The sequence below is a fragment of the Delphinapterus leucas genome, chromosome 8 (assembly GCF_059928025.1).
Source record: "Delphinapterus leucas isolate spDelLeu-1000000601 "Yukka" chromosome 8, BTC_Dleu_Yukka2, whole genome shotgun sequence".
NCBI classification, from domain to species: Eukaryota; Metazoa; Chordata; class Mammalia; order Artiodactyla; family Monodontidae; genus Delphinapterus; species Delphinapterus leucas.
This window is the reverse complement of record NC_143136.1, coordinates 115,797,848-115,869,936: the sequence shown is the minus strand read 5'-3', so window position 1 is coordinate 115,869,936 and position 72,089 is coordinate 115,797,848. Positions and strand designations below refer to the sequence as shown.

General features: G+C 41.9%; 1 protein-coding gene, 1 pseudogene and 1 gene segment (V, D, J or C); 2 read left to right on the top strand and 1 right to left on the bottom strand.

The window, feature by feature from the left end:
• Positions 1-3,148: 3,148 nt before the first annotated feature.
• Positions 3,149-3,732, top strand: LOC149748647 (immunoglobulin heavy variable 3-23-like). The segment is given in 2 exon segments: positions 3,149-3,293; positions 3,398-3,732. Coding segments are annotated over 2 exon segments (363 nt in total).
• A 17,253-nt stretch (positions 3,733-20,985) lies between these two features.
• Positions 20,986-37,935, top strand: LOC149748646 (metabotropic glycine receptor pseudogene; annotated as a pseudogene).
• Positions 37,936-45,167: 7,232 nt separating this feature from the next.
• Positions 45,168-64,112, bottom strand: LOC149748645 (protein TASOR 2-like). The gene is given in 6 exon segments (XM_089917000.1): positions 45,168-49,760; positions 52,955-53,384; positions 53,711-53,766; positions 53,768-54,588; positions 58,350-58,592; positions 63,338-64,112. Coding segments are annotated over 6 exon segments (3,777 nt in total). The 5' UTR covers positions 64,098-64,112; the 3' UTR covers positions 45,168-48,293.
• Positions 64,113-72,089: the final 7,977 nt, after the last annotated feature.

Here is a 72,089-nt window from a genome sequence, read left to right as displayed (position 1 = left end):
GGCCCTAGAATTAGCCATGCCGCAGCTGAGTTGCAGATCCCATTCTGGAGAATAGTAATAGGAATCAGAAGATTGGGGATTAGGATACTAATGCTTGTGTCTTGTCTACTGGGAGCATTAGCTCTAGACCCTATAAGGTAAAGGACCTTGGAAATATATCTGTGTGCACTACCCCACGTATACACACACACATCTGCAACTAGCTCTGTATCTCACCTTCTGACCTGTGTTAAGGTAAATGTGAGACAATACTTACATCTCCGATCCTAGTGTAATATCACATGGTTAAATCCAGTCTTTCCACCTTGCTTGTCTGTTACTTTCCATCCAACAGTGAGAAACCTGGCTCCACCGATGCCATCCAGCTACTAATTGTTCAATTCCACATGCACAGTAGTAACAGAATTCTTAGCCTGACTCCTGATGGAAATACCGTTATCCACGAGGCTCTAGTGCTTATGTGCAGTGGCTTAGAACTTAGCCTTTAGACTCCACTCATTTCCAAAGTCACTTAGGTCAAAACCTACTTTCCCACCTTCTTCAGCCATGTTAATTCATAGATTCACTATGATATGAGGTATCATCTTTACAGTGTGCCTCGTTCCATCCTTCAGTCTCTGAACTACTAAGTGAAATTTATATTTATACTAAAAAGGTTCTCCTATTACTGTATATATTTTGACAGATTCAGAGTGTAATGATTCCACCACTGCAATTTCATAGAGAAGAATTTCACTGTCCTTAAATATTGCCCATGTTTCACATATCAAACATCTTCTTCCAAATTCCTGCTAAATGCTCATCTGATTGGTTTATATATAGACTTGCCTTTTCCCAAATGTGAACTAGATGAAACTGAACGTTTTCAGACCGATTTTTTAATTAGCAATATGCATTTAGGATTCCCTCATGTCCTTTCATGGTATAATAGTTTAATATTTAGATTGCTGAATACAATTTCACAGCATGGATACATCGCTCACTGTTTATCTGCTAATTTATGGAAGAACGTATTTGTGGCTTCCATTTTTTCTCAGTTGTAAATGAAGAGACCACAGTAATTCATGGGAAGTCTATGATGAGCTCTAAGTTTCAAGTCATTTATGTAAATATTACGAGCATGACGTTGGGGTCCTACATGAAGCCCTGTCTAGGTGTGTAAGTGACTGCGCGGAGGAAGGGCTCTGGTGCAGAGACCACTCAGCTGAACCAGGCCTCGTGCTGAAAGGAAGTCAGAGCCCAAGCAGTGTCCACACAAGGTGGACCCAAGGCCCAGCCCTCAGACCCGGCTGAGCCCCCAGCCTACACTCAGGGTCACCCTCCCTTACACGTGAGTGTGCATCACAGGAGCAGGTCCTGCAGCTGAACTTGAGCCTCTCACAGTGACCCTGCACGAGGCAGGGTGGGCTTTTCCTCCAAGCCCTCCCTAAGCAGAGACGGTGAACAAAGTAAAGAGCTGCTGTCAGTGTAAACTGTCAGGGGTTGTGGCAGTGTTTTGTGCGTCAGTCAGCACCCAGAACATTCTTATTCATTTCCGCATGTGATCCTATTTCACCATTTCATATGTGGTAAATATATGGCACAGTGGGACTGGATGAGGGGACAAAGGTCACACTGTGAGCGGAGATGCTATGAAACAGTGCAGATCCAAGTCCAGGGCCAAGGTCCTCTTTCCGAGGATGCAGGAGGACCTAACAGCTCAGGCAGGAATCCTGAGCTGTCCCAGGTAGGAAGACACACCTGTGTTGATAGAGAGGTAACACCATCTGACTCACACTTTAGCAGGACCACGCTGACACTGGCAAGGTAGTTACTTAGGAGACGTTGGGACACTATTACACCCTAACCACACTCGACCTCAAGGCATCCGTTTCTAGTTTAATCTTGTAGTAGTTTTTATTCCATTCAGCAGCCCATGGCAGCATTAACAATCTTAGTCTTTGCTATTCTGTGAGCATTTGTCTATCCAAGATTTAAATTTGTTGCTCTCTTAGTTCTCTAATTATCTGATATAATGGTGAGATTTTGATAATGTGCAACTTGCCCCATTTTGAGGTTGTTTTAAGAACATTAAAAAAGAAGCATTTTCTCAGGTTCTCATCTCTCTACATCTCCAAGACGAGTATCAGCTTTATTGTAACACCCAGAAACTGGAAACAATTCCAATATCACACATCAGCTTAATAAATAAGCCAATCATGCTATGATCATTCTTTAAATACAACCTGTTATTAAAACCAGCATTCTTGATACACACAATAACATGATAGTATTCACAACTATTTGTGCTGAGTAAAATAAGCCATAATAATAAGAATACATACAATATAATCCCACTTTTATAAATTCTAGAAAAGGAAAAGTAATCTGAGATAACAAGGAAAGATCAACGGTGATGTGGGGACAGGATGGAAGATAAGAAGGGACAGGAAGGAAGAAACCCAGAAACTACTGAAAATAATGAGAGGAATTGATTTGTTCTCTCCTGATAATGCTGATGCCTCCGTCAGTATTCATCACAGTGTTCATTCTGAGTGTGTGCGCTTTATCATATGTCAAGAAACTCATTAAAGTAATTACAAATAAAGAAATGCATGACTTGGGAGGTAAGGAGTGAAGGGAAGATACTGAAACATAAGAGACTCTTGAAAATACTTCTCATCAACCCTGACCCTCTCCATATATTTTAGGTAAACACTAGAATAGAGCAAAGTCATCATGAGCTCATTACAGAAGGGGTTTTTGCAAACCTCACCCGGCAACTCCAGCTCTGTCCTCTAGTGGGTTCCAGGGAGCAGACTGGCCCAGAGCTCAGGTGCAGATGCTGGACCTCACGGTCACCCCATGTTTCTCCTTGGACACTACACACACCCTCCATTCTTCTGGGTGTAGTTTACACCCCTAATATGAGGGTAACAATGACAGCTACATCACGGGATGTGTGTGCATATGTAAAATGACATATGGGTCCTACGTGTTTACTGTGGAACAATCAAACAATGAAAGTTATATTTCCCAGATGCTATCAACACCACAAAATCCAAGACTCTCACACCTGTTCTGAGACCCTGCCCTTTCGGAGGACGTTCAACGACATAGCCTCTTATAGACTATAAGGTCATGCAAATAGGGTCCTTCCTCTGTTGATATAAAGCAGCCCCAGCCCTGACCCTGCAGCTCTGGGAGAGGAGCTCCAGCCTGGGATTCCAACGTGCCCCCATTCAGGGCTCAGGACAGAGCACTCACCATGGACTTTGGGCTGAGCTGGGTTATCCTTGTGGCTATTTTACAAGGTAATTTATGGAGAGCAAGAGACACTGAGGATGTGAGTGGATATGGGTGAGGGAATCACTGGATGTGTGACAGTCTCCTGACCAGGATGTCTCTGTGTTTGCAGGTGTCCAGTGTGAGGTGCACCTGCTGGAGTCTGGCGGAGGCTTGGTACAGCCTGGGGGGTCTCTGCGACTCTCCTGTGCAGCGTCTGGATTCACCTTCAGTAGCTATGCCATGAGCTGGGTCCGCCAGGCTCCAGGGAAGGGGCTGGAGTGGACCTCAGTTATTAGTAGTAGTGGTGGTAACACATACTATGCAGACTCTGTGAAGGGCCGATTCACCATCTCCAGAGACAACTCCAAGAACACGCTGTATCTGCAAATGAACAGCCTGAGATCTGAGGACACGGCCGTGTATTACTGTGTGAAAGATACACAGTGAGGGGAAGTCAGTGTGAGCCCAGACACAAACCTCCTTGCAGGGAGACAGGAAGGGGGATGCAGGGGGCACTCAGGACATACAAGTGTGTGTTTCAGCCCCAGGAGCAGGTGCAGATGGTAGTTAAGGGCTGCTTTCCACTAAGGGTCTGGGGTTTCCTCTCCATGTAGCAGTTTTCCCTGGGGAACCTCTCTGGACTCATCCATGGTTCTTGACTTGCACTTTCAGTCTCTCAATTAGAAAGACTTTGAACTAGGGGAATAAATGTCATATAAGAAAGGCAGAGACTCAAAGATATATATTCAGCTTTTCCCTTGTCTAAATCTTGTCTAAATTGACCCTTTTAAATACTATTCCAGCGGATGTATAAAGAGTTAAACATATTCTTCCTTCCTCATTGTGATATCTCAGCCCTGCCCTACTGTAGACCAGCTGTCCCTGCCAGGATGCTGGCTGTTTACTTGCCTGCTAACCTCTTGCATGAGAAGCATAAATGCGCTGAGCAGCCCCGGATCCTCAGTGGGTCGCTGGGAAAGATGCCAGTTAGAGGGGACATGGGTGGGGGTGTTTCTACATGTGCTCCTTGCTTCCAGGCCCAATAGAATCCCTATATGCTTATATGAGACCTGCATCCTCTTCTACTGTGCAGTTTATTTTATGTCAAATATTCATCATCACAGCTATTACCAATAGACACATATGTAGTTGGCAGGGAAAGTTTAGCGTCAGGTGGATAATAACATGAATTTTCAGAAGCTGCTGAAAACAAATCTATTCTCCTTTCTTCACCACAGCATCTTACGTGAGCACTAAAATGCAGGAAAGTCCCACAGCTTCTCCTTCCAGGAAGAGTCCTGCAGCCTCACTATGCAGGCCCACCTCCGTCCAGGAACCCCTGCACGAGCAAAAATAACCAGGGTGGAGACGCCCAGGCCTGGACGGGAGGCCTCACTGTGTCCTGATGTGTGCTCTCCAGCACATCACTGCCAAGTCCAGGCTGCAGTTTAGCTTCACATCTGTAAGATGCAGGTAAACCGATACCTACATCACATGCTTGGTGTGCATATGTAGAAACAAAATAATAAAGGAGGCCTTGAGTGTTCGGATCCAGGGTAGGCCACCCCTAAATATGCCTCCAAGTGACTTAAGACAGCCCACTACAGGGACACTCTGAATTTCCTCCAAATCACCCTGAAATGAGAAATAAACCTCCCATGTGAAAGGTGCTCTCCCCCATTTAGGTGTGGAAGTGAAACGGTCCTTCACCTCATGCTCTCCACCTGCCTTTTTTCTGTAGAAACAATTTAGCCAAAGAATAAGTTTCATCTGAGAAGTGAACAAATGCAGAAAGAAGGGAAAACTGTCCAACAAGACTAAAAACTAATAGTTTAGTTATTAAGCAAATCAAGGACCTTTGGTTCCTCCTCAAGGGCTGCAGATAATATTCTTGTCCATGTCCCATGAGCCGTCTTATAGATACTGAAACTCCCACCAGGAGGAAGAAGTTAACTGCATGATGACCAGACTGTAGCCATGACATAAGCTGCCACAATTCCAAGAACTGGCCTCAAGAAATGAGAACAAACCGACCCTGGACCTGAAGATTAACTCTACTTAAATCAATCAAGATGAGGCTGATCACAACACCTCATGACCAACTGCAAGACGACTGTCACAGCTGACTCTGCCGTTTCTGCCCGTAGCCCCGCCTTCCGCCTATAAAAGCCCTTTCCCACAGATGCTCAGTGCTGGATGACCTTTGGAGAGAAGTCTGCCCCCCACCCCCGGGTGCAGGCAGCCAAAATAAAGCAAACTTTCCTTTCACCAACTTTGCCTCTTTATTGGCCTTTCAGCACCAAGCAGCCAGACCCTGCTTTCCTTTACAGAGGGACACTCTTATCACCAGGGATGGGGAATTCAGGCCTGGAAGTCTCTATGAACAAACCTTGCTCCTTCTTTAATGACTACGCAAGCCCAAACCCTGCTTAGGTTGTTCGCTATTTGAGCACCAAAAGCACACATTTCCTCCTTCTACCAATTCCTCACAAATATTGCATTTTGTCTAAAAATATAAAAGCTGCCTGCTTTGGTCACTTCTGGGTCCATTTCTATGGCACGTCCATGCACATGGTTAAATTTTTTTTCTTTTCTCCTGTTAATCTGTCTTTGTCAATTTTGTTATCAGCCCAGCCTCAGGAACTCAAGAGGGGCAGAGGAGGAGATTTCCCTCCTGACATGTCCCAGGTGTCTTCTCTTCAGCCTCACGTTGTACAACCTCTTAGGAACCTCAGTCCTCACAGCCACTGTCACTCTGTTGACATCACCTTGCCAGGTGTGTTCTTCTGGAATCTCTACTTTGCGTTTCCATCTCACCATTCGATATTTCTTCAAATCGGTATGAGATTTCAGTGTCCATTGACTGGATATACACAGTTTATTAATCATTCCCTATGAAAGGACATGTTGCTTTTTCCAAATTTCGGCAGATATCAATAAAGCTAACTGAGCATCGTGGGCAGGGTTTTCTCTGGACTAAAGTCTTACTGTCTTTCACAAACATACAAAGGAGCACTATTGCTGAAACATAGATAACAGTATGTTTAGTTTTGCAGGAAGCCCCCAAAATGTCTCCCAAGGTGCACCCCGTTCTGCATCCCCACCAGCTGTGAATGGACCCCCTGCAGCTTCACATCCTGCAGGTGTTTGAGGTTCTCAGAGTCCTGATCTGATCCACTCTTGTAAGTTTTCAGGGATATGTCCTTGTTCGGAACGGCACTTCCCTGTGACATATGTTCTCCCACAGCCTTATTTGCGAACTCTTTGTCTTTTTGGTCAGGTGTCTGTTAAGGATTTTAGCCCATTTTTTAAGACTTTTGTTTCTTTCTTATTGTTGAGTTTAAGGCTTCTTGCTACATATTAGATAACAATCACATATACTAGATATGTCTTTTGCAAATATTTTCTGCCAATCTGTAGCTTGCATTTGGGTAAATTTTAAATGTATTTTTTTTTGCTTCTCAATTATTTGTTGTTATGTTTCTATTACAATGAAAAGTGAAGTTAAACTTTCACTTCCTAAGCCATGGGAACTTCATGTGGGAACATGTCACAGTACACTCAAAGGCCTCTTTCAGATACTACAAGGATGGAATGGGTAAACAGAGGGGGGACTTCGTCAGAGATGCTCTTCTGGAAAAGTAGAAATGTACCAACGTACCCTCCTTCCTGTGTTGCTGGTGAGAACTGTGCTGCGTGTCCACAGAGACACAGATCCTTGATGAGAGAGTGAGATTTCATCAGTTAAAATGATCGTTTCCTAACAATAAATTTTACCCATGATGCATCTGAGTTTATGAATGATTATAACTTGAATGATTCAATGGATTTAGCAATGGTTGAAAACAAAATCAATACCTTGAATTATTATTATTAATTTTAATTTATGTTGCCACAGAGAAGAATTTGACAATCACAATTTCAGTAACACATTTCCATTACTTAGACTTATACTTCTTAAATTTTAGATACCTTGTTGTTTCATAACAAATATTTCATTACATCCCTCACGTTTGAAACTGGATTCCAAGCGGACCTAGAAGATGAAATGTGAGGATAGCGAATGTCTGTACATTCAGTAACATCTAAGACAACTAATTTAATATCACACGAGGGCATTGCTCATTTCCAAGTATACTTCCCGCTTCTTCTTTTCTCAATGATTCCAACAAACATACTAAATGACCTAAACCATCTGTCCTCAACGTTCCTGAAATCCACAACTCATTCTGAGCTTATACTCTCAAGATTTTATAAGGGAAAACACAGAAACCATCAGAAGGACCTGCCCACGTGGTCCCCATGAAGCCACCACCATCAGCCCTTCTCCCTCTTATCACAAAGGTCAGGCGCTCTTGCTGTGACCATCACTAGTAACCTGCAAAGAAAGATGACTGAAATCTCCCCACTTCTTTTTCCCATCACCCACTGGGCGTCTCTAATAGATATTCCCTCCAGCATTATCATATGACCTGGTTTCCAGACTGAATGGACCCCAATTATCTCCACAAAGGAAAAATAACTTTTTTCAGTTCTGGTGAACTAACACATTTTTCCTAGGGTTAAATGGACCCTAACAACACATCCCCACCCACCGAAACATAAAGACACCTGTTATATATCCTTCTATGTTAACATGAATTTGGATGGATCTCCTCTAATCTACCAGCTCATGAAGGACAGGTCAGATGCTGGGGCATCTGTTCAAATGCAGGCCCTTCTTCCACCTGGTGAATAATGGGCCCACCTGGTTCTAGGTTTTAGATGCCATCCCTTCCATTATCCTATCCCATGGCGTATCAGCTCAATTTTCAGTTCCTGACAACAGGGTGCAGACTTGTCCTTTGATTCTTGCCCATATTACTTTGTTCGGCTCTCCTATTATCGACATTCAAGCAGGCAGATCCTTTAGTATTGAATTTACTCTGCAAATATTATTGGACAAGCTAGAAGAAGTATCGTACTCTCTTCATGAAAGAGTATGGAGTAAATATCTTCTCACAGACGGCAGGCTCGACATCAGTCAGTGTACAGGTGAAATCACTGGGCTGAGGGAGAGCTGACCTGCCCCAGACCCACAGTAGTGACCTCTCAGGGCAGGAGTGGAGCCAGCGCTACATGTACAGGGTGTCAGTCAGTGATGGGGACTCACGTTGGTCTTTCTGGTTCCCAGGAGAAGTAACATCACTGATGACACTCATGTCAACATCCAGCACCCCTGGCAACCCCACTATAAATTTCAGACATACCATTACCATCGTGATCCCCAGTTTACATCCTTGCAGACTGAAATGCAGGTGGTGAGGCCACATCCTCAGTGCCCACAGTGAGATGGGATGGAGCTGTGCTCTGCTCTCCAGCACCATTTACTTATATGACCTCAGGCACAGTCCCAGGACTCAGTGACTCAGGGACTCAGGAAAGCTCTCACGTGGACTTTTCAAGGGAACCTGCTTCCTGAGGTGAGGACTTTCCTCTGACCATGACACCCACATACTCTGCAAGCCATTCACTTTGAAGGTTTACTTCCAAGAATCATGCATGTTCTCTCACCCAGTGCAGTGGGAACTGTGTTCCCTGAGCTCCAATGTCACTGGCTGTGACAGGGAGAGTAAAAATGAACACTTCTAGAAGTAGTGAGTCTGTGCACTGTGACCAGGTCACCCGCCCAGCATGTTGGAGTCCTGAGGAGCTTCAGGAGCTGTCTGTTCTTAGACCTTGCTAGCCCTGGGGATTCCTCAACGTCCACCTGCAAGGAAGGAGCCCTGAAGCTCGCACTGTTCCTGCAGACACTCAGTTGTGCACAGGAAACAGGCAGGTCAGGCTTCAGGCCATGTCAGCAGTGCTAAGATCCATGACCATCTCAGCAAGAATGATTACCTTGTCCACAAAATACACGGTGTGTTTAGTTGTTATGAATAAATCCACCTCCAGAGTAACTCTTGATAACATTTAAACTGTTTCAGGTGAAGAAATGTTCACCCAAGTTAAGGGACACACGAAGTCCCTTGTGAATTATGATAAACATTAAATTTTACCTCACTCTGTCTGAATTCAATGTGATTATTACATGTATGGTTTGTCTCAAATACTTGCACATCCAGGAAATAAACATGAGGTAATGCAGAAAGGAAAAAACAAGAGCCTGTGTCTGACATCTTGGAGGACCCTGAATGTGTGATGGGTATTTATGTGAAATATATACATCCATGGAATTAAAGTCTACTGCCCAAATCTGCCGTTAATCCTTGAGCACAGCTGATTTCCTCACTAGCCCTTCAGCATCATTTCATTCCTGGACACTGAGTCCCCCAGGCATAGGGAGGGGATGCCAGGTGGCGGCTGAGTTCTCTGAGGAAACAGTCAGCAGCGTCCTCAGGTGGAGTCCCAGAGACTGGGACCTCCCTTCACTACTTTCTGCTTTTTATAAAAAGGTCCCTCCCTTATGCAAATATCCCCTTAGACCACAAGGTAAAAACAAAGTACCTGTTCACTTAAATTCGGGTTTCTCCTCATGCTTGAAGAGAATTTCTGGGCTTCAGGAATCTCATCTGCAAGAAGATGAATCCACTGTGGTTCTTCCTCTTCCTGGTGTCAGCTCCCAGAGGTGAGTTTCTCAGGGATTCAGACGTGAACACCTGGGGAAGCTGCATCTGAGCCCATGAGTCACCGTGGTTCTCTCTGTCCACAGGTGCCCTGTCCCAGGTGCAGCTGCAGGAGTCGGGACCCAGTCTGGTGAAGCCCTCACAGACCCCCCTCCCTCACCTGCACTTTCTCTGGATTCTCATTAACCAGCTATGCTACAGTAGCCTGGGTCCGACAGCCTCCAGGAAAGGGGCTGGAGTGGGTTGGGGGGATAGATAGTGATGGAAGCGCATATTATAACCCAACTCTTAAGTCCCGGCTCCGCATCACCACGGACACCTCCAAGAGCCAAGTCTACTTATCGCTGAGCAGCCTGACAACTGAGGACACAGCCGTGTATTACTGTGCAAGAGACACAGTGAGGGGAAGTCAGTGTGAGCCCAGACACAAACCTCCCTGCACGGAGGCCCGTTACCACCAGGGGTCGCACAGGACCCAACAAGTACAGGGCTGCGACCTGCAGCAGGTGCATATATGGGCTGGGAGGGAATTCTTGTTAGATCCTGTGCTTTCCTCTTCCTGCCCAGGACCTCTACCAGAGACTCTGTACTGTATCCTAATGTTTCATTGCTGTGGATTATGAAGTATCTAAAAATTTTTGTGTGCATATACATATTTGCTTTTTATTTTTATTATAGCTGTGTATATATATATTCATATGCACAGACCCATATAATACTCAAGAATTAAGGTTGTTTATCATTTCTTTATCTTTTTCTCAAAGGAGCTCAAAAAAACCCTGCAGCTCACCATAATTTTCAATTTCAGCCTGAAGTTTGTGAAACGTGTAAATATCCTGACAATGCACATGAGATTTTTAAACAGTATTAATTGTTGTTTTGTTTTTGTAGATGTGGAAGGAAGAGACACACCATCCTGCTTTCAGGCAACCTGTACAGGCATTCTGAATTCTGCAGCGGGCAGTGTTATAGACTCTAACGCCAGAGCGCTCCAATACTGCACATGCAATTATCCTCATTATTCACAGATTCCAAATCTGCCAATTCACCTACTTCTAGCTTTTATGAGCACCCTAAAATAAATACTGTCATTTTGTGGTCATTCACAGACATTAAAAATGTGGCCGGTTGTTTGAATCAGGCAGCACACATGTGCGCACTAACACACACACACACACATACATACACACACACACACATTTTCCCAGCTGAGGTCAGTCAAGGTGATGCTCTCTTTAATTGTTTCAACTCCCGTCCTGTAATTGAGCACTTTCTGGGGTCAAATTAGTGCCATGCTTTTCACATTTCCGTGATTCTTGGCGATTGTTTAAAGTAGTCCCAGGCATAGGGCTGAGGAACAGTCTAGTGTCCCTACGCACAAGTGGCTGTGAGTGGACTTAGGGAAAATATACATGAGACATCAGCTTCATTCAGGCATGAGTTATATGGCCATGGGTGCTGAAAATGATACTCATGTTTCCAATATAAAGTTCATCGGAAACCTGAAGACAAAACTCGTTGCTGCACATGGGATGCAGCCTTGGAAACTTCACTTAATTCCAAATACAGCCTGGCAAGTGTGGGCTTATGGCCAAGAAGAGGGTGGGGTGGAGTGGACTGGAAATTATTAACAGAAGAAATACAGGCTAAGGGGATTCTGGTTACATAGACTCAAAAGGATTCTTGCTAAATGGAGACCAGGGTGATCAGATACCGTGTGGGTGATAGGAGGTTTGATGGCTTTGATCAACTACTGCGGGTGATCAGAGTTCAAGGGTAGGGGATTCTCATTATTCTCACTTAGCAGGGCTCTTCACAAAAACTGGTCATGCACATATAAACACAGAAGCCCACAGGTCAAGACTAGTTGAGAAGAGAATTACAAGGATCCTGTTGGCAAAGGGGTGGTCAGGGGTCTTTGTCACACTTAAGAAGAGGAATAATGAACAGACAAGTAAACCAGGGATGCACACAGAAACACAGAGAAAAGACCATCTGAGGACTCAGTGAGAAGACGTCCATCTGCAAGCAAAGGAGAAAGGTCTGAGAAGGACCCAAACCTGCTAACACCGTGACCTTAGACTTCTTGCCTCCAGGCCTGAGAGGAATCCATTGCTCTTGTTTAATCCACCAGTCTGTTATTCTGTAATGGCCACACTAGCCAACGAGTACACCTATAATATAGACGCAGATAGACATATATGGAAATGTAAGTATCGTATTGGAAAAGGAACATCACCCATTCTTCAGAGGTGACATGAAGCTGTGTCCACTCTGGATCTCAGCCAGCACCCTCCGCCAGAGCCCTAGAGAAGGACCAGCCATGACCATCCTTATATGGAAACATGCTTCCCACCTGCACATCACGCCCAGGCTCTAGGGGAAATCACAGCACCTGTGCTAGTCAGAATCAGGGTTCTCATCTTCACTGACATAACTCTCTGATAGTCAAAGCACTGATCAAAATGAACATGAAAATCTTCTGGTCATTCCTCCTCTTGCGGGCATCCCTCAGCTGTGAGCATCTCCTGGGTTTGAGGAAGGTGGAGTTACAGGGTGACATCAGTGAACTGGGTGTTTCCTTGTTTCCCCTTTGCCAGGTGTCGTGTCCCAGGTGCTGGTGCAGGAATCGGGCCCAGGACTATTGAAGACCCTCTCCCTTACCCGCTCAGTCTCTGGATTATCCATCACAAACAGTGCTGGCTGCTGGGACTGGATCCCTCAGCCCCCAGGGAAAGGGCTGAGGTGACTGGGGTGCTTTGGTTCTGGGAGTAGCACAGCATACAAGATGTCTCTCCAGAAATGTCTCTCCACCTCCAGAGACACCTCACAAATTCAGTTTTCCCTGCAGCTCAGCTCCGTGATGACCTAGGACACAGCCCTGTGTTACTGTCCCAGTTGGTTCAGTGAGAAGTCAGGGTGAGTCCAGACACGACCCTCCCTGCAGGGGCCTCCCCAACCACCAGGGGGCGCTCAGGGTCATCAGGAAACAAGAGGACCCATTTCAGGGCAGGTGCAGAGGTTGGTACGGAGGGATTCTCTCTCAGAAGCTGTGGTTTCTCCACTGGATCATTGCCACCCCGGAAGCCTCATCCACAATGATTCCAGGGAACTTTCTTGTTTCTAAACTTGAGACGTTTTTCATGGATTCAGGCTTCTCTGTCTTTCCCCATCTATCTTTGGAAGAGCCGCACAGATATATTTCTTCTTGAGACCTTTATTTGAAGATTAGGTTAATACTTTCTGTTATTAGTTGTCAAGTTTTTAATCGTTTAATGACATTAGTAATTTTTACTGTTGAACTTTAAATCTGCTTTCCACCATCAGATGGATTTATCCTACCATCCCCATTAGATATATTTATTCAATCTCTTTATATAAGTATGAATCAAGATATTTGTTTCATACATTGTGTTAAGGTTATATACTAAGGCATTTTCTTTGCTTCTGTAATTCTGACCACTTGTCAGCCACGGGGAGCTCTTTCAGATTATCTCCTGTATCCTCTTTATGGGCCCCCATCCATTTCTGTGAACTTCCTTACTTTCTGGTGCTACAAGAGTCTGCAGGATAATCATGTGTATTCTCTTCTCTGGCCCTAGAATTAGCCATGCCTCAGCTGAGTTGCGGATCCTTTTCTGGAGAATAGTAACAGGAATCAGAAGACTGGGTATTAGGATACTAATGTTGGTGTCCTGTCTACTGGGAGCATTGGCTCTAGACCCTATAAGCTAAAAGACCTTGGAAATATATCTGTGTGCACTACCCCACATATACACACACACGTCTGCAACTAGCTCTGTATCTCACCTTCTGACCTGTGTTAAGGTAAATGTGAGACAATTCTTACATCTCCAATCCTAGTGCAACAACACATGGTTAAATCCAGAGTTTCCTCCTTGCTTCTCTGTTACTTTCCATCCAACAGTAAGAAACCTCTCTCCACAGATTCCATCCAGCTACTAATTGTTCAATTCCACATGCACAGTAGTAACTGAATGCTTGGCCTGACTCCTGATGGAAATACCGTTATCCACCAGGCTCTAGTGCTTACGTGCAGTGGCTTAGAACTTAGTCTTCAGACTCCACTCATTTCCAAAGTCAAAACCTACTTTCCCTCCTTCTCCAGCCATGTTAATTCATAGATTCACTATATTAAGTATCATCTATACAGTGTGCATCGTCCATCCTTCAGTCTCTGAACTTCTAAATGAAATTTATATTTATACTAAAAAGGTTCTCCTATTACTGTATATATTTTGACATATTCGTAGTGCAATGGTTCCACCACTGCAATTTCATAGAGAAGAATTTCACTATCCTTAAATATTGTCCATGTTTATCTTATGAAAATCCTTCTCCCAAATTCCTGATAAATGCTCATCTGACTGGTTCATATATAGACTTGCCTTTTCCCAAAGGTGAAATAGATGAAACTGAACGTTTTCAGACCGATTTTTTAATTAGCAATATGCATTTAGGATTCCCTCATGTCGTTTCATGGTATAATAGTTTAATATTTAGATTGCTGAATACAATTTCACAGCATGGATACATCGCTCACTGTTTATCTGCTAATTTATGGAAGAACGTATTTGTGGCTTCCATTTTTTCTCTATTGTAAATGAAGAGACCACAATAATTCATGGGCAGTCAATGATGGAGCTCTAAGTATCAAGTCACTTATGTAAATATTACGAGCATGACCTCTGGGATCTTACATTAAGCTCTGTCTAGGTGTGTAAGTGACTGCTCGGCCCACAGGGCCTGCACCCACTCACCCTGCTTACTCATGGGCAGCACTCCCGCCTCCCACCATCAGTCAGTGTTGGTCACAGAGAATGTGGTCATGACCAGGACCTGCAAACTCCACCCAAATGAATGAGGTTCCCCAGGGAGCTCTGTGTGGACGTGAAAACCACCCCCAAGTCGTATGTATTGTTTATGACTACAGAACTTTGACTCCAATTTGCATGCTGTTCTTCTGATCCTGGTGAGTTCAGCTGGACCCGAGCTGTTGGGTGGACTCCCTTTTGTTCTCTGTGACTTAGAAGCCTAGCCTGAAGGCAGCCAGGCTGTTTTCTTGGCCGTTTTTCTCCTGGCTCACTGCCTAACCTTTAATGCCTTACCACTCTTATGGTAAGAAAACAAAACGAAAATGAAAACAAAACACAAAAGTCAAATCCAACCAGGAAAAGATAGCTTATGAGAGAGATAACCTTGAGATCTCAGAAAGATCCAGTGTAGCCAGGCCAACCTGCTACTCATTGCTACTCACCACTACCCCCTCCCCGCCCCCCCCCCCCGCCTTCTGATTACCTCTTGACCTTTGATTGGAGGCTGTTTTCATTGATTTCTTATGGTGAGGATGCTGGAGAAGAGATGCTTCTCTCACTCAGAAGGAGATCCTGGGCCCATATTTTCACTTCAGCTGCTCAAATGACAGGTTTAAATAAGGATAAAGAATCCAAAAGAGGAATTCAGGTGGGTACATTATACAGAGACAAGATTATTTTTATATCCTCTTCACTCTTCATGCTTCAGAAGTCGACCCATTAGCACTTTGGCTCAGTGTTCTCCTGCTCCTTGTCCCAAACCTGCCCCCATCTTAGGAGGGAGTGGGTGCGAGGGTGGGAAAACCCAGCTTCTTCGATAGGTACTGTAACACAAAGCCAGTGAATTGCAGGCAAAAACCACTTCATCATAATTTGCAGGAAGCTCTGTCCTGGTGTTTTTTTTTTTTTTGGTACGCGGGCCTCTCACTGCTGTGGCCTCTCCCGCTGCGGAGCACAGGCTCCAGACGCGCAGGCTCAGCGGCCATGGCTTACGGGCCCAGCCGCTCCGCGGCATGTGGGATCTTCCCGGACTGGGGCACGAACCCGCGTCCCCTGCATCGGCAGGCGGACTCTCAACCACTGCGCCACCAGGGAAGCCCTACCTTTGACTTTTAAATGAACACTGAAATCAGCCTCTCTGGGGTATCTCGCTATTTTCTTCTTTCAGGTGCTATGGGACACCTTCAATCCTTTTTAGAGAAGGAGGACTGGAGCAGTGCCCTGTGCCCTTCCGGCAGGAGAGAAGCTCATACACTTTATCGTTTCTCTCTCCCATCTTTTGTCTGAGGGAATCCCAGAAATAGCTATGATGGTAAAATATGTGAACGGCTTACTATTTATATCTGGTCTTCAGGTGCCATAATAATCATAATACATATAATTAAATATGTCCAACTAAGTTGGTGGTAAGTCTTATCTCATTTCAATGTTACTGTTCGTATTTGAAAATCCAGGATAGTTTCATCTGGAACCGGCTGTTCTGTCATTCATCAGAACTGGCTTTCTGGAGAACTGTGTTGTGCCTCCGTGATCATGCTGTGCACCCCATGCTGGAAGCTTCACTCCCCTCCCAGTGGGAGCGCAGCTTCTCATTTCCTCAGCCTTCTGTTCATGATTTATGGATCAGATGGAGGATGATGTTGGCTCCATCTGGAAAGTGGGTCAGGCAGTCTTTGAGGAGACACATTGGAGGTCTTGAAATAGTGCTCTGGATACAGACTCCATAAGTAGAGAGACTGATATGGAAGAGAAGAAAGGGCTGGACTCTCCGGAAGTGAAATCAGATTTCTCCTAGAGTGGACTTCGTCAAAGACAGAGGCTCAGCACAGTTGAAGGCAGGCATTAAAAACCCTTTCTGATCTCAGATACCTCCCTCAGAGCCCTGTCTGAGCACCGAAACTGGCCACAAGTAGACTGTTGGCCATTGGGCTAAGTCAGTCAGAAAAGCTGACTGTGTTACCGAGGAGGAGTAATATCTTGGCACCTACTGGAACAGTTACACCATTTCTTTGCCAGACTTGTCAGTCCAATGAATTGTAAAGGGTGAGGGGTACCCTATCCCATGCTCATACCTCCCCCCAACCCAAGGAGGTCAGCCATCTCCCTGAATCCTGTGTTCATAATTTCCTTGTTTTTATTTTCATCTGTGTGAGGATAACACAGTTCATTCATCTGTTCTCCTGTGGACAGGCATTCAGGATTTCCAGGTTTGTGCTGTTTAAACAGTGATGTTATTAACATTCTTGTATATATTATAGGGTATACATGGGACAGAGTTTCTTAGGTGTATATATCAAGAGTGGAAGTGCTAGGCCATAGAGTAGGTGAATGTTTGGCATTACTAGATAATCCAAAATTATTTTCTAAAACGATCATACTAATTTACATTTCTACCAGCAGGGCATAAGAGATTTTGTGAATCCACATCTCCTCCATCCTTCCCACAACCAGTGCCAACAACTTGGCATTATTGGACTTTTTAATTTTTGCCAATCATATAGATACAACTCATATGTCTCGTGTTTTGATTTGCATTTCCACGCTCACTAATGAGGTTGAACATTTGCTTTATGTGTTTACTGGCCATATGTGTTTCTTCTGTTTTGAAATTTCTGTTCATGTCTTGTGCTCATTTTTCAGTTGGGATATAAGTACTTTAAACTGATACATAGGAACAGTGATTTTTCTAAGGAATAGAATTAAGTTTTATTCTAAAATTAGGATTCTACTCCCAAATGAAGTTGGCACACATTATTTTATATATTAATATTATTCTTACTCTAGGAAAACCTTAATCGCATCTGAAATTCAGAGGGTATGAATGGGCAGCCACATTCATGACCTTTGGAATATTACAATCCTGAATTCAACAATTTTCAACCATCTCAACCATTATCATCCTGCTTTCCCCATCCACTTCTAGTCTAAACCACCCTTGTCTCTCACTTTGACTAATGCAACAGCTTCCTAACTGGTCTCTCTTCTTCTATTCTTGCCCTCCTCAGTCAGTCTCTATAGCAGCCCCCATGATTTTGTTACTCCTGTCAAAACCCTCCCATGACTTTCAATTGCCCTTGTAATAAAACCAAAACTCACTGCCACAGTGCAAAAAGCTCTATGTGATTTGATTGTTGCCTTCTCTCTCCATCCACCTTTCCTTGACCTCTATCCACACAGAAATTTTTGCTGTTCCTGGGACAGACCAGGCTTGATACTCTCTCAGGGGTTTTATGATCATTATCTTCTGCTGGGAAAGTTGTTCTCCTGAGTCTTCCCATGTATCGGTCTTTCACACCGTTCACTCTCCTACTCAATGCCACTTAACCAGAGGTGCTTTCCCTGACCTCCAATCTTGATATATCTTCTTATCCCACTTTATTTTTCCTCACAGGACATATTACATCTGAATGTAAGTGCCACAGTGGCAGAAACTTGACTTGTTTCCTGCAGCATCACTTTTATATAGAATGGTGTCTGGCACATAGTGGACCCCCCAATAGGTATTTGTTAAATAAAATAAAATAATAAATAATGTAGATGAGAATGCTACCCAAAACTTCTTCGGTTGTTCACCTAGATGTTCACAGATAGCATTAAATCAGCATAGGTAAACCATTATCATACAGAATCGTTTCTAAGAACTAAGATGATTCTAGCTAGAATCAGGCTGATTCTAGAAAATCAAGTCAATCTTGGAGAATACCTAGAGTTGGTAGTTCTTTTTTTTTTTTTAACAAACTTTATTAGGTACATTTTACATATCGCCAGTTTCTAGTGTAAAACTCAAATGATTTTAAATAACTTTACTGAAAATAACTTTACTGAGTGGTACAGCTACCATCATCAGTTTTAGAACATTTTCATCCCCCTCAGTAAGATTCCCTTGTGCCCATTTATAGGTGATTCTTTTTTTTTTTTTTCCTACAGTTGATTCTCATTCCCATTTCCAGCCCCAAGCAACCACTAGTCCACCTGTTGTCTCCATACATTTACCTTTTCTGGACATCGCATCTCAATACAACGTGTGGTCTCTGGGTCCGGCTTCTCTCACTTAGCATAACGTTTCTGAGCTTTATCCGTGACACAGCATGTGCGGGCAATTTGTTCATTGCTATGGCTGACTAGGATTCTGCCATACGGCTGTACCACACTGTGTCTATCCATTCCCCAGTTGATGGGCCTTGTCCGTGGTTTCTGGACTCCGGCTACTGTGAGTAAAGCTGCCGTGAACATTCATGTGTGTGTCTTTGTGTGGACATGCTGCTTTCATTTCTCTTGGGCAAATGCCCAGGAGTAGAGATGTTGGGTCACACGATAGTTTATGTTCAGCTCTTTTGAGAAACTGCTAATCTGTTTTCCAAAGTGACTGTGCCACTTTACACTCCCACCAGAAGTATATGAAGGCTCCTGTTTTTCCACATCCTCACCAACATTTGTTATCATCTGTCTTGTTTATTATAGCCCTTCTAGTGGGTACGTAATGGTATCTTGTGGTTTTGATGTTCATTTCCCTAAAGGCTAATGATGTTGAGTATCTTTTCATGCGCTTATTAGCCAATCGTATATCTCCTTTGGAGAAATGTCTATTCAAAGTGTTGGCAGTTCTTAAAGGTCTTAAAGGAGAGGAAGCGTATTTGTGGAAGTTTTCTCAATACACAGAATTAACTTCTACAAAGGCAGACATAGGATGGGAGTGTGCAAATTACTTATAAAGGAAGAGTGTAAACAGCATAGCTTTGTTAGAATGGAGTATCTCCAAAATGTAGTGGAGGACTAGTGGGATGGGCAAAAAAAGTTAGTAAATGGCCTTGAATGCCAGGTTGAGTAATGCAGTGTGAGAGGAGTGGTAGCACAAAGAGATTGGATTTTGATGCCTAAAAGAAGTACTTGGGTTAAATATGCCTGCACTAGTTTTCTTGTTTGTAGGGACATAACAGGATATATTCCTCAGTCTATTATAGGACTGTAGGAGAAGAATAGATTCCAATGACCATTTGGTTCATTTGTCTATCCAGGCAGAATTAAATATAGCTCATTTCTGATACATGGATATAGTTTCTACTGGAGATCACAAATTATTCTTCAAGGAAAGATATTCTCTTCTGCTCTTGGCTAATGCATTTCAATTAAAAACAACCCTGACATTCAGAAAAGCCTTCTTATTGCTTTCTTCTTTCTTTCTTTTACTTTTTTTTATAAATTTATTTATTTATTTGGCTGTGTTGGGTCTTCGTGGCTGCACGCAGGCTTTCTCTAGTTGCGGTGAGCGGGGGCTACTCTTTGTTGCGGTGTGCAGGCTTCTCATCGTGGTGGCTTGTCTTGTTGTGGAGCATGGGCTCTAGGTGCGCGAGCTTCGGTAGTTATGGCTCGTGGGCTCAGTAGTTGTGGCTCACAGGCTCTAGAGTGCAGACTCAGTAGTTGTGGCGCACGGGCTTAGTTGCTCTGCGGCATGTGGGATCTTCCCGGACCAGGGGTCAAACCTGTGTCCCCTGCATTGGCAGGTGGATTCTTAACCGTGGTGCCACCAGGGACGTCCCTCTTACTTCTTTCTTCACTTTTAGTTACATTTTAATTTTTTACTCTAAAATATCTGATTTGAGATATAAAAACGAACAATTGAGATAGCTACTTTTCATCACATTCGGTCTTCATGATACTGCAGATTCTTGAAAACTGTTTCTCTTTTTAGCCTTTGTTCCCTAGTCTGCTTTTTCTATGCTCATGAAGAACCCATCCCTCCGCACACACTGTGATAAATGATCGCCATATAGACTGGAAGCCAGCCCCATCACCCAAGAACATTCACTGACACAGTGAACAAAAGGAACTGAAAGCTTCCTGTGCCAAAACTTCTCTAAAATTCTCCTGTGTTTGAATAGGGAGTTGTTGGTAAAGACCAGGCAAAATTTTCCCTGAAACTATTGATTCCCAAGGGTAAATCAAAAGGACAAGTGGAAATGATTTATATATGCCACAGGACTCAGGCTTCTGCCTCAGACCTACTTAAATGCTAGTACCGAAAGCAATCAAAAGAAGACACTTCTAAGTAAACGTCAATAACTGTCTCACAGGTATGGACGTTCTCTCTTCCCTTTCCCTGGGGACAACCCAGACTTACAGCTAATCTGTCATTGAGCACTTACTGTCTGTAAGAGGAGGAGAAAGAGGAGGAAGAGGAGGAGAGACCAACTGACCACAGATTAGATAGGAAATCTTAAAGTAAATTTCTTTGCCTCCTTTTTTTTTTTTTCTTTAGGGATAGCAGCAGAGGTCTGGAGGAAACTTTTTTTTTTTAAGTAGGCATACATAATATTACTGTTAAAATAAAACGATAGATTTGCAGAACTGTTTTGTACCTGGATTCATACTTAGGTTTGTCATTTTCTTAGCCTGCGGCTATTCCTGAAACATGTGCAGTGATTGTCTTCTTTCACATTTTGTTGGCATATATTTCCATGTTATGTTTCTTTGTTTTCCTTTTCCATACAATCCTGATGTTAAGATGATGTCTGCAATTTCAACAATATCAACGTTACTGGATTAATTTCCTTCAAGCTTTTTAAAATAACAGCAAAAAGTTTATAAGCAGCTTACTACTCTAAACTTGTTCTTTATAAGTTTGTTTGGATTTACAAGTTTCTGCTCTTCATCAATGAGGAACTGTCATTAGTTAGTGTATCCTATGTGTGCATGATCCTGGGCACTTGAAGATCTCAACTTGCAGAAGCTCCTGTGTTCGGATGGAGAGACGAGTCCTAAACTGATCATGAAGTAAACCCCCATTATGCCCAAGGTACTATGCTGATGAAAGCTATATCATGAATTATAACAACATATGGGTACATATGGTGTGAGGGGCTTCCCTCCAGCAAGGGAAGCAGGCAAAATCGAGCAGAGACAAAATAATCCATTTCCCGTCTTTTGCTATCCACAAAGTCCATATTTCGGTAAACTTTGTTTCAAACTTTTTGGTTGTTCTTATTTCTTAATAAGAAAAAGAGACGATCCTTGCATTGAATGGAGTTGAGCTTTGAATAATTAATTTGGTGTAATTTTTTTGTGAAGGTCGTATTGGTCCTTTCCTGCACTGCTGAATGTCAGGTCAGTGTCATGGGACATTGTTTGGAGACATACTTCGCCTCAGCACATTCAGGATTCTCCTAACATAAGTGCCATTTCCTGGCGTTTTCTTCCCTTGTGATCAGGAAGTTCTTCAAGTGTCTTTAGTTTACAGAACCATTTTGTGTGCATGGGGGTAAGGGGATTAGGGAAACTAGCAATTTGGGTCAAAGCCCTAGTGACTCTATAGATGATACTGCGTTTGCACTTCACTGGGAATGCAGGAACAGCCCAAGTCATGATTTCACAGTGAAAAACAGAGGAGACGACTCTGGAAAGAGCAGGAGTGTTGTTAGAAGCGATGCTGACAGGGAGTAAGAGTTTTAAGGGTAAACTGGAGGCAGATGAGAATAAACTGCTAAGTAAAAAACATAAACATCTTGAGTAAGCTTTCTCAGTTAGAAATAGTTTTTTTTTCTTGCTAGATTTCAGGCATATTTTCATCCCTTAATTTGACTTTCTCCTCTTTCCACATTAAATGGATGGAAAAGTGTTACCAAAAAGTCAGGGGTTATAATGATGAAAAGCACATCTCAGAGCAGTGGTTCTCAAAGTGTGTTCCCTGGACCAGCAGTTTTAACATCACAGGGGAATTTGTTAGGAATGCAAATTCTCAGGCCTTATTCTAGACCTACCAAGTCAGCAGTTTTGGGGCTAAGGCCACTAATTTGTGCTTTGACAAAAGTTCTCCAGGTATATCTAGTGTGTATCAACATTTGAGAACCACTGGTGTAGTGATTAAGGGTATGACATCTGGAGCCAGATAGCTGTAGTACTTAGGGCAATTCATTTGTTTGTTTGTTTCCCATCTGTAAAATGGTAGCTGTACCAAACTCACAGTGTGGTAATGGAGACTAAATGAGCTAAAGTGTGTAAAATCCTTAGAGCAATGCCTGGCCACTGTAAGTGCTATATAAATGATTAGGTGATGATGATAATCTCTTTATAGGTGTTATTTTCATTTTTTCCCCCCACAGGGTACATTTCACAATTTACAGCACAGCTTTTTGTTTACCAGGAGAGCTTCTCCCCTATTATCTTAGAGTTATTTTCCATGGCTCAAAGCAGCATTTCTCAGCATGTGCTCCATGGCTTATTTGCATCAAAACCACCTGTGGTGCTTATTAAAATGCAGATTCTTAACTTCCCCCCAGACCTACAGCAGTGATCAGAATTCTCTAGTGACTCTTCTTCACCCAGAAATTTCAAAACCACCACCCTTGGATAACAAAGACTATGATCTTCATTTTGCAAATGGGAACGTGAGGCACAGGGGGTAGCATAAGCTCAGGGAAATCCAGAATCTCAGTAAGACCACGAATAAGAACTGGATTTCTGATTTTGTGTTATATTGACAGATTATGCTGCTTCTTTGTGGCTTTATTTGCTTTATCAAGAATTTGATTCGGGTTGTGCCACTTTGTTTACTGAGACCTAGCATTATTTAACCTAAAAATAACATTTACATTATAAATCTAGAACTATCAAAAATGATGAGTTCCGAAAAATATACCTGGACCATTATCCATCACTCATCTAAAACTGTTTCAGTTGTGGCTGTATCTAATACATCACTATTTTTTTTTTTAAGTTAAGTATTCTTAAAAATTAATTAAATTTTTTTGGCTGCGCTGGGTCTTCGTTGCTGTGCCTGGGCTTTCTCTAGTTGCGGACAGTGGGGGCTACTCTTCGTTGCGGTGTGTGGGCTTCTCATTGCGGTGGCTTCTCTTGTTGCGGAGCATGGGCTGTAGGCGCACAGGCTTCAGTAGTTGTGCCTCGTGGGCTCTAGAGTGCAGGCTCAGTATTTGTAGCGCACGGGCTTAGTTGCTCTGCAGCAGGTGGGATCTTCCTGGACCAGGGCTCGAACCCATGGGCCCTACGCTGGCAGGTGGATTCTTTTTTTTTTTTTTGCGGTATGCGGGCCTCTCACTGTTGTGGCCTCTTCCGTTGCGGAGCACAGGCTCCGGACGCGCAGGCTCAGTGGCCATGGCTCACGGGCCTAGCCGCTCGGCAGCATGTGGGATCTTCCCAGACCGGGGCACGAACCTGTGTCCCCTGCATCGGCAGGTGGACTCTCAACCACTGTGCCACCAGGGAAGCCCTGGCAGGTGGATTCTTAACCACTGCACCACCAGGGAAGTCCCTAATACATCACTCTTATGTTAAAGATGAAGCAAAAGGGCTCAGAGAGGTTGAGGAAACTGTCAAAAGTCACATGACTAGACATCAGCAGTGTGGAAATCAGAGCTTGGTCTCCCAACTGCCAATCCAGTGTCCTTTCGCCATATCCCACTGTCCTAATCCTTGCTGATTTAAATGATTTAAAGGAGCACTTAAATTTTAGAAACAACTTTACCTATACTGCTCACATAAAATCTGGTCTCAGCAGTTTTTTTTAACCTCCTTTAATTTCTTTTACTTAAAGATATGCTAATATCACATCTTCCTTTTTACAGTAATGATAAATCAATAATATACTGACAACTAATAACTCAAAGCTCCACTGCATAATGCTTTTTCATCAGTGCAAATTTGACTGTTCTAAAGCAGTTAGATTGACTTTTCAGGCTGTGATGAAAACGCTTTGGGCCTTGTCACACAGGGCCTACAGGTCTTGTATACACTGACCTATTACAGTCAAGCTCCCACACAGTATTAATATGCATTTAGATAACTTAGCTCTTAACTTGAGGCTACACAGGGATATTTATCTCCTCTACAAATCACGCTCGTGTAATTGGTGGGACAGAGGTGCTATTCATGCCAGGATCACTTGATTATCCTATAAAATGATTTTCTTTTTGTCTCAATTGTTTGTATTTTTTATATTATATATGAACTTCATCTTAATGCAGTCATCTTTTCCCATTTCTCTTTCCTGCTAAGTTTCTTTTCATCTTACCCTTAGCTAGTTCACTACTACTTACTACCTAGTTAACTACTCCTCATTTTTACATCTTAGCTCAACTGTTACCTCCTCATAGAAGTCTTCCTTTTCTTTCTCTCTCTCTATAAGAATCTCCCTGCCCCCATACCATGCACTCTTTGTAACTTTACAGCGTTTATTTCTTCATGGCACTGATCACAATATGTAATTTTAAAATTTATTTGTTTGCTTTTTTATTGTTTCTCTCTCTATACACTTGACTGTGAGGTCCATGTGTCCATCATGCAGGTGTCTGCCCGAGTACTAAGCATGATGCCTGATACACAGCAGAGGCTAAGCCAACATTTGTTGAATGAATATGTCTGTGAGTTGCTGTGGAATTTTGTAGTCTGCTTAGAGGGGTATGAGTATGTGTTATATCTTGGTCCCCTATGATAACTTCTTTTGGATGATCTCCTTCAGTGACAGACACTGACATAGACGTAGGGTTGTCTATCTACTCAGTTAGTTTCCTTGACTCCAGATCTATTAAATGGACAGGCCTCCTAGACCATTTGGACCATGGTACCTTATCGTGAGTAAACCTAGGTTTTCTAGATCATTCTAGACCACGATGTACTATCTTCCAGAGCTTGTATTCTATGGTAGCCTCTGGTCACAGGTGGTTATTGAGCACTTGAAATGTAGCTAGTATGAAGTTCCATATGCTGTGAGTGTAAAATACACATTGGATTCTGAGGATTTAGTATAAAAATGTAGAATATCTCATTAATACCTGTCATACTGTTTACTTATTGAATAACATTTTGGGTCTATTGGGCTAAATAAAATATATTATTACATTTAATTTCACTTTTTTTCTTTTTACTCTTAAAATGTGCTACTGGAACATTTGAGATTATATATGTAGATCACATTTGTGACTCACATTATATTTCTATTGGGCAGTGTTGTTCTAGACCTAACTAGTTCACCTCTGTTGTTTGGCAGTGTGGACTGAAGGTGATCCCCTGAAGGGAATGCCCAAATTGCAAGAGCCTCTCATAGCCTGCTCCATTCTTGTTAGCTGTGCACTAGGGGAAGAACTGGCACTCCAGGAGAGTGGCTCAGGTGTCATTTCAGTACTCCCTCAGTGTCAGATCACGAGGCCCACATACAGTTTGCATCCCGAGACACAGAAACTTCAAATATATTGTTAGTGTCCATATATCTTGCTTAAAATAATGATAGGACCAGAACCCAGATCTTTCAATTATGCTAAGTCATTGAATTACTTATAGAAGGACTGACTAATAAAATTATATCTTCCTTTTAAAATGCAATACTAGAAAATTTTAAAGGATTGTTAATTAGTTATACAGGTTTTCTTTAAAAAAATCAATTAATGATGAAATTACACCAGTCTTTAGACAACTAAATAGAAAATCATATTGTATACTCTGATAAATTAAACAAACAGAAACTCCTATTATTGCCACGTGTGCTATAGTAGAGGATTAAACTGGGATGACCTTTATTTGGCAAAAGCGTATACACTGCAAAGCAAAATTTAAACAAGTCAGATATGAACATGAACTCTACTTGTAAATAAACACAAATCTAATAACCATTCTTTGCAAAGCTATAAAAACTCCCTTGGAGACCATACACTGCAGTTTGGAAAACTGGTTGCTATGTCTTATTCCAAAAGCCCTCACCACTGACACATCAGGCAGATTTCTCTTCTTAGGTAAGGAGATGGATTCCTAAATAATTAGCTTCATCATCATTATCTTCTGGTTCATTCATTAGTTTAGCAAATATTTAGTGGGAACCAACTATGTGCCAGGCATCTGTGTGTTCTAGGTGCTCAAGATGCTACAGTGACCAATGCAGACAAACTTTTGCTCTTTGGAGCTTAAATTTTTGTGCTTAGGTATTTTCTCAACAGGAAGAATAAAATGAAAGGATAAAGCAAATCTAAGCAGTGCTACCTTAGAATGCCACAGGTAACTTTTTTTTTTTTTTTAAGTTGGGAATCGAAGTGAATTTGAGACTTTCTATCCTGTGTCTTTCTTGGGGAATTTGAAAGTGGAGGTGCATATGGAAGGTGGAGGTGCATAAAACCATACCTATCCAAAGTACTAATTAGTATTTTCAGAATGAAAATGTCAGAAGACCCTATTAAAGCTTCAAATAAAACCATTAGACTGTGTTAAGGGATTTTCCAATCATTCTGGGGGGTCTTGGCATACTTATTCAGTTCTTCTTTCTTCTGCTGGGACATCCCAACCTATAGTTAACCAGATGTCTTAGTTCTTACATCCATTAATTCTAGGAACTCCCAGTCAGAATGGCTTCCCTTCCCGCCCAACAGACTCATTCTCATTCTCTCACAGTCCGAGTCCTGCCCCGGCACATATTCTCTCCCTTCCACATATTCACTTGCTTACACTTCCACAGGTTCCCCTTCATCCCTTTCAAGCAGAGAGGCTCCTTTAATATGGCATTTTCCCCTTAAAGTTCAGCCGGTAGATGTCTCCATTACTCCCTTATAGCGAAGACCTCGGCAAGTAGGGTTTAATCATTTCTTTAACCGACAACAAGGAAGAAGATTTGATAATTTGCCCAAAATGAGCAGATGCTCGGGAGGACACGTCTCCATCCTACGTCCCTTCCCTCCGATTTAAGCCACAAATGAAAACTACTTTCTCCCTCTTTACCAGGCAAAAGGAAAGGCTGATTTAACTAAGCATGCAAGATGCCAACACCCTCCTCCTCGGTACATCCAAGTTTCCTTCGCTCTGAGCCACCACAAGTCTGCTTCTCCCTTCACTCCGCCCACCCCACCTCTCACCCCCTCAGGTTCCCGAGTCATCAGGGAACGCGAGCGGGTGAAAGGACTCAGCGAAGCTGCATTCCGCGCCACCGCCTCCTCCTGCGCCTCGGGTTCAGCACTGGACAGCTCCCGCACCAGCCCAACAAACGGCAGTCGGCTGATTGACAGAGGAGCCGGCCAAACAGGGCACAAGACGACTTGAAGCCGCCCTACCAGGGTTTGGTTGCGGCCAAGCCGCCTCTTTAAACCGGCTTTCCTCCCGAGAGCAGGGAGAGGCAGGAGTGTGGTTTGTGGCCAAACTTAAAGACTCCAATTAACCAGCTGCCTAGCCCTCGTGGTTCCGGAAAGACAAACGCCTTAAAAGAAACCCTAGCTGCTACGCTCGCGGTGCGGGTCTGGGCGCGCGCGCTCCGCGCCTCGGGGCGAAGCGGACGAGGAGGAGCCTGAGCCGGGAGGCGGGAACGACCTGCCACGGGCGAGACGATGGAGCAGTGTCCTTGGCGGCCGCGGCGGCGGCAGCAGCAGCAGCAGCAGCAGCAGCAGCAGCTCCTGAACACACCTCAATGAGAGCGGCGGTGGAAGCTGCTAAGCAGAAAGACGTAAGCAGGCCAACTATAGCTGCCGGCGGCGAGAGGGGATGTAAGGTGCCGGGCTCCAGGCTGCGAGGTGCGCAATCCCGAGCAGACCCATGGTGGAGCAGGAGCAGCCGGCGTTGCCACAGGTGATCTGATCTCCTGCGACGGTAGCTCAGTCAGCCGCGCGTATTTCAGAACATCCCTACTTTAAAGTCCTTTTGGACTGGGTGCCAGCTGAAAAGGGGGAAGACTCCTAGAAAAAGTCTTAGTGCTGATAGATTGACGACCAAAATTTAAAAAGTGACTCCCTCCGTTACCTCCTCTCCTTGCTGCGAGGCAGATGGGAGCCATGGCTAACCCCTTACTCTGCTGCCTCCTGCTCGTTCACCTGGGATTGGGAGCTGCCGGCGCCAGCCGCGACCCTCCAAGTCGGACGGATTCCTCTCGAGAGAAGGCCCTGAGGGCGAAGCAGCACGCCCAGCAGCCGGCTCGAGCCTCTGCCTCGGACCCCTCGGCTCCCTGGAGCCGCTCCACCGACGGCACCATCTTGGCGCAGAAAATCGCCGAGGAGGTGCCCATGGACGTGGCCTCTTACCTCTACACCGGGGACTCCCACCAGCTGAAGCGAGCCAACTGCTCCAGCCGCTACGAGTTGGCGGGCCTGCCGGGGAAGTCGCCTGCCCTAGCCAGCTCCCATTCCTCCTTGCACGGGGCGCTGGACACGCTGACACACGCCACCAACTTCCTCAACATGATGCTGCAGAGCAATAAGTCGCGGGAGCAGAACTCGCAGGACGACCTGGAGTGGTACCGGGCACTGGTGCGGAGCCTCCTGGAGGGTGAGCCCAGCATCTCCCGGGCGGCCATCACCTTCAGCACCGAGTCGCTGTCCGCCCCAGCCCCGCAGGTCTTCCTCCAGGCCACGCGCGAGGAGAGTCGCATCCTGCTCCAGGACCTGTCCTCCTCAGCACACCACCTGGCCAACGCCACGCTGGAGACCGAGTGGTTCCGCGGCCTCCGGCGCAAGTGGAGGACTCACTTGCACCGCCGCGGCTCCAATCAGGGGCCCCGGGGCCTGGGCCACAGCTGGCGGCGCAGGGACGGTCTTAGCGGGGACAAGAGCCACGTCAAGTGGTCTCCGCCTTATCTGGAGTGCGAGAACGGCAGTTACAAGCCCGGGTGGTTGGTCACTCTCTCCGCTGCTTTCTACGGGTTGCAGCCTAACCTGGTCCCGGAATTCAGGTAGGGAGGGAAAAAAGATCAAAGCAAAGCCTTCCTTCCGGGTTCATGGGTAGGTGCGCGTGTGGGGAAGGAACACTGTGGCTGTGACATTTAGGCCTCCCACCTTCAAAGCAGAGACCCAGGCTGAGGGACACCCCACGCAGGCGCAAGTGCTTAGGGACAAGAAGTGCCCCGCATTTGTCAGCTTCAGACACTCAGCAAAAGCTCTTCTCTCAAATCAGTTCCCCTGCAAGGGGCAAGGGACGGGAGCTCTTGGTAGAGCTGAGAGATGCCCTATGTTTCTCTCTAACCCTCGGGAGAGCAGGGAGGGGAGTTCCCGGTCAGGGGTGATGCACTGCACCCTGGCAAGCTCAGGGCATGCCAGCCAGGCACAGAGTGGCGTGCCAACTCACAAGAGTAGGAAAGGGAGTGGGAAGAAAAGAGTTCGTTATTCCCGCTACTTCGGGATAGCCTCTACCTACTTCCTCCTATGTGTGTAGTTTGAGGCGCCAGTCTGTTGTTAGTCAGTTACCAGAGCGCCTAATGAAAACGCTGCAATCCCCTGGGCAGTTCTGTCCCTTCAGCAGTGAGTCAGTCCCAGCAGCACAGCTGTCTCTAGGATCCATACTTTGCCGTTTGACAGGTGCGCTCCTTCTACCTGTCTCCCTCCTTCCCTCAACCCATCTCCCATTCCTTGGTCCCCTCTTTCTCCTGTTTTCTGTGTTAGGCACACCTAAGGGTTCTCTGGCCCTTCACATACACACACTTTATAAATGAACCTGGTTGAGTTATCCTAGGGAGGGAGGGATCAGTTCTCACTGAATGCACTCAGGGAGCTCAGAGAAAATTTAGTAATAGTTCTGTATTTCCTGCCTCAAGGTGTAGCATTTGTGGGAAGATGAGAATTTGCAGATTAGCAGGTGGTAACTTGTGCCCTGGGACGTGCCTGATTTTTGAGGTGAGGGACTTTTAGAAGTAGCCCTGTTGAGTGAACATGAGGAACAGAAAGGAAAGAGTGGAAACTCCAAAGAAGGCCTGGGAGAAGGCCACAGATTGACTGGTATCCTCCCCAATTCCCAATGGGAAGAAGGTCTTGGGGGTTGAGGTTGCTTCTGTACTTTTTGGGAAACTGGGCAAAAGTGAGAAACCTGTGTGTGTTTTAATGCCCTTTTGGTACAACAAGGACAGGATGATGACCTGGTGAAAGTTACCAGGGGGAGTACTGGGTGGGCAAATGGGAGGAGTCAGAAAGCTTATATGTCTTGGCACTGTTATTTACTGCTGAATGACCTCGAGAAAGTTGCTTAATCTCTCTGGGCCTCAACAACTTACCTATCAAGTAAGGGAGTTGAACTAGATGGTCTCTAGGGAGCCATCCAGTTATAAAACTCTGTGGCTTTTAATGCTGGCAACACTTGAGAAGGTATAAATGAAAAGTAACCTCCTTTCTCTAATTCTGTATGACCATATTAAATGTTTTTTGTGTGTGTCTATCTCTTTAAAGGATCTTGTCTTAAACCAGCGTAACTCTTTCCTACTTTAAGGATAATCTTACTTCCTCCTGATTTCTGTAGGATCCTATTAGTAAAAGCTGAGCCCAGCTTTGAGTCTTTGCTATATTATTTGCTCAGAAAAGATCTGCAGATGCCATTCACTGCTAGAAAATTGCTTTTGGCCTTCGCATAAGCCTTTTCAGGGAGTCCCAGGGCCCAGGACTGAAAGATCAGTTGATCAATCGATCGATTGATCTATCCATTCACCCAGCTTACTAACGTATATTGATACTTTATGTTAGGCTCTGTGCTAACTGCTTTGCATGTATTATCTTGATTAAGCCTCACGACAAACCTGAGTTAGGTTTTATTAGTTTCCCCGTTTTACAGAAAAGGAACCTGAAGCACAGAGAGATTAAGCTTCTTTCCTAAGATCACGCAGCAGTTAAGCAGCAGAGTCGGGATTTGAGCTCGACTCACACTTTTAACCACTATGCTAAACTCTGTCTCATGAAGGTGTCCTAGGAATGCTGCATGTATTGCAGCTGCTGCATAAAAATATATGTATTTTCAAGGGTCAGATGTGAGACTGGGGATGAGAACCATTCATTTTCAGAAGTATTTCTCATAAGGCTCAGAAACCACAGGTCACCTACTTGAACTCAGGCCTTCCGCAGGCCAAGATAAAAGGCTGAGACACCAGGGGTCATGTTGTGTAGGCTCACACGACCCGATCTAATTTTTGGACTATGTTCAGAAAATAGATTGTTTCCTCTGGCTGAGTCTCTTTAAGTGCCTTCCTAGTCATCGATGGTGTTCTTTAGCCAAGGCACGAAGCCAGGCCATTTAGTGTGTGGCTCTCTACAGAATCTGGCTCCTCCTAGCAGCACGCATGAAGAGCAGAATAAGTGCTCTCCTGTGAGTACTTTTGCCCCATGTCCCATGCTCCTCAAGTACTGTATTGAGGATTCGCACAGATGTTAATTATAGGAACTGGAAGAAATCTTAGATCAGATGGTTCTTCCTGTTTCATAAAGAAACAGATAAGAAAGGTGAAGTGACTTGTCCAAGAATCACATATCGAGCTTTTAACAACAGCAGAAATAGGATCCAGGCCTTCTGCCTCTGGTTCACACTATGCCATATATATATATAAATTTCAACGGGCCTTTTCTGTCTCTTCATACTCATAAAAGGCAAATGTTTTTGATGTTGTTGATGTTTTATCACCTAAGATGTGTATTCTAAACTTTTATAACGTAAGTGAATAATATTGTACAGGTATGGTAACAGGTAAACCTCAAATGAATTTCTGAGAAACCATGGCTAGGCTCTAATCATGATTTTAAATCTATTTTGAATCTATAGAGTGTTATTTGCAAAAAGCCTTATCTGTAATAAAAAAAGTTTGCTAATGATTTCCTCATGGAAGAGAAGAGGAGGATAAACTTTGTAGTTAAGACTTTCATTTAACTTCAGTTACTATTTCAGCTAATATTTCGCCAGGTCTTACTTACAAGGTTCAAGATTTAAATTATATTTTATTTTTAGAGAATTCAAATCTGAAATATGAAATTCAAAAGTAATGTGGAAAACATGGTCAACTACCTTCTTATATTAATGCTTATCACTGTAAAACACCTCTCAGAATAAATTTTATTCCCCTCTGCTTCAGAATGACACAGGTTTCTTACATTTTAAGGCCTAGTGTAAGACTCACATGTGAAGAGAAGTTTATTGCTCTTTTTTTCCCCCCCAAAATGGCATTAGTGTTTTACCTAAATGGCTCCTGAGTCTTGTTATAGACCTATAGTATAAACACTTAAGTTCTCATCTTCTATCCCAGCAAAAAAAAAAAGAGAGACTAACAATTTAAGGTATACTCTAAATTATTTTTATTTATCATCTTAGGTTTGTGATGTCCTTGCAGAGTTTTCTTCAAAGTTAAGTCCTTTGCTTTTGTATACTAATTTTTCTGTGTGGAACTTAAAGTACTATGGAGTTTGAGCCCATTCTAATGAACTCATAGACATATTCCTGGTGGTGGTTGGAACTGTTTAGTGCCTAGGATGAATATAAGGTACCTAAGTGTTTGTTGAATTTAAATTAAGGTAAAGGAACCTTTGGGAATTCTTACTTGATGAGCCGTAAGGGATTTTGGAATTCATTTGGTTTCTTTCCTCTTCTCATTGTACAGTGGAGGAAAGTGAGACCCAGAGGGCTAAAGGAATTTGCTAGAGTGGCACAGCTCTTTTGTGGTGGGTTAGAATTAATGGGAACCAATATATATTGAGCATCTACTATGTGTCAGATGTTTTATAAATATCCCACTGCATGTAGTTCTTAGTATTCTCAGGTAGTTACAACTTCAGGAAAGTTGAGCAACTTGCCCAGGGCAACACAGCTAGTAAATTAGGGAGCGTGAATTAAATTTAGATCTATCTAGCTATGAGGCTTGTATTGTCTTTCTACTACCCTATGCTGCTATCTCTTAATTACCAATTTTGTTTTCACCTTGTTATTAAAAATGTAACATGGTATTGGCTTGAAATAATTAATATATTTGGCCAAATACGTGACAGACACTTGTTTTTTTGGCCAATCATATAATCAAGTATGTTGTATAGAGAGAAGAGTATTAGACTTGAGTCAGAACTTTGCCCTAAGTCCCAGTTTTGTCTCTGACTGGCTGTATTACCTGTCTGAAAATCAGTTTCTGCACAATTAAAACGTGGAAAGAGACTTGGCGATATCCATATACCTTTATAACTCTTTGTTCTATGAGTTCTTAAGCGACCTATCCAACGGGCAACAAGGAGGCTTTGGAAACAGGACTGATACACATAAATGCAGTACCTTGTGGAAATGATATTGATGGGGGAGGAACGTGCAGAAGAAGAGGACACCAAATGAATGTCAGGTGTGCATTTTTCCACAATAGTGTGGAAACGCCTTTTTAGAAACTTACATAAGTAACATTGGTGTCACTGAGTCACTGACTCCTGAGGGGTTACTTCTCTCTCCTTCACAAACATGTGCCCACACACCTCCATCAGAGATTCTGGTATAGATCTCTGCAGATGGCAATTTACATAGTATTAGAGAAATGACCATCTTGCTCTAGGCCAAACATACCCTGTCTCTCTTGTGGGTACTGGTAGTGGTGAAGAGGTTACCTACAGGAACACGACAGAGCTGTCTACCTGGGTAATGGATCAGAGTTTTTAGATGGACTTCTGCTATTGAGGCTTTTGAGTCTCAATTATTTCATCTTTAAGCTGTGAATAGTAAAGTGTATCTTTGGGATTTTGTAAAGACTAAATGAAGGACTGTTATCACACAGGAAGTTCAGTAAATATTTTGTGTCACAGCGTCTGTCTTCCTAAATACTGAACACTTTTAGTTGTATTAAAGTCACATGATTTATAGTAATTTATAATTTATATAATGACTTAGTTTCATTCCTATTATTGCGAAGGCTTGTAATTACAGTGGATCACGGGGGAAATACTGGCCTTGGAGACAGGAGACATTGACCCCAGCCTGGACCACATCCTTGGCTATGGTGTTCCCATGGGCAGCAGTTGCCTTTCTAATCCTGTTTCCTCATCTGTAAGTTAAAGGGGGCTGGACTAGGTGACCTGTTGGGCTCCTTATAATCTAAAAGCCTATGATTATGTACATAACTAAATGTGTCACTTTAACTTGTGAAGTTTCGATGGTTGTGCTGAAACCAGTTAATGTATCCTCACCTGAATGCAGATCATGTTCATATATGTTCAGTGTTTAACTTTATCATGGTCATTTACTCACAGGCTATTTAGAGAAAGCCCTCTCGGTGTACACTGAATTAAGTATACATACTAAGGGAAATGAGAACTCCATTTCAAAATAAGAATAAGCATGATCTGAGTTTCTAGATCTTGAAAGATCACCTGAAATTTACTTAAAGTCAACAAGAAGCTGTTTCACAGATTTCTAAACCAAGGGCCTCAGTACACTTGTGTAATTTCCCCCAAGGTAATCAATGTTTAGGCATCCTGAAGCTCCTACTTACTGTTTAAAAACAACCTGTCTCTGACTTAACTCTGTAGTTGGTGTTAATACTTCAAAGGAGGCTATTTAGTGTGGTGTAGCAGTGGTACAGCATTATCTTGCCACCTTCTAGAACACGCATTCGGAAGCTGAAATGGGATTTCAAGACTGCTAAATAAATGACAGGAGTTTGGGCCTCCCCTCTGGGGAGAGAACTCATGCCTCACAAGACTGATTTTATGGCCTCAATTGCTGGCTAAGTCAAATTTTACTTTCAACTTCATAAAAGCATCAGTTTTTGTTCACTGTTCAGGGTTTTAAGGCTACCTTTTTCCAAGATGCACCGTGTTTTATGATTATATTGTAATATACTGGGATGCCAAGAAGTATGCTGTTGGTGTTATTTGTACTTGGTTGGTACAGAAGCATTAGGGCCTTGTTTGTCTTCTCTATTCAGCTCTGGATTGATGTTCACAGGGTTATTTAAACAGAATTACTGAAACAGTACATTGGAATTTTGATAACTTTAGCAGCTTGATGGCCACTATGTGCAAACAGGCATTCAGCCGTCTTGGGGCTATGTTTCGGACACTTTGCAGACAACAGCATCATTAGGCTCTTGCCCAGCACAGCTATGGCACATACGTACATTGGCTTGTTTTGCTGGTCTTTTAGTATTATTCGTTTTTCAAGTTTTAGCAAGAAACCTTTTCTGGTGTAATTTCTACTTTGGCTGGGCATTTACTCATCTAACAAGTCTTTCTTCCTAAAACTTGACCTATGAAAAGATTTAGGTGGATAGGCTGTTCTATAAAATACTTCTTCAGTTTAGGAAAAAATTAATGCTCTTGGCTAAAAGTCTTTCTCAGGTACCCACCCCCCCAGCCCCATTTTCTACAATACCAAACTTAGTGTAGGAACCATGACTGACTTTCTCTTTTACACCAAAGGATATTATAGTGTCTCAAAGCAATCACAGGAGTCACCTAGTTTTATTACCTTCATTATAGGTAGAATTTATAGAAAACAGAGATTAGCTTAAATGTGATCTGACCCCAAGATCATTTTCTCCAAAAAACAGTTTCCTTCCTTTTTATTAAAGAAGGCAGTCTCTTTCTCTTTTATAGTTAACTGATACTTATAATTAATTGAAATCCAGTTAATTTTTATTCATTATAATATCTCTTGTAACTTTCCCCCATTTAGAATAAGACAAAACAGGATTTAAAAAAAATCCTGTCCAGTTAGCAAAGTACCCAGTGCACTTATAACCTAAAAGGGAACTTAGAATTACATAAGATGTTGGTTTACTTTCTTAACCTGGTTTTCTCACCACTTATGTGTTTTCCAACGTGTATGCCTTATTACATTATCGTGGAAGGATTTTTATAGAATAACAAGACACATGGCTTTTATCTGAGAAAGAGGAAAAGGTATTGTAGTACAAAATAATGTATTTTATCAATTCTAAGATGTACCTTTTCCACATTTTGATGTCTCTCAAACTGAGATGTGTCTTAATGATTGGGGGCATGTCATTTCCAATTGGCATACACTTTTCTTTTAGTGGTACAGAATGTAATAGCATATCTTACAATTAATGGCATCTTATATTTGATGAACTGTGATATTAGAAAATGGGAAATTAAATTCCATGGTCTCTCCAACTATAAAGTTCTACTATCATCTATAAGCTATCAATATGCAGCAAAATATGCCTACATGGAAACAAAAAACCTAGACCTTACTGCTGTATATCAGATTGCTATTTGTCTTCATAATAATTTTTAAAACAAGACAAGCTATACTAAAACATGTAACCACACTGTCTTTTTAATATATGTGAAATACACAAAACATCGGGCCAGAAGCTGCAGAAACTTATTTTCAGAATAGGTGAGGTAAGGATTATCAAAATCTTTCCTACACCATCTGGCAAAGAGTTTCACTCACACTGTGGGGAGATGGATAGGACAGTGAGAATACAAGACCACTTATAAACTAAAAATAGAGGGACTAGATCTGTCTTTCCTTTCTAAAGTGCTTAGAGGTTTCAGGGTGGAAATAAAAGCTTTGTGGTGTAGCCGTGTAACTAGTTTTGGTTAAAGAGATTTAAATGGAATTGTGGAGGTATGTGTTTTTTCTCTTTCTTTTCTAGTCAGTTGCCGGGAATGGAATGAAGAGTTTGGCTGTCCCCTTATTTGATGCCTTAGACCACTGTGTAGAGCAGGGTGTCTCAACCTCAGAACTATCGACATTTGGGGCCAGATAACCCTTTTCTGTGGGGGCTTTTTTGCTGTAAGATGTTTAGCAGCACCCCTGACTCTACCCACAGGATGCCAGTAGCAACCTCCCTGCCCAGTGTGACAATCAAAAATGTCTACAAACATTGCCAAGTATCACCTAAGGGGTAAAAATGTCTCTGGTTGAAAGCAGCTGGTGTAGAGGGAACACATATAAAAATGCTATTCTGTGGCTATCCTATTTCAAGAGTTCTATATGTATCTATGTGTGTGTGTGTGTGTATGTGTGTGTGTGTGTGAGTGTGTGTGTGTGTGTGTGTGTGTGAGTTTGTCAGATCACATTTCTATTTGTTTGTCTGGAACATAAGATCACTGCATATATAGAATCTGACATGAATGAGAACTAGAAAATTTTGATGAATCGATGGAATATTAATTCACATTTAGATGTCATTAAGGCTCAAAAAGAACATCTGGCCAAATTATTTCCAGAACTTGTTGCTAAGCATGGATTTGCTACTTATATAGCTAAATGTCTCATTTTTAAGATTTCCCATTAAAGGATGCATTTGGAAAAGAAAATGTGTGTGTGTCTGTGTGTGTGTGTGCGTGTGTGTGTGCGTGTGTGTGTGCGAACCTCTGTGGGGACAAAGAGGAGAGAGGGAGAAAGTAGGGGGTAGAGAGGAGTGTGGACAGGGAACAAATGGAGATGAATGAAACGAAAAACAGTTAGCAATCTATGATAGTGTTTTACTTTTTCATGAAGCTCTGTTTACCACTGAGCACTTTCATAGTTCTGATGAAACTGAATTATTCTTTTCTAGCAAGTAGTGAGGATCAAGTTCCTGACGATTTAATCATTATAAAGATAGGTTGGCTGTGCTTGCATTTCAGAACTTTATCTCAGGAAGTCAAAGCTATAAACAGGCTGATGCAGAGCTTATCCCATTAAAGGAATATTAATACCTTACAATATATATTCTTAAAATGCTCTGGTTTTTTTAATGATTTTTTGTTTTTTGGCTGCGCTGCATGGCTTGCAGGATCTTAGTTCCCCGACCAGGGATCCAACCCAGGCCCCCTACAGTGGAAGCTCGGACCCTAACAGCTGGACCACCAGGGAATTCCCTAAAATGCTCTGTTTGCCACTTTACCTTTATTGATTCAACTAGAAGCTGTTCATAATTTGAACATATTATAAATGAAATTTCCTAGAAGAAATAATTAAAATGACATATTATATAGACATTATTTAAGGCTTTAACATGTTTAAAGACAGTTTTTAACATTACTATGTTTAGAATCCTGTCAGAAGAAACCTTAAAAAATAACAATGGCTACATGATGGAAAAGAATGTTTAGGCTTTACAAATTACCATAGCACAAACTGATGCATGCCTACTTCCTCCTGTGCCATCCATAAACATGTAGTACATGTGAGCTTCAGGGGCAAGAAACGAGGAGCGTGCTGCTGTATACTGTGTTGATTACAGAGAAATGAGAGATGATGTTGTGAATGTTAAGAGATGAGACCAAAGCTCATGAAGAGAAAGATGAAGATTACTATTTATCTGGATAAGGCACACTTCAGAAAGCTGTTTCAGGTACTAACTTAATAATTAGATTTGTGGGAAGGCCCTCATATTACAGCCCTCTGAAAGTTATTTAGAAATCTATTTGTCTTTCCACTTTTTTGAGAAAGAAGCAAATAACAACTGGGGCATTCCTGAAAGAAACAATGTTCTAGTAAACATCCTGGGAAAGCTCCTTTTTGAAGAATTAGAATTTTAGAAGTAAAAAGGATTTTAGAGATCATGTAATCCAACTTATTTTTACTTTTACACATGAGGAAATTGAGACCCAGGGAAGTGGTGACCATCACTTGCACTGGCTATGGCTGCAGTGAACTTGTAGTTTAATAACAGGCACAGATAAAAAGACGCTGAGTCATCAAGTAAACGTTAATTTACGGTCATTATTCACTGATTACAAACTTAGCTGGGTATCAGGATCACCTGAAAAGCCTGATAGTACATTCCTAGGCCCTTTCAGACCCTGTGAAGAAGACATGTGGGGACAGCTTCAGAAGTCTGTATCAAAAACAAAGTCTTGGGGCTTCCCTGGTGGCGCAGTGGTTAAGAATCCACCTGCCAATGCAGGGGACACAGGTTCGAGCCTTGGTCCGGGAAGATCCCACATGCCGCGGAGCAACTAAGCCTGTGTGCCACAACTACTGAGCTCGTGTGCCACAGCTACTGAAGCCAGCGCACCTAGAGCCCGTGCTCCACAACAAGAGAAGCCACTGCAATGAGAAGCCCGCGCACCGCAACTAAGAGTAGACCCGCTCGCCACAACTAGAGAAAGCCCACGTGCAGCAACGAAGGCCCAACGCAGCCAAAAATAAATAAAAATAAAGTAAATTTCAAAAAAACAAAACAAAACAAAAACCAAAGTCTCCATAATTCACAAGGAGCTGGTCCTTAAACACAAACTTGGGAAAAATTAAACAGTATCTGATAAGCTTGAAACACATAAAATTCCTTTTAAACGATTTTAAGAGTAAGAATTAAGAGTTGTAAATACTTGGCAGCTTCAGCTGTAGTCGTCCAAAAACTTTGGCTGCCGGCCATGACCCTACTGGCAAGGGCAGAATGACTAGAAGGTTATGAAGGCAGGGGGATCACAGAGACTATCATGAGAGCAGCTGCCTCTGGTTGTTATAATTTGTCTCTTTATGTAAACATAATATTTCCCCAACCAGTTCTACAGGTCCTTCAAATGCAAGGACCACATTTCATGGCTTCCCATATTCACTGCCTCTTGAAAGTGCCTTGCATATTTCAGGAAGTATGGAATAGTGTCTAAGAAGAAGGGTTTTAGGATTAAAAACCTAGATTTGAATCTATGAGCTTCCACTTTCACTTACTGTGTGATACTGGGCAAGTTATTTCCTTCTGTGACTCAATTTCTTTATCTGCAAAGAGTACAGATTACACTGTAAAGAGTAAACAATCTTACCTATGTAAAGAGCTTAGCATAATGTATGGAATGTGTTATTTAAAAAAATAACGTGGGCTTCCCTGGTGGCACAGTGGTTGAGAGTCCGCCTGCCGACGCAGGAGACACGGGTTCGTGCCCCGGTCCGGGAGGATCCCACATGCCGCGGAGCGGCTAGGCCCGTGAGCCATGGCCGCTGAGCCTGCGTGTCCGGAGCCTGTGCTCCGCAACGGGAGAGGCCACGGCAGTGAGAGGCCCGCGTACCGCAAAAAAAAAAATAAATAAATAAATAAAATAAAAATAAAATAATAACGTATATAACATGCGCCTGGCTAGGAGTATGGGTACTGAGGATATAACAGTGAAAATGACAGATAAAAATCCCTGTACCTGTGGATTTTTTTGGTGGGTGGGGGAATATAGATGACAAACAAGCAAGATAAATATAATTCTTGATACAAACAAATGCTATAAGAAAATAAATATGATGTGGTAAAGAATGGCTGAGACGTAAGGCGTGTTGCAGTAAATAGGGTGATTAAGGAAAACCTCTCTGAAGATGTGACTCTGAGTTAAGAAATGAAGGATGAGGAGACAGCCATGAAACAAGCTTAAGCTTAGGAATCATGCTTGAGATAGGGCACAGCGAGAACAAAGGCCTTGAGATAGGAATGAGCTTCAAATGCTCTAAAAGCAGAAAGAAAGTCAATGTTGCTGGAATGTAGTGGGGGGAGGGTTGACATAGAAAATGAGAGTAAGGGATGTAGAAGGGGCTCAGTAAGTGGTTAAAATGTAGAAACATGTTAAGGGCTTTACAAATGTCTAGCCCTGCAGTACTATGTAGATTGTGGATGTATTTTCGTTTTCTTTGCTTTCCATTTTTCTTTCCTCCTTTCTGTCTTGGCCTTCCTGCCCAGTGCCTCCCTTAGCTCTGAGAGCGTGGGCTTTCCAGCTTCTCTGATGAGATCTCAGTCAAAGAAGCTATTTACAGCTGCTCCATTCTTGGCTGTGAATGAATACACGGAAAGAGTTGAGTGGTAAGGGAGGTAGAGATTGAAAATCTAGAATTTCTTGCAAAAATCAGCTGGGTACTTTTCTTGCTCCCTGGCTTAAACCTGTACGGTGAAACCCTTTCCAAACACAAACAGCAGGAGACTAAAGGCAGAGGCACAGCAGGCAAACTCAGGGGCAAAACACTTTTCTCCCTCACCAGCATGCCTGAGATGACATGCAGCGGGTCCCCTACCTCTCTCAAGCTTGCGGCGGGCAGGTCTTGTCGTTTGGCATTTCCCGCCTCACTCTGTTGTCTTTCATGGTGAGGACTAAGATGTCTGGTTAGGGGCTGCCTCAGAAAGTGCCAGTGAGAGGCACAAGATACAGAAGTGAGACTGGAAAAGCCAGAAGGGACACCACAAACATTTGGACATGAATTTGGAGGAAGCAGACTTTGTACCATAGGAAAGGAAGTATAGGCAGAAGTACATCTCTAATGAAGAGCATTATCTATGGAAAATTGGGATTATGAATTTTGGGGATTAAAATCATCACCATGATACACTGATGATGATACGATGATCAGCTTCTCTGATACGACAAATGTGAAACTTAGCTTCTTTATATTTCACTTTTCCTTTCTCTACTCTCTCCATTGTTTTATTAATTATATTTAAAATTTCTCTATTGGTTACCTTGACTTTTATATCCATCAATTTAAAATAGTATCTTCTATTCTTTTCTTTCTTTATGCTCCTACTCTTATTCCAGTATTTTTAGGTAATTCAAGATGGTAACATTTTCAGTCTGTCACTGCAGTAAAAAAAAAAAACCCAAAACCCACTTCTGTTTTGTCCATTAGTTGCTTCTAAAAATTAAAATCTGAATATCTGAATCTATGCCATTTTTAGAATGTTCCAAATTTCAAGGACCAATGGATTTTCTCTCCCTTTTTTTTAGATCAGTTGCACAAAACCATGTTACCTTTAGTTTGTGCATGTCTGCATGGAGACTTTTCACCTATTTTCCCTCCATGCAGCTGCCAATTGCTTTTCTCTTCACGTTAAAGAAATAAAAAGAAACCCTATGTTTTCTTATTTCTAAGATCATCCAACTTCTTAATCAATCGTTTGTTAAAGAAAATTTACATTTTTGTTGAAGACATGCTTCTTGGAGTCCCATAATTTGTACAAATTGCTTTAGGTCTTCTGCAGAATAACTATCATGGAACTATTTTCAAATTATTGAAATTTTGGATCCAACTGTGTGTTGGGTGCTGGTCCTCTTATTTCAAGAATTCTTCTTTTTTCCCCACCCCCCAAAACGCAATTTCAAGTACTTTTTCAGAAAGAATCTGTGGAAGGTAAAATTTCTAAGTCTCCCCGTGTCTGAAAATGTCTTTGTCTTCATGCATGATTGATTGTCTGTATATAGAATTAGGACAAACTTAAAATTTGGCAAATGATGCATATTGTATGAAATCAATATTGTAAGGCCTGCTTTTGTAATCAAAGCTGAGAGATTGCAGAGCACTGTACCAGTAAATATTCTTCCCCTTTCTAATATCATGTATTAACTTGTTTTCATGGAGTGGCTCTTCAGAATTGGCAGGTTCCCACATTCTGTTCAATTTAACCAATACTGGCTTGCTTTTTCTAGTGAAGGATCAGTTTTAAAACATTGTGATACTGATACAGAGAACTTGATACAGTATTTGTATCTTTTAATCAGTGTAGCCTTTGCAGTTATGAGCTTCTACTGCTCAAGAGCTGTGTCAGTACAGTTTGCGTGCCATCTGTCCTCTTGACATTAAGGAGATACGGAATCGAATGTTCCATCGTTGGGGACAGTATCCCTCACTCCTCCCCACCCCTTTACATTTACATCAAGTGTTAGAACAGTGCCCAGGCAGCATAGCCACAAGCTGGGTTTATGTGGGCCTCCAAGTCTAACCGAACTCCAGACTTTGAGAGTCATTTTGGAGGAAGCCTGTGTGCGATGTTTTAATCTAATAAATTTGATGAGAGTGGAGGGGAAAGAAACTATCATAAAGCAGGTAAACGTAGAAGCTTCTTTTGTATCCCAGGTGGGGCTTCTTCAATGGACCAAGCTGCTGCAACGCAGTATTGATTTGACAGAGCCTCTGCTTCAATGATGTCTGTCTCACAATGGCTCCAGATGATTTCTGTACTGCAAAATAAAGCCAAACTCTGGAAACCAGCTCCCTCTTGTTGGTCTTTTGTGTCCTGACAATTCAGAGCTAGTAAGTATTGTACTGGCCTTGACACAGCTGCTCATTTCCTTCACTAGAGCTGAAAACGGATGCTGGGGAAGAGTGCTGAAGACCCTAGTGGTTGGTGGAGTGCTGCCATCTGGCTTCACTGTGAGTAGACCCCGAATTACTTCTTGGTACAATATAATTATTAGACTCTCTTAGATATCCTTAGTAGTGGTGTAGAACAGGGATTCGTTCCCATCAGGGAGTAAGTGACATCCGGTGGAATGGGTGCGTTAATATATTTATTTATTTAATAAGTTAATTAATTTTATTTTTGGCTGTGTTGGGTCTTCCTTGCTGTTCACGGGCTTTCTCTCGTTGTGGTGAGTGGGGGCTACTCTTCGTTGTGGTGTCTGGGCTTCTTGTTGCGGAGCATGGACCCTAGGCACGTGGTCTTCAGTAGTTGTGGCACGTGGGCTCAGTAGTTGTGGCACACGGGCTTAGTTGCTCTGTGGCATGTGGGATCTTCCCGGACCAGGGATCGAACCCGTGTCCCCTGCATTGGCAGGTGGATTCTTAACCACTGTGCCACGAGGGAAGTCCCAGTATTTTCATTTAATTCAGATTGTAGACAGACAGTTTTTAGTGGTAACTCCTTTCCCCTTGATTGTTACAAGCCTCACTGTATGTGCTGTCATTTACATCGAGGACATTGTATTCTCTTTTATAGTTGAGTCTGTCATTTATGTCGGAGGAATGAGGACATTGTAACTGTATTCTCTTTTAAAGTTGAGTCTGAAGGACATAGACTAAGGTAGGCAATCTGTTAAAGGATTTAGGGTAATAATAACTTCGATTATCCAAGTGATTACTTTAGCTTTCTCAATCTCATACTGTCCATTTTTGGCCAAAGAATTTTTTGTTGTAGGTGGGCTGTCCCGCACATTGTATGCACCTCCCTGGCGTGACAACCCCAGATCACCCCGGTTGAAAACAACTGCTTCCTTTTCATAAGATTATCTAAAATTCCAGCAGGCCTTTCCCCTCTTTTCCTGCAATATTTCGCATTGTGAGCCGTTAACGCAGGTGGAGGCACAAGCTGGGTTAGTAGTACGAAGGAAGTACCAGGATGCCTTCATATTCTGCATTCGGCATATTTATGGGAACAACCAACATTTCTGTGCCAGGCCAACGGGACACAAAGGTGATGAGGGCAGAGTCTCTGCAGAAGCTCAGTCTGGAGGCGCCTGCTCCTCTGTGGCCTGGCTAAGCCTTCAGTTACAGAACGGGCGGCCTCGTGGGTGCTGGAAGGTCCTTCAGGGGAGGAGCACGGCTGGCAGGTGCGCTGTACTTTCCTTTTCCGTAGTAATTTCAGATTAATTCAGTGTACCGAATACAGTTATAGTCCTATTAGATTCTTATCCCTGGGGTAAAGATCAGCTGAGTGGGTCTCTAAGCAAGAGCTAGGGTAAGAATTAAAACTCAGTCATTCTTCCTCCTCCTAAGAACATACCGAGGGGAAAGGAACACTTTCGGTTCTGTAGGGGGAGTTTAAAAGCAGATAAATGGCTTTTGAGGGAAGTTCCTGTGCAGGCTGACATGACCCCCTGGAAGGGCCAACTGGAGAGTTGCGAGGTGTCCTCTTGCTGGAGCCTGCTGCTCGGCACCGCACGAGGGAGGGGAAAGCACCGGGCAGGCCTGCGGGGATGAGGCTTGACAGATGGCGGCCAAAGTGAGGTAAGTGGTAGGATTCTTTTGGAAGCTACTTATTCTGCTAAATGGCCTAAAAAATTCAAAGTGCTGTAAAACATTCTCTTACAAATTTAATATTTGCTATAAAATCATTGCAGAAGCAGTTGAATGATTTTTAGTTGTCTTTATTAAAATGAAACAAATTAGGTACAAAAACCTTTGTTCCAAATAGATACTATGTATCTTACCAATGTTTTTGCTTGGTTTTGAGTTTTAAAGATTGGTGTAGAAATTATTTCTAATATAAATAAATGATTATTTCTTCCTCAGAGGGTTGATTTTTGTAGTACGCTGTTTACAAAAACTGAGTAAGTGAAAATGACAGTTTATAAATTTGTACCATTTAGGAAAAAAATGTTTATGTAGTGTAGCATGAATAACAGCAGATAAAACCATTGAAGATGTTAGTTTTTACACAGGTGGTAAAACCTTTAAAACAGACTCCAACATGCATTACATGTGCATTTCTGACCTTAACGTGCAAAAACAAAGCTACTGGTTAAAATAGACTTATTTTTGCTACAACTGAGCACACTTGTAAAATCCTTATTTTTATCATTAATTTCAATGAATAGCTTTGAAGCTATTCTGCTTAAAATGAGAATAATTTAAAACAATAATATTGAACACTGTAACCCAAAACTAATGGAAAACTACAGTGCTGCTGTGAACAAAGCCAGACAACAAAGTCAGACATTCTGGCAATGTGTAAAACACGAAGAAAAATGTTCCCCCAAGTTGTAGAACACTGAGGTACACAGAACAGTCTTCTCATATAAATCAAAGGTTTTCAAAGAAAAGGGAAAATACTCATTTGTTGTTGGCATCACCGATGTCTAGGTAAGCTGTAGTTAAATCACCCGGACAAATACAAAATTGATAATTCCGTCTTTAAAATAAAATAACCAAGAACTATTCCATAAATAGGATGCTACCTACTGGGGAAAATGGCTATGCATGTAGGCTACATTGTCTTCCGTCCTGGCAGCAGATGGACTGCAGGTGAAAACACTCATAGAATGGAGGTTAGTTATTTCATTAGTGATACTTGAGAAAGTCCCATTTATGCCAAACCAGCAGCGCCCCTAAATAAACAAAACTTTCACAAGAAAATTCCTAAGTCACTTCCTCCATGTGGCCTTCCTCCGATCAACCCCAAAGATCTGTGAGACCTCCTTTATTCTGTATCCCATCATCATCTAAATCCCAAAATTTAATTAAGGATTTTCCAGACTTCTTCTTTAGAATCTTTTCTGAAACAAATGGATTTGTGAGGATCTGGAAGTCATATATAAGCTTTCCTACAGTTATAGACTTTAAATGAAGTTTGGCTTCTATATTATATTGACACCTGTGAATCTGTTGCTTAATATCAATAAAAGCTCCCCAGACTCTCTGAGTGTGATGCTTTTCTTTCCAAAGGCACAGACCTAGGCTTCCTGGTGCCATCCTTCTGTATATAGCTGTGCTCAGGTCAGCGGTGATGGTCAGCAGCCTGCCCGGGGTGAGAGTCTCCCTAAAAGGGACCCCAGAAATTGATCTACCTTTCAAGAGGCTCCATCAGCATCCAGAAACACTGTACCCTATCTCGAAAGGCATCGGTCCTGCTGCTCTGCAAATCAATGTTCTCCAGGCCTCATTTTGGCAGCGTGGGCCCTGGAAGTCTTTCTGTGCTGTACTTCTGTAGCCTTCCTTCTTGTGCACCCGCACTGCAACCTCTGCAACTTCCCCTTACTTGGCGCTGGGATTTCAGGACCTAGGAATTTTCCACGATGTCCTTCTACATGCTTTTCATCGGCAGGCCTGGGCTGGCATGTCACACAAGGCTAGCTCCTTCGGCCAACCCCCTCTGCTTAGTCAGTGGCAGCTCCGCAAATGCTGGAGGGATGACTCAATGCACGGGAGTGTGTCCTAAATACTGCATTTGAAAGTGATAGTTTTCCTGAGCTTCTCATGACAATGACTAACCTCTCTGAATGTTTCTTTATGCCTGTGAATAGCTTATCGAAACGGATTAAGCATCCTTTTATGCATGTTCTTAGTAATACTGGCAATATAGTTCTTTTTGTTTGTTATGGAAATAACCCAAATTGGGAAAGGTAGCTTTAAAACTCCCCCGCTAACCAAAGCATGATCAATTGGGGAAAAAATTTTGAATTCTTTTCTTTTTCTTGTGAGAGGCATGGGAAATAATAGGAAAGGGAAAGTGGGGAGCACCACTCATCAAAAAAATATTTTAAGAAATGTGCTGGCTTCTATTTCAGGAAGGTTTACATCAACACTGTTAACAGACAAATGAAGGAAAAGGAAATGTGGATCATTGGTATTGGTACTTTTCAGAAAGGCTGATTGATAATATTTTCTTGTATTTGAGATAATCAAGGACAGAAAGCAATGTCACAGGATGTGAATTACTCCTCATGACGGTGAGGAAGGTGCCTATTTTCTGTCTGTTGTACAGTATGTCTGGGAAGTCCCTCCCACACTGAGTCCTTGGCCTTTCTTCCTCTGACCCTTTCACATGACTTTGACTCCTTATTGGCAGGGCCTTTTCCTAAGATTCTTTTGCTGATAATCCAGTCATGCTGTTCTCACACAAAGGTGAGTACTAGAAATAGGCATGTCAGGCTATGACACAGCCTTCCTCCTCCTTTGAAGGGGTAATGACCTTATTCAAGATGCTTTTATTAGGTCTCCTCTGCAAGTTACCGGAGAAAAGTCATTGCATTTCATTCACACAACCATGCTGCCACTGCCAGTCTGGGTGGTTCTTCCAAGTCTCGGTCAACCCCCGTTTTACATGGCTGAGGCGAGGTAAGAAGTTGGACAATGAATTGTAATAACCTGGCTGATTTCTTACTTTGATTTAAAAAAAAAACAAAACTAAGCATTATTATTTTTTTCTGCCTGTAAAAGTAGTCATTCCAACCGTAGAAAATACAGGGAAAACATAAAGAATAAAATTAAAATCCCACAAAATATCATTGTTATTAAATTTTGGTATTTTTCCTTCTATATCTGAGTTAAGTTATCTTGTCCCACTGGATGGGTGGGACCAACAAAAGAATTTTCTTTTTCTGTTATGGCCAAATCTACTGTTTCAACCTGGGAGGATCTGTCAGTTTTCTCATAGTGTGCATCACAGAGTTTAAAACTACTTGGAAATACAGCCCAAGCTGGCTGTGCTTCTTCACCTGGTACCTGGCAGTCAGGACTAGAAGCTGGTGACACTTCTTTAATTAAAGAACTGAAGGAGGGGAAAAAAAAACAGAAACAAAAACAAACAAAAAAAAAACAAACAAAAAAAACAACTGAAGGAGAAGTCTGAACCAACTTGAACTTCCTCTGCAACCTCAAGGGCACAGGTTTCTTTCGAAAGTATGAAAGCCACTGTCTGTAAGTTATCACCTTTTCTCTCACTTTCTCGTGGTTTCATTGACGTGTGATCAGCAGAGTTCACATCAGGCACCTCTTCAGGCTCAATTATTTCTTCCGCTGTCTCCTGAAGCTCTAAGCAGGGTAACGGGGCCTCCTGCTGCTGCTCCATCTCACCAGCGGATGCTTCTTCCCAGGGACTCGTGGGCGGTGATATGGTGAGAGTGAGGTCAAGGTCAGAATCCTCCTCTGATAACTCGAGGCTGACTTCCTCTCTATTCACAGATAGGCTGGTTTGTTTGGTAAATGCAGAATTAAATGTTTCAAAACTCATATGTTCGCTGTTTAGACCACTCTTGTCATTCTTTAGTTCTGAAGAGCCATCCGAAGCATTCCTCACTGATGGGATGCAGTCAAGTGAATCTTTTTCTTCCAAGGGATCAGAAGCTGACGATGAGACTACTTCTTCAAGCTGGGACGACTCTACAGTGTCTTCCGAAGAGATGCTGGAGAGACTCTGGCTCGACAGAAAACATTCTTGAGAGAGCTTCATTTCTTCTCTGGGTAACAAATAACTAGAACTTTTAACTAGTGATAATGCCTCTGTTACAAGGCAATTATCAGACGGCGATGGTGAGCCTGCAGCAGCCTGCCCTTTCTGTAATGAACACATTTCTTTAGCAAGTATCTCTCTACTCACTGAGAAGGCACAAAGGTACTTAGCGCCTTGTTGTCCTGACATTGCCAGAGAGGGAACGTCCCTAAGACCCTGTGTCTTTTCAAATGCGGACACAGGATGTCTAAGGCTTGTAGCAGGTGATACTTGTTTAATCAACTCCACATTAAAGGGTGTAGGTTTATCAGCTCTGTTTACAACTTCTGTCTGTATTGGTGCATAGGCATTTTTTTCAAAACTGAATGTAACTCGTTCCAGATTAATCACTCCATACTCCGTATCATCCTCCCCTTCCAAGGATGACTGACATTCTTTGATTATAAGGCTGCTATGCTGGATAAAGCCCTGCAAAGCACCTGTTTTTGTTTGCATTTTTGCATGAAAAACATCAACTTTGCTTTCAAGGGTGCTGTACACAGACTTTTGAAAAATCATTGACGGATTGCTGATCCCATCGTAAGTCCTGGCGAATGTGGACTGTGTGACAGTATCATTATAAGATGTCACCTGTGTGCCATCAAGTGGCTCAAAGGTTTTATCTTCAGCAGGAATAGAAGATCCATTAGTTTGGGTACTTCCAATGCTAGAAAGCACCAGATTAGAGGTCTCTAGTTTATCTGACGACTCTTGTTCGGCTTTCCCCCCAATTATCTGAAATGATAAAAGCAAAAGAAATAAATTAATTTAAAAAATCAAGGGCCAAATAGATCTTTTTTTCAAGCATTTACATATGTGAAGAACAGAACAGACAAAGATCAATTTTAGTTTGCTCTGTTCTTTTGAATCTTCATAGGGTAGAGATCAAGCAAATCCCTCTCTTCTTAGGCTTAAAATACCCGCCAAATAGGAATTTGTTTTATCTAAATACACACACACACGAGAACTCCAAAACTTTCTTAGTTGCACAGCCTTGTTTTTTTTTTTTTTTTTTTTAATGGACTTTTGGGAAGAAAAGTGGCTAGACCACTGGCAATTTAAAGACTTGAAAATGCAGACTGTTTGCTAAATAGCATCACTTAATTCAGAAATGCAGCAGTAGAGGAAAAAGTGCTCAATTAATTTAAATTATTTTTAGTAAGATTAAAAGATAATCTTTAAAGCAAAGAATAACTTATTTTAAACACCAGCTTTCAATTAGACTATAAATGCACTGTCATCTGGAATGTTCCCATGAGGAAACACTAATTATTATCTCTTGTACTCAGAATACACTGATAAGCAGCTTTCCCAAGGTATCAATCTCTATCCTGTTAAATAAAAGTCCCTTACCCCTTAGCTGTCTTCTTAGCTTATAACTGGACATAATCTCTCTCTCATTTTAATACCTCCCTATTCAACAAAGCAGCAGAAAACACAGCGCAGCTTGCATTAATAAACTCAACTAAAAGGACTGATTTAAACAGTACCAGGAAGGATTTAGCATAAACAGTAACAGAAATACCTCTGGACAATTTTGATAACCTCATAAAAAGGCTGTTTCTTTTCTTCTTTTTTTTAAAGGCTGAAGAATGGTCTTGTTCAGAATATGGTAAAGTGGATTGACCATACAGTTGACCTACACCTGTAGCTCTGGAACACTACGGCCACAGATTTCCTGCCAGATTTTGAAGCAGTCGTGTTGTAAGTCAGGACCTGTGTTTCAAATCTCTTGTTAAAAACATTTCTGCCTTAGTCAAAGAAAGACACTGACCTGAGCAATTGGCAGGGAGGAGCTGAGACTTGGTTTTAAGGGGACACGACTGGCCAGATACAAAGCGTAGAAAACTCTTGATGGCACACTCATTCTGAGAACAGTTCTATGACCCTCCCAATCGTACTGTGGCTGATAATGTTGGGCCATAGTCGTGAATCTCACCATGCCTGTGCTCTTAGTGAAATGAAAACTTTGATAATCCTAGTTTGCCCTAGAATAGGGAGTGGTACAGGATGTGTGTGCACCTTTAAAGTATGCGTACAGTATTCAAGGAGATGACGGAAACATATTTCTAAGTATATGCTATAGAAAGTGTTAGGAATCGTTAATTTTAACATTCTACTTTCTACTTAATACTCTTTCATGTTTGCAAGAAAATCATTCCTAATTGGACATTACTAAAGTAAGTTAATATATATTACCACGACCGAAAATACTTTATAAGAAACTAGTGTGTGTATAATATATATGTAATAATTAAAATCTGCCTGACTAAACATAAATACTTTCTTATTCTAAGGTAGTGATTTTATGTATCTCTTTGAGAATAAGATGAAATTTATGAACCCCATCCTCAGAAAAAGAACGCATACACACGTAACATATATTTTATGTGTACACATATAAACACACACATATGTGCATATATATACATAAATACATCCACAGAATTAGACACTGAGAAACAGCTAGAGTGTCCAGATCTGAGTCTTGGCCGGACAATTTACTATGTGCCTCCAGGCCATTCTGTACTTCTCCATCCTCAGTCTTCTCGCCTATAAGATGGGTGGCACGGTCCTTACCTCACCCGGCCGTGTGAGAATTAACTGAGCTAATGCGAGTGAAGGGCTCAGACCAGTCTCTGGCCCACAGCGTTCCGCCAGTCTTCATTCTGATGAAGATGAGCATCTGCAGACACTCACAGACCCTCTGAGGCTCACCCCTGGACCTGCAAATCCCCACGGAAGCCCAGGTACAGAAACTCAATGTTAACACAGGCACTGAAGGTGCCCAAACCCATGTAAAATTATTCTGTAATAAATCTGCTCTGAAAGCTTAAAAAGGCAGGTATTTTGTCAATCCATTTACTTAGAACCTTGATACAACTTTTTAATTTGCTCCAATTAAAATTCGATTATCAGGCTTCTCTGGTGGCGCAGTGGTTAAGAGCCTGCCTGCCGATGCAGGGAATACAGGTTCGTGCCCCAGTACGGGAAGATCCCACATGCCACGGAGCGGCTGGGCCCGTGAGCCGTGGCCGCTGAACCCGCGCATCTGGAGCCTGTGCTCCGCAAAGGAAGAGGCCACAACAGTGAGAGGCCCGCGTACCGCAAAAAAAAAAAAAAAAAAAAAAAAAAATTCGATTATCCGTCCTATCAGTTGAGAACAGTGAAATGAAACAAAGTGTATTTTTCATATTTACAAACAGTTATCTGCAGACTATGAGAGGTCTGGCATTTTATTTACTGTCTCAGGATTTGTTTTCTGTTTTGGTGGTACGCGGGCCTGTCGCTGTTGTGGCCTCTCCCGTTGCGGAGCACAGGCTCCGGACGCGCAGCCTCAGCGGCCACGGCTCACGGGCCCAGCCGCTCCGCGGCATGTGGGATCTTCCCAGACCGGGGCACGAACCCGTGTCCCCTGCATCGGCAGGCGGACTCTCAACCACTGCGCCACCAGGGAAGCCCTCAGGATTTGTTTTTAAAAATATTCTTTAATATATTCAATTTTAGTTTCCTTTAAGGTTTATCAAAGATTTTTTATATTTATTATTACTGTATTTGATCCATAAACACTATTATAGGTAAACAGAATAAGTATTATTCACCTCTTTTAAAAGATAATAAGCTCAGAGAACAAGTAATTTGCCCCAAATCATACAACTAAAAAGCTACATAATTATGGTTGGCTCCCAGATCATCTGAGGCCTACGATTTTTTTCCTCCTTTTGTTTCTTCAATCAGGATGGTAGATAAGCTCCACCTGCAGACAATCCAGACTTTGTAAACTAAGTTTCTGGCATTCTAATCCTTTACATAGCTAGAGAATCCACTTTCCTAAAAGAAACCAATGCCTTGTTATGAATGTGATTTTACGTACAAAAAATATTTCTTCAAAAATAACACCAGCATTTACAGTATTCAGCTTGACCTACCTCATTATTACAGGAATAGATGAAATTCTGGCTTTCTGGGGTCTCTGGATGACCTGCTGTTGCAAACATTTCTTTCTGTTCATTCTGCACCCAAAGCTCCAAGCCTCTCACAGGCGGTGGTTTCATGAAAGGAAGCAGGGGGTCAGTGATTGGGAAGGACACTTTGGCAGTAGGACCTCTGGGAGCCTCATTAGTCTCCAACAGAGGGTCTACGGAGCACCTTTCCACACCGGAGGACTCTTCAATTTCACTGAATTCAAACGATTCTAACGTGCTATTTATGCACACGTATTTTGCTGGGTTGCTGTGTTCTACTACTTTTCGGGATGATTGTATGACTTTGTTTTGATTGCTATAAAACAGAGCTACCCACATATGAAGTAAAAGCTTCACTTCTTCCATGGTATCTGGTAAATCAGTATTCCAAGGCCTGAGATTTTAAAGAAAGAAGAAACCAAAATCATTGAAAATGACTATTTTAGTTGATTATCTTATAAGTAAGTGCCTTAATTATTAACCTTAGTTTTTGTGTTCATTTTTATTTTAAAAATTACATGAACATGAAACAATGAGTAAGATAAAAATGAAGTTGATATAACAAATAATTACAGTGAATCTGCTTGGTATTATTCCCAAGTTACTGGATTTTACACACTTCCTTCTCCCTCCCCAGGGTTTAGCACAAGTATCCCTTCTCGCTACATTTATCTCAACAGAAAAGTTCATCCACTTTCATCCAGGGTCACTCCCACTCACCCGTGTAGTGCTCTGACTACAGTCTTCTCCAGGGGGTTGTTGGTATACTTACTTGCCGTCTAAGCTGAACACGTAATCTGCTTCCCATAAGAAAGTGACCTTAAAGGAGCCGTCACAGCTGAATACGGCACGAGAGCGGCAGAAGTCCTGCAGGCTGGAGGGCAGCACCCCGCTCCTGCGCCTGAGCGCTGGGGCCTCGGAAAGCTGCTGCAGTGGGGAGGTGACCTGCTGATGCCGAAATGGCATCACTTTCCCCACTGGGGTTCCCGCTTCAGGGCCTTTTGTGCCATTCTTGGCAAACGCAGGGCCTGGGGCCCCTCTCTGCTGTAGATGCTTCTTTGAATGTTCTGCAAGGAGCAGGGCATAGGAATGCTCCACAGCAACGACAGAGCTTTGGCTTGCGTCGGAACTTTCTAGGGTTTCCTCGGGCAGTGCTGACTGGGCTTCTGCAGGGGCCTGAATGCCAGCAACCAAGCTTTCTTCCTCCTGGCTGACCGTGGGGTCTGATGTCAGATTACCCTTATCAGAGGAGGGCTTGGATAACGGTCCACCTTTTTGACTTTTAACTCCTCTATGATATTCATGGTCTGACGTACCACGCAAAGAATGTTCTTTAGAAAGCAAAACATCGTTCTGTGGCAATTCAGAGGAGCAGGGCAAGTTTCTGGGCTCAGAGGATGGTGTGGTAGAGGTAGCAGCGCTTAATGCAAGATCAGCCAACATATTTAGGGCCTGGGAGTCACAGTTGACAATGGAGTTTTCAGGTGGGTCTTCTGGAGCCACTGTGATATTTTCTGGTTGAGCTGTACTTATGCTAATAACATCTTCTTGACCATCTGAAATTTCTGATTGAAGCTGTGAAGAAGTTTCTCCTTTGGCTTCAGCATCAAAGAAAAAAAGACACATAACACTTGATTTCCATAGAATTAATTCTTTGTCATATTCCTATGGTTCAGTGAAAATCAACAGTTAAGTCAACATATTCAAGAAAAACCTCTTGATATGTTGCATAAATTGTATGTTAAATTTTTATTACCAGAGTGAGGTCTTGTCCAACTTCCTGATGTATTATAATGTATTTACCAAGGAACAAGTCTTAAGGAATGTGCATATTAATTTAAAAAGAAATCACCCTTCAAAACTGCATGTACTCAGGCTTCCCTGGTGGCGCAGTGGTTAAGAGTCTGCCTGCCGATGCAGGGCATACGGGTTCGTGCCCCGGTCCAGGAAGATCCCACATGCCACGGAGCGGCTGGGCCCGTGAGCCGTGGCCACTGAGCCTGCGCGTCCGGAGCCTGTGCTCCGCAACGGAAGAGGCCACAACAGTGAGAGGCCCGCGTACCGCAAAAAAACAAAAACAAACAAACAAAAAAAACCTGCATGTACTGACCTACACACAAGGCATACTGCTCAGCTAAAGAAATATACAAAGAGAAAAAAACAAAAACAAGAAAACAAGACTCCTGCCCTCAGAGAGCTTACAATCTCGTGAGAATCTAAGAATTTCTAAGTTTAAAGTGTATATTATAGAAGGTTAATGTACTTTCTTAGAAATCATTTCCCTTGGCAAGTTATTAGAGGAACCACCTAAGTTCAAAATAGAGATGATTTTTAACCGTACTGATGTTTAATTATAATACGTTACGATACAAATAAAAAATGAGAAAAGTAAGAATATTCAGAATCGCCAATTAATTTCAAGTTTTAAAACTTCAGTTTCTGCATTAAAAACATTTCCTCTCTATTCTATCTGCAAAAAAGCAAATCTCCTCATCTACTGATAATTCTCCTTACAGCAGGTACTCAAATCTACCCACTGGCATTCGGTCAGAAAACTAACATTCTCAGGTGGTTTACTTGCCTTCTCAGGACTTTGATTCAGCCTTTTAAAATGTGATTATCATGAAGGACAAAGTTCTCAACAATACTGGGCAGTGAGTCCCTGTAGCAGGTGGCTGGATGGACAGAAAAGCCAACTGTGCTCCTCTTTATAATTAGCAGTAGCAGGTCTGAAATAAATTACTAACCTGTCTGCAAAGCCCAATGACAGTACATTTACAGAGAAAACTCTGGCCTATGAGGTCATCAAACAGAATGACAAGAGTGTGTGTATGGTGAGGAGGGTAAAATTAATCAACCACTGCCCAGTTTTTATTTAAAATATCAAAGCCCAACGGGGTGAGGTACGAGAAAGTGGCCCAAAGAGGGCTGTCTCGTGAACCCTCCGGGTGTACTGGAAACACATTCATTTTAGGATCTGATGTGTTTACTGACACTAAGTTCATTCTGTCCTTAAATACTATGGTTCTTACACTGAGTATCACTATGAGGAAGGTCGAATCTAGAGAACACTGTATTGAGTCAAGAAAAAGGGTTCATTTTCATATGTGTCATTTCAGGTAAATCATTTAATAACTGACTTGCTAGAGGTTTTCAATTAATTAAAAATACAATACTGATCATCTATCTCTTTTAAGAAATATAGATAAAATGATGCCAAATAAATTATAAAAAATTAAAGAGTTCAGTAAATAAAAACTATATTGAAAACTTTAAAAAGGACAGAAAACCATTAGTTTCAGTAACAAAATGATTGAGCCTTCTTAAACTCTGATATTTCAAGTAAAAGAAATGAAGTGGATTAGCATGGGTGATTAAGAAATAAAAGAAAAAATTAACACATTATTTAAAAGGTGGTAATCTTAAAATTTTAACTTGGAATGTGGCTGCACAATATATACAGACACTTGCAATACAAATCGCCCTATTTCTGAATACCCATTCTGGAAACTTTTCATTTTCTGGGCTCACTTTTCTGCCAATGCCCAGTTGCACACCTCCTCCCACTAATCGATTAGCCTACAAGTATATAGAAGCCAATTCAGCACAAGGAATTCTAATGACAAGGCTGGGAATACAATGCATTATGTATGTATCTATACTCATCCTGTTTACAAACTAATTGGAAAGACAGGACCAAGACACACCAGATGATTGGAAAATAGTATGAATTAACTCTTTAACGTTCTCAAAAACCCAAAAAAGAAATGGAAAAAAAAGGAGAAATGAGTGCAGATCAGAGCATCAGGAAATGACTCCGGGTGGACTTAGCTGAGCAGAGGGGACTGCACAGGAGTGACAACAGGCGTGGTTCGTGTGGGTGGCACCATGTGCCTGGCAGGGAAGGCACGCATTGGGAAACGGCAGGAGAGAAATGTGGACCCGTGGGTAAGACCACCTCGTAACTGCCTGGGGAGACAAGCAGAGAGGCTGTGTTGGGTATGACTCTCTACAGGCTGTACGGTGATATGACTGAGGAGCTTTCAGAAAAATCTTCAGCCATAAACAACATTAACGAAACTGAGGAAAGGGACTTCCCTGTGGTCCAGTGGTTAAGACTCTGCGCTTCCAATGCAGGCAGTGGGGGTTCGATCCCTGGTCAGGGAACCGAGATCCCACATGCTGCAAGGTGTGGCCGAAAAAATTTTTTTAAACAATGAGGAAAGAAAAAACCAAGCTCATCCATAATACCATCACCCCAACAAAACAAGAGTTTCTTTCCCTGAATTCCACTAAATTTGAGGCTTTTAAAAAACCTAAAGGTAGATGAGAGAAAGTAGAATCATGAGATTAGACAGAAAACTGATGGAAATACAGAGATATGAGGAAATGAAGGTTTTTCTAAACAAAAAACACCACCACACATACAACACAGTAGGACTCAATACCGAAGATACTGTAAAATGTATAGATTTTGCAGCTTGGTGGAGCTGCACTCTACTCAGAGAGACGGGTGTGAAGAGGGACATGGAGCTGGGAGAAAAGTGAGGTCCGCGCTGATGAGGGAACGTGCCAGCAACGAGGAGGTTCCAGCAGGTGGAACACGGAACCAGCAGTCAGCTGCTGGCTCACAGAAGGAGACTTGGTTATTCACTTCCGCACAAGTAGAAGTAGAAAAGTAAAACTGCTTTTAAAATTAATTTAATGCCTTTTGAAACCAAATACAGGGGCTTCCCTGGTGGCGCAGTGGTTGAGAGTCCGCCTGCCGATGCAGGGGACACGGGTTCGTGCCCCGGTCCGGGAAGATCCCACATGCCGCGGAGCGGCTGGGCCCGTGAGCCACGGCTGCTGAGCCTGCGCGTCTGGAGCCTGTGCTCCGCAACGGGAGAGGCCACAGCAGTGAGAGGCCCACGTACCGAAAAAAAACAAGAAAAAATACAAGTGAAATACAGGATTCGAGATTACTGACTGCTTTGAACCATGTCTTTACAGTTCCCTCTGGACAAACTTATAATATCTTCTATAACATTATGGTCCAGAAAAATACTGCCAGATGCTACTTGCTTGTGAATTTAGTCATTAAAAAAGGCCATTTATACTTTAACTCTGCTAAACAGTTCATGTTCAGGCTTTCTGCAGAATGAAAAGTAGGGTCTATTTAGTGAAGGTATGAATCTTGGCACTTTCTTATTTATTCACAATGGGAAACCAAGTGACTTGTCCTGTCAGTGTCTGAACTAAAGAAGACCACAAGAACGTGACAGATTTCAACTGATCTTATACTGTTTCAATATACTACTTTATAATCTCGATTAGTCTGTATTACGGTGCTGAAATTTACAGGAAGAGGACTTCTTACCAGGTTGTGGCTGCTTTCTGATTCTGGGATTCTGATTGCCTTTTACTATATTTTCCCTCTGTTTTTGTGGAGAATTCTTCACAGGTGGCTCAGCCCTTGGAACAGTTTTGACTGGAGATGTCTCTCGTTTCCTTGCCCTTTTAGCATTCGTTGACCCTGGAACAGCTTTAGAAATAGGAGCTTCTTGGTTTTTCCAATCCAATTTGGTTGTCTGTACAAACTGTGCAGTCAGCACTTCAGCACCTTATGCAGAAAAGACACCGTTTTCTAAGGGGTAGGGGGCGCACATATTTATCAGCATAGCTTTCCTTTGATTTGTTTTGGGGGGGAAACTTTAATAATGGGGAATAAAATATAAAATTGGGGGTATTTCATTAAAAGATTTTTGAACTTGCTAAGTGTTGGTCTATACCCCTAATTAGGATTAGGGGAAAAATATCAGAGTAGTAACTTTATAGAAACAAGGCATGACTTAATTTTTAAAAAAGATTCCATAATCTTTGCTGACTGATGTGGCAGGTAAGGCTGAACATGCTAGTTCACAGCACAGGGTGACGGATAATTCAATTTACACAAAAGCGACACAGCTCCCACAAAGCCATGTGGTTAAAACCATGATCACACTGTAGAGAAGAGACTGTAGGTTCACAAAGAGCCATCTTACATATTTTCCTTCACTACACCTAAATATCAAAGCTTTAACACTGCCTGAAAAATCATCTCTTAAGAGAAGACAGAGGAAGGTACATTGAAGAAAGTCCTCTTCTGATTTAACTTCCTATAAATCTATTATAATTGCTCATTTCTCTTACAAAATGCTCAGCTTTACTTCTCGCAGGGAAGGAAGGAAAGAACTAAAGGTGGGGGCACATGAGGAGAAAAAACTATTAACAACCTGCTTGTATCACACGCAGAAAGTGTTTCAATCCTTTAAGAGTTAAAAAAAAATGTTAATAAATGTTCCCTGTGAAAACGTTTTCCCCATTGACTATATAAAATAATCACACGTGTGAATGTTTGCAAATATTTTAAAATCACGTTATATGGAAAATACTATTTCTAATTGATTGAGAACAGAAAACATATTAAACAGTTTCAGAATGTGATGGTTATTAGTGAAATGTAGAAAAGAGACCAGTTTCATTTTATTCTTTTGAAGGTCAGAAAAATAAACGGTTTTTTAAAAAAGCTTTTAGACTCTCTTAATGTTGTACATTTCCCTGGGTCTAATTATTTTCTTCCCTACTAAACTATCAAAGGCAATAAAGCAGCAGTTTTGTTTTTAGAGTAAGACTTCTGATTTTATACTGGTTACAATTTCTAAAATTTTTAGCATAAAAAAAGGCAAAATATAAGTCAAGCAGGAAAACTGTTAAGACTAAATTAAGAAGAGAAAGAAAATAAGATGAGATGATCAAGACTAGGGGAAGCGTAACATCTGCACGGGCGGGAGGGGAACATCTCTCACAACCTAGGTCCTGCGAGGAAAAGGAGAAACACGAAACAGGTGACCCTGCACGGACTGCCCTGCTTATTTGCATCACTCAATGACATGTTTCTCAAGCTGCATGCAATAACCCATGGGTGTATTATAAAATAAACTTAATGGGCTGCAACCAGAATTCTTTGTTAAATGAAACAGAAGATATCAGATTGTATTACACATAGTTAGGGTAAATGCTTCCTGAAATTTCTGTTTCAGTAATGTATGAATTTGTGTGTACTGGACTACAATATACAATGTATTTCTTTTCTATTTTTTTTTGAGCTTTTGTGGTATTATATTTAGTCATCTTGGCTGGTTTAATCACATCGTTGATGTTGTTCATTTTTTGGCCACACTCTGTGGCATGTTGTGTCTTAGTTCCCTGACCAGGGATCAAACCCGTGCCCTGTGCACTGGAAGTGTGGAGTTGTAACCACTGTACTGCCAGGGACATCCCTAAAACATATTTCTTATAGTGGATGAAATTAGCACACTTGAGAAACAGTGACAACATATATGTTGAATTATAGGTAATTTATTTAATACCTTTAAAATGGTTCATATAGAGAGAAACCCAATATGGTTGGCCTGGAATTTGTGAGGAAATGTAGAGTGTGAGTTGCTGCTTCATACTGCCGTTCTCTCTACCACCCTCCTAAACACACACACACACACACACACACACAATTTCTCAAACTATAATTGGCCAGAAATAACTACTTGTTAAACCACAGGGTAAAATCTTAATTATCTAGGATCCTGGGGATCCACACACCTCCAGTGTTTCTTCTTTAGGCATCAGAATTTTAAAATTCAAAATACTATAGATAGGGTTGGCAAATTTTTTCTGTGAAGGGCCAGACCTCAGTCACAGCCGCCCACCTGTGCCAGCACAGTGAAGTACAGAGACAACAGGTAATGCCTGAGGGACCCTTTGGCCCAAGTCTGCTCACCTCTTCGCTAAGGGGTCATAGAGCATAAGTTCCCTAGTTTTAAACAAAATACACCACACATAATCTGAGATGACTCTAAGCCAAAATTGTGTTATTTGTCGTGCTCTGTTCACTGAAGTGCATTTGACTAACATTAAATGGCTCTGGACGCTGATTCTCCCTCAGTTTTCAGGGGGCAACAAAACCACTTGAGGAACTGTTTCAATATATATGTCTCGAGGCCACTGGACCTTGTTTCAGTAGGTCTGTAGTAGGATCCAGACGACCACTTTTAAAACACACAAAGGATTAGAAATTCTGCCCCAGGATGCTCTAGTTCTGGGAGAGTCCAGGCACTTTCCCCCCTCTTTAAACATGTTCAGGCTATCACTTATCAGTTTTTGCCATCTGTTCTTAGTGTGCCTGATTTTAGCAGATCCTCTTCTTCCACTCGAATTTGTCCGAGGACAGTTCAGAAACTGAAATACCGTACTTCTTAGACAGGTAAGTAAATAACTGAGTGATGATTTGAGCAGTTTTACAAGTGAAATACAAGCTTTTGGTGGGTGGGCTTTTGTCCTATTTCTTGATTTTCATGTCATCTAGATTAGCGCTTCTCCAACTTTAGCATGCACACAGATCACCTGGAGAGAGCTAACGGACACTGTCTAGCTACAGTCCAGGATGGTCACACAGGAACAGGGTTAACACACAACAGTTATTACTAATTGCTCATCTGAAAATCCATACAGACCATGCTTACCGTTTTCTCTTTTCTGACGGAACTTGAGAGCTGTGCGAGAGTCTGGACGCTTCTTTGCTCCACCAGGAGTTCTTCTGGGAAAGGGACGGCACAACTTCACCCTTTTACTCTGTACCACGGGCAGCGTGCCTGCTTTTCTCTTACGCTGAACTCTCAGATTTGATGCGGGACTTAATGGGACCAGAGCTCCCTGCCTTGCTTTAAACATCTCTTCAGAATTCTTTTGTGTTTCTGTTTCTTTTCTTACTTCTGCCGCTGAGTTGTGAAATTCAGCACCTGGAGTCATAACTAAAGAAAATCCAGCATCACAAATTCCATCTGAAATACCTTATTTCTTGGACAGGTAAGTAAATAACTGAGTGATGATTTGAGCAGTTTTACAAGTGAAATACAAGCTTTTGGTGGGTGGGCTTTTGTCCTATTTCTTGATTTTCATGTTATCTAGATTAGCGCTTCTCCAACTTTAGCATGCACACAGATCACCTGGAGAGAGCTAACGGACACTGTCAAGCTACAGTCCAGGATGGTCACACAGGAACAGGGTTAACACACAACAGTTATTACTAATTGCTCAGCTGAAAATCCATACAGCCCATGCTTACCGTTTTCTCTTTTCTGACGGAACTTGAGAGTTGTGCGAGAGTCTGGACGCTTCTTTGCTCCACCACGAGTTCTTCTGGGAAAGGGACGGCACAACTTCACCCTTTTACTCTGTACCAGGGGCAGCGCGCCTGCTTTTCTCTTACGCTGAACTCTCAGATTTGATGCGGGACTTAATGGGACCAGAGCTCCCTGCCTTGCTTTAAACATCTCTTCAGAATTCTTTTGTGTTTCTGTTTCTTTTCTTACTTCTGCCGCTGAGTTGTGAAATTCAGCACCTGGAGTCATAACTAAAGAAAATCCAGCATCACAAATTCCATCTGAAATACCTTATTTCTTGGACAGGTAAGTAAATAACTGAGTGATGATCTGAGCAGTTTTACAAGTGAAATACAAGCTTTTGGTGGGTGGGCTTTTGTCCTATTTCTTGATTTTCATGTTATCTGGATTAGCGCTTCTCCAACTTTAGCATGCACACAGATCACCTGGAGAGAGCTAACGGACACTGTCAAGCTACAGTCCAGGATGGTCACACAGGAACAGGGTTGACACACAACAGTTATTACTAATTGCTCATCTGAAAATCCATACAGACCATGCTTACCGTTTTCTCTTTTCTGACGGAACTTGAGAGTTGTGCGAGAGTCTGGACGCTTCTTTGCTCCACCACGAGTTCTTCTGGGAAAGGGATGGCACAACTTCACCCTTTTACTCTGTACCACGGGCAGCGTGCCTGCTTTTCTCTTACGCTGAACTCTCAGATTTGATGCGGGACTTAATGGGACCAGAGCTCCCTGCCTTGCTTTAAACATCTCTTCAGAATTCTTTTGTGTTTCTGTTTCTTTTCTTACTTCCGCCGCTGAGTCGTGAAATTCAGCACCTGGAGTCATAACTAAAGAAAATCCAGCATCAATAAATTCCATCTGAAATACCGTACTTCTTAGACAGGTAAGTAAGTAACTGAGTGATGATTTGAGCAGTTTTACAAGTGAAATACAAGCTTTTGGTGGGTGGGCTTTTGTCCTATTTCTTGATTTTCATGTTATCTAGATTAGCGCTTCTCCAACTTTAGCATGCACACAGATCACCTGGAGAGAGCTAACGGACACTGTCAAGCTACAGTCCAGGATGGTCACACAGGAACAGGGTTAACACACAACAGTTATTACTAATTGCTCATCTGAAAATCCATACAGACCATGCTTACCGTTTTCTCTTTTCTGACGGAACTTGAGAGTTGTGCGAGAGTCTGGACGCTTCTTTGCTCCACCACGAGTTCTTCTGGGAAAGGGATGGCACAACTTCACCCTTTTACTCTGTACCACGGGCAGCGTGCCTGCTTTTCTCTTACGCTGAACTCTCAGATTTGATGCGGTACTTAATGGGACCAGAGCTCCCTGCCTTGCTTTAAACATCTCTTCAGAACTCTTTTGTGTTTCTGTTTCTTTTCTTACTTCTGCCGCTGAGTCGTGAAATTCAGCATTTGGAGTCATAACTAAAGAAAATCCAGCGTCACAAATTCCATCTGAAATACACGGAGACTGAGGACAGCCTGCCAATAAGTCTAGTGCAGTAGATACTTCCAAAATGTACCCATTAGGATTTGAAGAATAAGATCTCAACTGAGTTAAAGACTGTAAAGGGCACTTTTCAGCTGGAGGAGTCAAGTCAAAACCACTGGACACTTTGCCAAAGAATGCAGTCTCTTTAATTCCATCCTGAGAAGCAGCAGTCAATGAAGGACTTTTGTCCACCTTGTACAGTTCTTGGAGATTATGCTTTACTAATGTGTTTGGACAGATTCCTTTTTCAGAAAATGATTTCTTTGCTTCCAGCAGGGCACAATTAAGGGCAGGTAAAATAGGTACCACCTTCAATGAGATGTCATCTTCAACTTTCAAGTCTTTCAGCCCTAAAATATATACACATGTATTAAAAACCCAAAGTTCTTGTTTTTTCAAAAACATGCAGGAAAAAACGCTTTAGATTACAAAATTACAGGATGGTTAAATATGATACAGTGTTTCAAATGGTAATCTAAATAGCAATTAATAGAAGACTTATGGATGCACTTAATGAACATATATTATCTCCATATATATGAAAACACGCACACACAGAACCAAAAAAGAGTCACTCAGATGGGATCACCAGGTGAGAATGAAGAAGGCAGGCCCGCCTGCAGCTCCATCTCATCTGACCAGGAGCCCAGCGTGGGCTCAATGCACCGGCATTTAGAGTTGGCAGAATTACTTTTCTATTCTCATCTTCTGCTTTTAAAATGTATCTAATCTGTACCTTATATGACCTACTTCAAATTCTCTTAAGAAGGTAGTCACAGGTGCAAACTTTCAGTTATAGGATAAATAAGTACTAAAGATGTAATGTACAACATAATAAAAAATAATTAACACTGCTGACGTTACATATGAAAGTTAAGAAAGTAAATACTGGGACTTCCCTGGTGGCGCAGTGGTTGAGAATCCACCTGCCTTTGCAGGGTACACGGGTTCGAGCTCTGGTCTGGGAAGATCCCACATGCCATGGAGCAACAAAGCCCGTGCACCACAACTACTGAGCCTGCGCTCTAGAGACTGCGAGCCACAACTACTGAGCTTGCATGCCACAACTACCGAAGCCCGCGTGCCTAGAGCCAGTGCTCTGCAACAATAGAAGCTACCACAATGAGAAGCACGTGCACTGCAATGAAGAGTAGCCCCCGCTAGCCGCAACTAGAGAAAGCCTGCAGCAACGAGGACCCAACGCAGCCAAAGAAGGAAAAAGAAGGGAAATACTAATAGTTCTCATCACAAGGGAAAAAATGTTTTTTCTATTTTCTTTAATTTTGTATCTATATGATATGATGGATGTTCACTAGAATTACTGTGGTAGTTGTTTCATAATGTATGTAAGTCAAATCTTTATGCTGGTAAACCCTAAACTTATATAGTGCTGTATGTCAATTATATAATATCTCAATAAAACTGGAAGAAACTAGAGTTACAACACAAACCAGTTGAACTAAAAGAAAGTAAACCCTAAGTAACCCCCAACTCTCATGGTAACTACTGGTATATATTTCATCACCTTCTCTAGCAAATGCAATTTTTTAATATTATGTAACTAGACTGACTAGTCTGTATTTTACTTCCTCTCCCTGGTTCACTCTCTGACTGAAATGCTAATTTTTCAGCAACTCAATAACCTAAAGGAAAAGAGTACAGGAAAAAAGAGAAAAGGTCAGGTCACTGAGAAATAGGTAATAAAATCCTAGAAAATGTAATTTATCAGTAATAAAAAACCCACAGATAATAAAGACCTTTGGTGCCTACTAAACTGAAGTATACCATTCTTTTTAACGAAAAAGTAACTGCAAAATTAAGAAACACCTAGCTGAATACATTTATACTTGAGCAGGTATCAGGAAAAGAATGGCAAATAAAAATAAATGGGAAAATGTGGCTAGCCATTAAAATAAAAATTCCTTTCTCTGCAGTTCATTTAGATAGTAAAAGGAAAAATAAAACATGACAAAGTTCTTATGTACTGCTAACAGTTCACGATAAAGCAGCAGTTTTCTAGACAACTTCATTATTTCAAGAATTTGGAAAGGCAGAAGTCAGAACGATTTGTAACAGGCTATTATGAAATCTAAGAAAAAGAACTTTTTAAGTCTGCTAAGCGAAGAGTCACTCAATTTAAAACAAATAACCACAGCACTGAACATTTCTGAGTGACCAGAAATAGAAAAGTGTCTTAACGAACTAGAGGAGGCTGTGAGCATTGAACACAACAATCCAATGTTTACTCAAAAAGAAATCCTGTGCTGTTCAACCCCAAATGGTACAGGAACTAATGTTTCTTATTCAGGTGGTAGTGTACACCTAAAAATAAGAATAAAGGCAGAGCTCCTGCATACGGAGGGAGGCAGTGGGGGAACAGAGCTGGAAGCCAGCTCAGACTCAGCTGTTTGACCTTGGGCAAGTTTAAGTTTCAGTTTCCTCATCTTTGAAATGGTCACAATAAAAATACCTATTAAGGGCTGTGAAATCAATTGTGCCTAGCAGAATATCAATGTAGTAAATGCTTGAAAAATGCAAGCAGCTATCGCCATTATGTTATTATAACTGGTAATATTTTGCTTATTCCAAACAGGTAATGCCAGCAGTTCTCTGCTTTGAGTAGCTGAATACAATTTAAAAACATCAATTAAAAAATTTTTTTGGATTGGTTGTAGCTTTATAAATACTATATACAAATCATGTTTAAACATACACAGTGTGATTATAAAACAATGAGGAAAATTTCCTCATATGACAAAAAGAAATGACTCATTTACTTTATTTATTTGCTCAGCAAGCATTTATTACTTTTTAGGTGCCTGACATTGCTAAGCAGTAGGGATGCAGTAGAATACAAGAAAGGCAGGCATTAAATAATTATAAAAATAAATATTTAAATTATATTGGTGAAAAGCCTAGGGGTCCTCATTGAAGGAAGAGTGGTGATGGGAATAAATAAAGTGATATTTAAACTGACACCTGACAGCTATGGGTAAGTGGCTAGACCAGCACTTCTCCTCCAATTTTATTCATTATCTACCCCCACCAAAGACAGCCTTTCTAGACTTTGTTTCCTAACTGCCCTCTGAAATTCTAATACCACAGATATACTGTATATCTATTTACAGACTGCAGGAGCAATATTTTTTGCCCCTAGCAGGCAATTCCTGGTTCTGGCTTGGGGGGCGATCAACATCATCTGATCAGGGGGAAGGAGACAAGTAGTCCAGACAGAGGGAAGTGCTTCTGTGAGGACCTTAAGTCCTACTGACGGGGAGACTATGATAAAACCAACTCCCAGCTCTTGTTGTTCCATAACAAATGAATCCAGTTTTGGACATGCTGAATGTGAGGACCATCTGAGACATTTAAGTAGAAAGAAATGTCCATAGGCAGGTGGATATCTGAGCATGGAGCAGACAGGAAAGGATAAGCCTACAAAGAAAGGAGATGAAGGATTGACCAGGGAGAGTAAAGGAAGAAAGTTATTTAAGAGAAGAAAAGAGTTACCAGGGTCATATGCTGCTGAGAGTTTAAGATGAGGACTGAAAAATGGCCCACAGGTGCAGTGAACTGCCAGTCCTGGTCCTTACCTGCTGACGGGGATGAATGGAATAAATGCAACCCGTAAAGACCCATCTGCTCCTCTCCAAAACCTACACAGAATGAGAATCAGAAGAAACGTGAGGTTGCTGATCTTATACAATAAAAGTAAACATACTGAAAAACATTTATTCAAAAAGTTGTTCTTACTTGTTTCTGACATTAAGGCTGACGACGTAAGTAAAATGAAAAATTCTCGATCTTCTAAGCATTTGACGATTGCCTTAAACATAAAAGAGCAAGAAAGAAGATTCAATTCCTCTCTCCTTCTCCCTCTACCACATTCTTCAGTGATTTTTAAGCTCATGAAAAGTTAAAGAAAAAAATTCTTGAAATGTCAGTATTTATGGGAATCAGGACAATTTTGTCCCCAGTATCAGAAACTGCAAGCTCCTTAGCATTCAAGTAATCTTGGCCTTGTTATGGCTACATATAATAAATAACTAGAACATCATGGGTTAGTTTTAGGATAGTGTTCAATTACATAACAAATCAATCAGAAACAACGTCTTTCATTTTTTTTCATTGACATGTTGGACATTTCATACTGCTAAGTAGCCGCTCTGTTCCCATTTAGCCACTACAAATTCAAGGTCAATCAGACCTATGATTAACATGTTAAGCTCATTTTAATACAAAACATATCACAGAATCCTGGGACTAGAAAAACTGGAAGATACCATCCATTAAAAGAATCCTTTCTACAGCTTCCTAAGAGATGAGTAATAAAAGGAAATAACATCATTAGGTCCCCTGGTTATAAGAAATGCAGATGAAAATAAATACTTCTATTTTCCCTCTACCACAGTCTTCAGTGGCATCTTCTGTCATTCTAAATCACAGAGATAACAGCTCTTCTTCCCCATTAGTCACCATTTCAAAAGCCTATATACCCTTAACAAAGATAAAATTCAATGTCATACAATAATTTCTCAGTTAAAAAAACAGAATAAAAGATACCACTTTATAAAGTGATAAAACATACTTCAAAACTTGACAGGTCATAAGCCTACAAATATGATAAATCAATAAATTATTCAACAACTCAAGTATGAAAAAAAGACTTCTTTTCTAATTATTTATTGGAACTAATTATGAGACTGAAACTTCACCCACAGGAACAATCACTATTGTGAGTCTCCAAACATTTCTATCACAGCCCCTATGCATTGGTTGGTTTACATTTTTGTCTCCTATAGTCTTGTAAGTTCCTTGATGGCAGGGACAATTTGTCTTTTTGCTTCTGGCACACAGTAAGCACTCAAGAAAGAATTACTGAATAAATGTATCAACAGTTATATATACCCATATCTTTGGTATTTATCAGCAAACAGATGTAATTCTTGTTTTATCTTTTTATCGGTGTAAAGAGTAAAAGTGACAATAATTAGCTACATTATTCTGAATTTTAGTTTTGTAATATAGATGAAAGTAAAATCCTATATCTGCTTAAAACTGTACATTCCTTTATTCCAAAATACGTGCACGTAAAACAAATATGTAGTGTATCTTATTAGTCTCTCAAATTATGCGCTGAAAGGGCTATATAAAATTCCTATTTTAACCTTTGTGGGGAAAAAAATCATAGAATCTTTGAAATATCTACTTCTAGCCTTTTCCATTCACACACAGAAAAATCCAGCCATACATGTCTTTACCACCTTTTAAAGAAGAGACCTTCCTCAGTACTGTTCTTGAAGTCCAGTGTTGTAGGTACAAGGGACATTTACTGCTCGTCCACTATACACCAGGCACCAAGGTGTCAAAGATGCTTAAGACATGATACCTACCCTCAAGGAGCTCGATGTCTAGGTAGGGAGACCGATATGTAAAGATTATTCATTATAAAATGAGGCAGGAAAAGCAGCCTGGAGCACTGAGAGCGAAGGACCTTATGTGATAAGTAATTTCTGTTAAGTAATTAACACACAAACTGTGAAGTAAAGCTGGGCACCGAGTCTCCTGAGTTCAATACCAGAAGCACTCACAAGTAGACCCTTCACTAATGCATTTTCTCAAAGTATCTTTGACCTTCCTTCCTTTGAATTTCCAAATATAAAATGAACTACACTACTTCGAAAACACATAGCCTGTAATCCCCGTCGATATTCAGTGGTCACCTGCTCAGCATCCTGTGTCAGCCACTGCACCTCCTTACTGCAGAATGGGGGCCCTGACCTCGCACCCAGCTCTGGAAGGTGGGCTCTGAGTGGCCTGAACTAATCAGTGCGGGCCATTCCCTTTCTAGTTGCTGCTGAGAGACATGCAGATGATGGAACTGGTCTAAGGACAGAAGCCATGGTTTGGAGGACGGGTTCTCTCTGGATGCAAAAAGGAAGCACGCAGCCCTGACTGGCAGCCTAGGACAGAACTATTGCACAGAGGAGGGAGAAGCTGAAAGAAAAAGAGTCCTGAGCAAACAGCACTTGAACTTGCTTTACCATCTAAAACTCAAAAGTAAGCCTATCAAAACTCTTTATTGTTTAAGCCAGTCTGAATTTCTGTTACATGCAACTCAAGCATCTTACCTGACACTTCCCCCAAGGCAGCTCACCTATCTATTCTGTTAATTTACCGGTTTCATACTGTCTACTATGGGGATAAGTCCGTTGTGCCACTAAAGGGCTGAGCAGACTTGTTTGCTCACTTCCACCATGCACACTGTTTCCTTTGGGATGTTTGGGAATCACTCACTATAAGGTCAGCATCTACTCCTATCCTCAGACCGAGGAGCCCTGGTTAACACAGTGGAGAGGTCTTTGGATGTTACATATTTCTCAGTAGAATCGTGCTTTTCTACGCTATGAAAACAATAGAAGCAGCAACTTTTTCTTCTTTATACACCTATGTGTTGACAAGGGTCACTTTTAAAGAAATATCCCACAAATCAACCTCCTTTGACTAATGCAGAAATACTAGGGATCTACTCAATTCTTCCATCATAAAACAAAAACAACAACAAAAAAGGATTTGAGAAAAACTGTCCTCCTATACTTAAAACCAGGAGTATGAACTGACTAGTGAGACACAGAAAAAGTAAACTAAGATACAAAGGGGATGAACATGTTAGCCAATACATATCATGTCAATAAATATTAAATGATAAATATCCTCTTAAGGGAATTTCCTGGCGGTCCAGTGGTTAGGACTTGGCACTTTCATTGTTGTGGGCCCGGGTTTGACCCCTGGTCAGGGAACTAAGATCCTACAAGCTGTGTGGCGTGACCAAAAAAAAAAAAAAAAAAAAAAAATCCTTTTGAGCAAGCTAAAACAATTCAATCTAGGCAGAGCCAACTAATAAACAGATATCAATTTCTCAATTTAAGGAAAACATAATAATAATATTTTAAACTGATGATTCTTACCAATTGCTCCCTTTTAATGTACTCTGTTAGTTTATCTACTTTTTCCCCTTGTTTGTTGGACAGTTTCACCTCATACATATTGAAGCACATATCTTGGCAACAGACTGTGGAGAAAATCAGAAACACAGAACATTTCCTATTTTAAAATGCTATTGTGAAATATTCCGTTTCTCCCTAGACCCACCGTGTGGCTGACATGGTTGGTCTTGGTGCTCCGGCCTGGTGTCAGGCCTGAGCCTCTGAGGTGGGAGAGCCGAGTTCAGGACACTGGACCACCAGAGACCACCCGGCTCCATGTAACATCAACCGGCAAGAGCTCTCCCAGAGATCTCTGTCTCAACGCTAAGATCCAGCTCCACCCAATGGCCAGCAAACTCCAGGGCTGGAGGCCCCACGCCAAACAACCAGCAAGACAGGAACACAACCCCACCCATTAGCAGAGAAGCTACCTAAAATCATACTAAATTCAGAGACACCCCAAAACACACCACTGGACGCAGCCCTGCCCACCAGAAAGACAAGATCCAGCCCCACCCACCAGAACACAGGCATCAGTCCTCTCCGCCAGGAAGGCTACACAAGCCACTGAACCAACCTTACCCACTGGGGGCAGACACCAAAAACAAAGGGAACTACGAACCTGCAGCCTGCGAAAAGGAGATCCCAAACACAGTAAGTTAAGCACAATGGGAAAACAGAGAAATATGTAGCAGATGAAGGAGCAAGGTAACAAACCATCAGACCAAACGAAGAGGAAATAGGCAGTCTACCTGAAAAAGAATTCAGAGTAATGATAGGAAAGATGATCCAAAATCTTGGAAATAGGATGGAGAAAATACAAGAAACGTTTAACAAGGACCTAGAAGAACTAAAGAGCAAACAAACAATGACGAACAACACAATAAATGAAAATAAAAATTCTCAGGAAGGAAGCAATAGCAGAATAACTGAGGCAGAAGAATGGATAAGTGACCGGGAAGATAAAACAGTGGAAGTAACTACCGCAGAGCAAAATAGAGAAAAAAGAATGAAAAGAACTGAGGACAGTCTCAGAGACCTCTGGGACAACATTAAAAGCACCAATGTTTGAATTATAAGGATCCCAGAAGAAGAAGAGAAAAAGAAAGGGTCTGAGAAAATATCTGAAGAGATTATAGTTGAAAACTTCCCTAACATGGGAAAAGAAACAGCCAGTCAGGTCCAGGAAGTGCAGAGAGTCCCATACAGGATAAATCCAAGGAGAAACATGCCAAGACACATATTACTCAAACTATCAAAAATTAAATACAAAGAAAAAAATCCTAAAAGCAGCAAGGGAAAAGCAACAAATAACACACAAGGGAATCCCCGTAAGGTTAACAGCTGATCATTCAGCAGAAACTCTGCAGGCCAGGAGGGAGTGGCAGGACATATCTAAAGTGATGAAAGG